Source organism: Phaseolus vulgaris, chromosome 3 (assembly GCF_051622355.1).
Source record: "Phaseolus vulgaris cultivar YP4 chromosome 3, ASM5162235v1, whole genome shotgun sequence".
NCBI classification, from domain to species: Eukaryota; Viridiplantae; Streptophyta; class Magnoliopsida; order Fabales; family Fabaceae; genus Phaseolus; species Phaseolus vulgaris.
Window position 1 is genome coordinate 6542805 of NC_143500.1, and position 66975 is coordinate 6609779.

At 30.6% G+C, this 66975-nt stretch overlaps 2 protein-coding genes and 1 pseudogene across 3 annotated transcripts; 1 reads left to right on the forward strand and 2 right to left on the reverse strand.

Moving 5' to 3' along the window:
- Positions 1-15984: 15984 nt before the first annotated feature.
- On the reverse strand, positions 15985-20963 carry LOC137805771 (cytochrome P450 85A). The gene is made up of 9 exons (XM_068605696.1): positions 20744-20963; positions 19348-19666; positions 18583-18732; positions 18246-18491; positions 18074-18160; positions 17860-17938; positions 17667-17773; positions 17444-17568; positions 15985-16313 (listed from the first exon to the last, which is right to left on the reverse strand). The coding sequence occupies exons 1-9, from the start codon at positions 20926-20928 to the stop codon at positions 16223-16225; spliced, it is 1389 nt and encodes a 462-aa protein (XP_068461797.1). The 5' UTR covers positions 20929-20963; the 3' UTR covers positions 15985-16222.
- A 12456-nt stretch (positions 20964-33419) lies between these two features.
- LOC137806355 (cytochrome b5) lies at positions 33420-37743 on the forward strand. The gene is made up of 3 exons (XM_068606406.1): positions 33420-33603; positions 37131-37197; positions 37316-37743. Exons 1-3 carry the CDS (start codon positions 33517-33519, stop codon positions 37528-37530), a joined length of 369 nt encoding a protein of 122 aa, XP_068462507.1. The 5' UTR covers positions 33420-33516; the 3' UTR covers positions 37531-37743.
- Positions 37744-38835: 1092 nt separating this feature from the next.
- Positions 38836-45439, reverse strand: LOC137806354 (primary amine oxidase-like; annotated as a pseudogene). Its single transcript, XR_016519418.1, has 5 exons — positions 44565-45439; positions 43532-43884; positions 40433-40546; positions 39467-40005; positions 38836-39171 (listed from the first exon to the last, which is right to left on the reverse strand). The product of XR_016519418.1 is annotated as a primary amine oxidase-like (transcript).
- Positions 45440-66975: the final 21536 nt, after the last annotated feature.

The following is a 66975-nucleotide window of genomic DNA, read 5'->3' on the forward strand; positions in this document are numbered from 1 at the left end:
AACCTTTTTGAAACTTAACGAATATTATAAAATCTCTATTAGTTAAATCAATTTCTAAAATTATACTAGCCACTAAATATCTTCCATTAAAATATTTTTTCTTGCAAATAAATAATTAAATATTGAAGAATGACTTATTGTAAATATTGAAACAATACATTTTCATAAACTAAAATATGATTTTTTTTCCACATTATATATAGTTTCTTACAAAGGAGGAAGTATAATAGATAACATCTTCAAACCATACAACCAAAATAGTTTATTTTTATTCTATATATAATTAAATATACTTTTCTTCACATTATAGTATTAATACATATATAATGATTTTTATTTTTTATAAAAATCAATAAAAATCGAATCAACTATTAAAATTTATCACACGCATGCATGTAAGTCATCACTAAACAGTTGTGTTAAATGTTGGAAATTCCAAATGATAAAATCACAATATATAAATAGGGACCAACAATTTTGTGATATTAAATTAAATATAAACGTATTTGTATATTTTTTTTAATAGAAAATCTATGCCAACAAAATCTACAAGAAACTACACAGAATCACAAACTTTGGATTCCCTGTGTGCATCAAGATAATATATACGTGTTCATATGATTACACATATATTAAAAAAATAATTTACAAGTTGCTGAAGAATAATAATAATAAGAAAGTCATGTTTCTTTAGCTCGTCTTCCTAAATCCAAGTACGTTGAATTCTGAATCAAATTGAAATATTAATGCATTATAGTTATAATTAAATTATATAACATAGTACACTAAAAAGCTGAAATTCTTTAGATTTTGTATTAAAAGGAAAAACTCTTGTTTTTAAACAGATGTATATGAAGTGAATCGATTATATTGTAAATCTTCTTCAAAACAAATATAAATATGTGAACAAGGAAAATGGTTGTTGTACATTTCTTGCTATGGACTTGGCATTTTTTTTAATCTTTTTTAGCTCTTCAATTTTTTTCATTGACCATTTTTGTATGATACCAAAATAAATAAATAAAAATGTACTCTTCATTTTACACCATTATTTTACAAAAAAGTTAGAATACACTTCTTTTCACCTAACATTAATGTCTCTCTAATATTTTTGACTTAGTTATCAATTTTTAATTAAGATTACATGATTTTTATTAGGAAATGTCATAAAACCCAATTATGAGATGGAAGAATAAGCTTTCACTTACATCTTATTTACAATCAATTAAATTCAATGTATTTAAATTAGGAAAACATTTATAACAAAGAATCAATTCACTCTTATTCATTATACGATTCAAGAAATTGAAGATAAAACTCTCTCAACAAAGTTACAAATTCACTACAAGAAAAATTCATTTTAGTTGCCAACAAAAAGGGACTATAAAAAAAAATTACTAGCAAGGGTAAAGTCTACTCAAGTTGGACATAAAAAGAAATGTCAAATATTGTGTCCACAATGAAGACTTTTAACTCACACTAAAAATTATTAAAATAATAATAATAATAATAAGTTAGCGTCTAGAATAGAGACACAAAGTAGATGCAATAAAAAAATAAGTTACAGAATGATACTACATTAGAATGAGGAGACAAAGTGAGTGCAAGTTAATATTTTATTATATTTAACGTAGGTATAGGCGACACTAATATTTTTTTCCCAGGTAGTGTCTCCAATGGCGACAATTTACTCACATTTGCTTTCTCACATAGTGTTCCCAATGACGATGTTAAGTTTAATTATTGTTGGAGATCTCACATTGACTAGAGATTAGGACATTTCATAGTATATAAGTGGGTGTAAACCTCACCTTATAAGCTGATTCTATGAGGTTGAGTTAGGCTTAAAGTTCACTTCTTAATATGGCATCAAAGCCATTTCAAGTCTATCATAGCAATTGTTTGTTGGGCTTATCAGACCACCTGTTATCGGTCCATTATCAGACCACCCATAATATATAGTTCTACGCACGAGTTGGTAGGCTCGGTGTGAGGAGCTGAGTTAGAAATCCCACATCGACTAGAGATTAGGACATTTCACAGTATATAAGTGGGTGATTTTATGAGATTGAGTTAGACTTAAAGTCCATTTCTTAATAATTATTTAATTTTATATTCATTTTAGTATCCCTAAACCTATGCTATAGTTAAATAATATATTTTTCTTTATGTAGGTTTAGCCAACACTACCTTGTAAATTTATGTCCCATTGGAGGTCGTCTCTAATGCATAGAAACCAAAAGATTAGCCTCCATTTCTATTGAGACGCTAAGCCCACACTAGCCCCATGTAGTGTCTCTCTTTTGCTCTTTGTGTCGCTCTTTTGGGGACTCTACCATCATTATTTCTTGTAGTGATTCAAGAACAACATAAATGAAAACACACTTGAGTAACGAAAGAAAATAAAAGATAGAAAAGAAAAGAAAAAAAATGTTTACTACTTGATTAAACTCAAAATAATGGAGAAGAAAAATCACATTAAACTCTTTAGAATTTAAGATAAAACTTTAAGAAAGGAGCATCAAATTCTTAAGAGAACTCACAATTTTACAAAGTCAAATTCATTCAAAGTTATTTTACAAAAGCATGAAACTTCTTTATATAGAGTGTTCAAGGCTTAAATGAAACACCAAATAAAAAGACATAGAACATTCATTCTTTTGAGCATCAATTTTAAAATTTTTTAAAAAATATAAAATTTGTCATTAATTCGATCACTAATGTGAATTTCCACCAATCATTTTGTCATAATCTTCATTTTCATTTTTCTTTGCTTTAGTTTCTTGCCTTATAAGTTCCGAAGATGTTCTAGACCCTTCCCTTAATAGAATGTTTCAAGTTAGACTTGGATGAGTTCTTTTTTTTTATCAACAATGAATAATACTTGGATGAGTGTTGACTAATTTCTGTAAGTGTATTGAGCCATAAGTAATAGTTTGTCTCAAAAGACAAATATTGAACTAAAAAAGAACAATTCTTTTAAAATTTGAATGTGTAACATTCACTGAATATTGAAATATGTACAACAGTTTAATTCATAATATATTTAACATTGTTTGAATAAAGTTTGCATGTAAATTAAATAAAAATAGAGTAAATGATAATAGAATTCAATTAATAAGATTGGGATTGAAGTTAATCCCTCTCACTCATCTATATTTTGGATAAATTAAAACATAAAATATTTTGACCAAATTGATATTGATGCAACAAAAAGAGTCGTTCACATTGATTCCTCAAATATGAAATTATTAAGACATCTCCTAAACATTGATTCATCAATTATTTAGCAAACTTCTTATCATTAAAAGAAAGATGTTATAAAGCATTTGATATATCAAAACTTATTTCTAGCATAAAAATATATCAAGTATTTTCATTTAGGTTAGATTCTCATAAATACTTTCTAGTCAAATCAAAGGATCTTAATCAAGAATAAAATCAAGCTTTAAGCATAAAGTGAAAATACCAATATCAAATAGGAACATAAAATCATATATAAATACAACCAAAATACATAAGAGTTTGAAAAGATTACTTTCAATCCCAAAGAAATGAATATTAGCTACTTATAGTAGCCATTACATGCACCAAAAGATTATGCAAAACAAGAGATGAAGATGATAAGTGTCATATTTCAGTAATATTTCATATTATAACACAAGCACTTATGGATATTTATTGATAAAATAACTATAATTTAACCCCTATTTATGAATTTAAAACTTTTTACATATTTTGTGATTATAATATAAATAAGAATGATTTATTCCCAAATTTGTATTAATTTCAATATTCTAAGGGAAAATGGAGTTGAAAGGGTTAAAGAAGAATATACAAGATAAAAAGGGAAAGTTGGAATGCTCCAACACTTGCCCAAACTCGCCTAAGTCAAAAACCTTCCATAGGAACTCGCCCCAAGCAAGCTCAATCTCGCCCAGGCGAGATCACTCCAGAAAGGTTGGGCCTTTTCTCGTCCAACTCGCCCAGGCGAGCCCAATCACACATAGGCGAGAAGTTACTTAGCCCAAGCCTAACTAGTTTAAATATGAGGTGTGAGGCACAACCCTAGACATCATTGGAAGAATAAAAGGTGATAGAAAACTTTAGAGGAGGCAGCCGTAAAGGAAAAACGTCCTGGATCTTATTTTCTTGCTTTTCATGCTTGTAATGGCTAACATGAGCGGCTAATTCTACCATTTGGGATTGGGAGTAATCTGTTCAAACTCTATTGAGATGATATTTAAATATAATATTATGTTCTTGATTGATGATTGATGATTGGTATTGTCATGTTATATGTAATGCTTGTTTATCAGGATTTTGATCCTTAGATTTGACTGAAAAGTACTTATAAGTTTATAATCTAAATGATAATGCTTAACATATTTGAATGCTAGGAATAAATTTGAAATGTTAATTTCTATTAACATCTACTCGTAAGGATAAGAAGGTTTTATAAATATGAGAGGAATCAATATTTAAGAGACTATCTTAATAATTTTACATACGAGAAATCGATATAAATGAATTTTATATGGGCATCAATATCAATCAAATGATAGAATATTATTATGCTTTTCAAAATACTAATAAGTTCCAAATTTCAATAATATTTCATATTAAATTACAAAAAACTTATGGATATTCATTGATAAAATAACTATAATATAACCCTTAATTTATTAATTTAAACCTTTTTACATATTTTGTAATTATAATTTGAATAAGAACGATTTATTCCCAAATTTGTATTAATTTTAGGATTCTAGGAAAGAATGAAGATGAAATGACAAAAGGAGAATAGAAAAAGTTGAAAAGGGAAAGTTGGAACGCTCCAGCACTCACCCAAACTCGCCCAAGCCAGAAGCTCCTAGAGCATCTCGCCCAGGCAAGGTCACTCTAGTGACGTGGGGTCTGTTTTCGTCTAACTTGCTCAGGCGATCCCAATAATGCCCAGACGAGAAGTCACTTAGCCCAAGCCCAACTTGACGAAGGAAAATATTTTACGAGAAAAATAATGAACCAACTTAAGAGTCAAGCTTGATCTCATACATGAAATAAAGAAGAGACTCAAATAAGGGAATAAGCATCAAAGAATAGAGCAGCCTAACAATGTGCATCAAGAAATGAGTTTTTCATAAAGTTGACCTGGTATGACGCAAATTTAGGGAAGCCTGAAAGAAAAACATCAAGGAAAACTAGCATCCAACTAAGACCCCTCTATGGCTATGGTCATGCCACTCTTATTTTTTATATAGTTTTTGAAAATCGCCCGGTAGATCTTTCTCGAGGACATAACCCTAGCTTATACGTGAAGCTTATTATAATCAAAATCCTTTCCTATGATATATGGACATGAAAACAATGAATTAATATGAGAAAAATACTATAAAGATCAATAAGGATAAAAGGAAATCTTGCGTAAAAAGAAGGATATGTGATCCTTGGCAAGAGGCACACTAAGGAGACCTTTGCTACTTAATGGTCTAGGTAGGTTCTTATTAATCTTAATATCCATTCTCTCCTCGACACTTCTAAGGTACTTGACCATTGATTTAATCTTGTCAGGTCTTTGTCAGTAAAACAAGGAGTATGGTTGGATAGGAAAATAATCTTTTGCCATAATCTTCATGGAAATATTTTAACTAAAAAAGTTTACTTTTTGATGTTTTTGAAAGAATAATATAAATAAAAAAAAGTGAACCATGTTGAATATCATTAAGAGATATCCAACCAACTTCTGAGTCGAGCTTTAACTAATAGAAATACATAAATTTATTTATGGTTGAAGAGATTTGAAGGTATTGACACAATATTTGGAAGACTTTTATGAAGGACCGACGTTAGGGTAGAGTTGGCTAGGTGTCACATTCATGATTGACAACATCCTACACTAAAAAGGAGAAAAAAAGAAATAAAATGTCAAGCTCTTTAAAAAAGAAATCATACACAAAAATGAAATTATTGCTATTCATACTAGGTTTCATGTATATCCTATCCTCGACATTACACACCTTGATAATAATGAACTCTGCCACACTATCAGATCATATAGTAAAAGAAGAAATCAACTATTCAACAATCTCTTTAAAGGTAAAATTAAAAGGGTAGGCTTACCTTCCCACAAACTAAAAGTACTTGGGGTTAAGGATAGGAGGAAATTTGTCTTTCCTTTTCCACTTACCCCATTTGGCTTAAACACCTCATGAGAATTAACTTTCTATTACCCACTCTCGAAGAGCCGACTACGACCATTCTGACAAGCGACACAATAGGAAATTTTGAATTGGAGGAGGGAAGAAATACTATCTCTTCTTCAATATCTACCTCTAAAGAAAAAAAGTTGGTAAGACTCGACAAAATTAATTTCCTATAGCAACAACCTCTTAGTTAACTAAAAGAGATATTTTCGTTGGAAGAATCAAAAAATGAAGAAGAAGAAGCCATTAGAAACGTAGCTAAGCAGAAAGAGTGATACAAACCTAAACAGAAATAGCGACAAAACAGAGAAAGGAAATTATCTTAGGAAAGCGATAAAAGGGGGAAACTATGTAAAAGGTGTACAATATATAGAATATGAAATGAATAAAGAATTTCAAATATTTCGCATTTTATGTGAAATAATGGGATGCCCAAACGTCGTATCCTAGGGCAACATGTCATGAAAAGGTGGAACTTTAGCTATCTAACTGCGTAAAACAATATTGTAAGATGAAATAACATCATTACAAATGAAAATCCATCATAAATGCTTATTATGATTGAAAATCCCTTATAAATTAGTATGAGGAATAACCCTACAAGTGACACATGTTATATAACATGAAAATACATATACACCAAGTAGACCCCGATTGAGCAAAACCTCATGCCCTTAATAAGGTTGCAAAGTTTTTAAGATGATTGGGAAAATACAACCTTGGAAATAGCTATTGAAACCGATATCAGTTGAACACAAAAGTCCATTCATCCACTTAATCAGTTCACCTGCATCTTATTTATAAATTCTAAGTTTGGAAGATTTGTGTACTACTCGACTCCGCAATATTTGAAGATGCAGTACACTCCTCTAAGATGTTTGCAATCCGAATAACTCATACATAACAAATTTGATTTTAACCAATCAAATGGAAACGCTTAATAACTAACTCATCTTAACAACCTATAAATATTTTAACCTAAACCTAAAGGCCTATAAATATACACTTAATTTAACAAAAACTACTCACTTAACTCACTTTACTCATATTTGTATTTAAAATTTCTCTAACTACCGACTTAAGTTTTGGAGAATTTTTATAAATAAATCTTTACTTGACATTTCTCAAAACTTCCGACAACTACTCTTTAAAAAGTGTAGTTTGACTTCCCATCCATTTCGAACTATTCGTGCTCAATCTCAATAATAAGAATAGCATTTGTCTAAATTATAACTAATCACCTATGAAAGTTTCAAATATATATATATATATATATATATATATATATATTAACTATAAAATTCATTTCTAAAATTAATGTACTGAACGATGTCGAATGATACAAAGTATCCAAGAAGCACGCACTCCAGCCACGGGTCAGCATGTTTTAAACTAATCATAATGTGTTAGTTTATATATAATCAAATGATTTTCTCATATGCTTAGTGCACGTGACAGTGAAGAAGCCCTAGGATTGCATCTTTCTTTCTCCGTTTTTTAGTTTTATCTTTTATTTTTTTTCTTCTTCTGCAGCATATATAGTATAATATATGTATCGGGTGTTCATCGAAATGAGATATAAGGTGCAGTTTTATTGATGGATCCAATGGAATTTTTCATTTCTTATGTAAAAACGAGCTCGAATGTGCATAAAATTCAGCAGAATTAGTTTTCATTAGTTGTTTTAAGTGGCGTTATTGATGGATTATACAGATAATCACATGTACACCAAGTTCAACACCATAAAAAATTCAATTTTTTTAGTTGAATTATTTGCCCATTTTTGTATTCAATTCTCAATATTTTACGAATTTTATTATCTGTTTTTCTTACACATTTACATTATATTCAATTTCATACATTTCATGGTATATTAAATATATAAATAAAGTGTTAAATAACATTGACGATAAAATGCACAAAACAACTTAATATATATGAAAATTTGATAATATAATTTGAGAAAAAAAATCATATCTCATAAAATGATGATAGTTAAATGAAAATAATTTGCCACTAAACTAATTGGTTGATAAGATGTTATTTTTTATTTCATATTTTTCAGTTAATATACCATATTAAACAAAAAATAATTTTAAATACTAAAATAATTAGTTATTACATTGATGAAAGTAGAAAACATTTTTTTTATAAAGCTTTCATGTTAGGCATTATTATGCAACTTGACATCTCAACTAGGCTGACGCCTCAAGTAACAACAATCATCTGCCATCACATGAAAAAAAAATTATTAAAAAAAGAAAAAAGAAAGAAAATACAAAAATATGGAGGAACTAGGCCAAAACCCATATGTTAACAAAAACGATACATAGGTAAACTATACATATCCATAAAGAATTCTAAGAACAAACTAAATGCAAGCCTATTATACCAACGAAATGGTTCTCTATGAATAAATCTTAAATTAGTCAACTTATCGGCACACGCATTCTCTTCACAAAAAATATGAGTAATCCTAAACTTGATTTTCCCACAGTAATTAAGACAAGTATTACATCGATTACGAAACATCACGGAACATTAGTCCCTCCAAAAGTATTGATATCTAAAGTAGTTTATATTATTAATAAAATACTTACAAAATAGTTTCTAAGTAGGTTTTACCTACTTACTACTTTATATTCTAAAAGTCTTTATTAGTCTTTTCGAAACTAATATAGAATATATAATATTAGTAGCTAAAACTTTGGTATCTAACCATTAACTACCAATTTAGAAACTATTTTATAAATTTTTATTAATAATAAAAATCACTTTAAATATTAATAATTATTTAGTCTCTAAAATATTATCTAATTTAGTCGATATAGTGACTAATTATTTTTTGTCTCAAAGTTTGGTTGTTATTTGATTATTTTCTTATAATAATGATTTTGAGAAGTGAATTTTAAGTTTAATTCAATGTTACAAAATCAATTCAGTCAGTCAATTATATATGATGAAATATTTTTAACTCTAGATAATAAGAGATCTCCCACCATTGTTGAATTAACTCTTCCATTGAAATTTAGATGAAATTTAATGATCCGATTGAAGAGATATCATTCTTCCTTTATACACATTCGTAATAAGAATAGCTAGTGCCATAGATTTTGTTCTAGTTATATACCATGCATGCATGATTCGCAAAGGAAGATGGCAATCATGTGACCTAAAAGACTTTGAAACACCACCACACAGAACATAATTGGAATCATTGTTATTCCCACATTCCACAGTCATCAAAAGAAGCAAAGAAAGCTTGGCAGAAGATAGAAAAGTAAAAGGGAGAAAAAAGAGAGAGTGAAAAACCAAAACAAAAGCAATATGAAACCATGACCCTCTCATCTAAGTATGCACCCTAAGGTGGCAAAAATAATTAACATTTTAGGAAACTAGTTTTTTAAACACATAGTGGCATGGCAGCAACAACCTTTTAACAAAAGAAAAAACAACATCCCAGATTTTGAGGCCTCATCACGTGAGAATGGGAATCCAAAATTTTCTATTCATTGTGCGTTGCGCAACCAAACTCTTTTGTTAATGCTCGAGTTTTTAAATGCATCAAATTTGAATATAGAGTTGGTTGGGATAATCTTGTTTCTTATTGCAAATTTTCAAGTTAATAAGTAAAAGGATTGCTTTTGCTTATAATATTATAATTATTATTAACTGAACAAAATTTATTAACATGACATAAATGAAGTGAAGCATGATATTTAAAGATTTGTAAACCCATTGAATTAGGCATGATTTATTTTAAAATGATATCCAAAACGTATGCATATAAATGATAGGGCATAGACATAGATTTAAAGGCATAAAGAGCCAAAAGGAGGGAAGAAAAAAAAGAAAAGTTAAACGGCGCTGTCCTTGTTGTGGGTCTGAGGCCCCTATTTTGAGGGTCGTCACATTGGGAAACTCATAATCGGAATCTATGCACATTTTTGGTTTTATATACTCAATCAAATACGTACCCAAACTATAACTAACACATTGTACACAACCCTTTTTAACTTCTTTGAATGCAAAAGAATTAGGGTTATATATATCTATATGCTTTTAGTCTGGTTTGTGGCTTCAGTGCCCTTGCTTAAATTAATGGCACAAGTATAGCTGATACATGAAACATATATAAGCCAAACTGATATGCTTTTTTATACACCTATGTAATACACGCGCGCATAGAAATATATATATATATATATTATTTTATTTTTATTCTTTATTTTTTTATTTTTTTAAGATCGGTTTGTCGAGTTTGACACTTGGTTATGACATTTTAGTCTGCTGGCAAAAATCTTGTTTAGTTGTTGAATGTTTGTCCTATATTGAGAGTGTGATTTCTTTGGTGGATTGATGTAATTGTATTTGTTGAATTTCTATATCTTGAGATAGTGTATTATTTTGGTTTGTAATGTAATGTTTGTTGGATTCTTAGTTGATAGGGTGATAGGAAACTTGTTTTGAATTTTTTTATAAGGGTTGAGACGCTTCTAATTTTATTTTATTTATTCTTTGTTGATAAAAAAATAAAATATATATATATAAATATAATATTATATTATGATTGTGAGAGCTTCCATCTCCTTGCACATTTGATTTTGGGTCTGATCCATTTGCTACAGTGTATGAGAATAAATATCATCATGATAATTCTTCCATATTTGATTTGAAAAAATTATATAATGAAGGCAACGCAAATAAATAAAAAAATTACGATATTAAGATGAACTATAGTCTTTTACTAAATAAATTGTGATACTTTTTGTTTTAAATACAAAAATATTCAAAAGGTAAAAAGTATATAATACTATCCTTATTATTGTTAATTTGGTGTTCCTATATTCTTGTTGAAAATAAAAATCATTAAATAGAATAATATTAAAATATAAAATAATTAATTGTTATATTGACTAAATTAGATAATATTTTAGTGATTAAAAAAATTATTAATATTTAAAATCTTTGTAACTAATTAGATATCAATTTATAAACTATTTATTAATAATATAAACTAATTAAGATTTAGTTAATATAATAAATAATTATTTTTTATTTTTAATATTGATTTTTATTTAATAATTTTTTAGTAGTGTAATTGATACATTCATTGAAACAACATGTTAATTTTAGAAGGATGTTAAATAGAGTTTAACTTTTTTTAAAGATGAAAAGAAGATAGGTAATTTCTAATAGATGGAGTAAAAGATAAAGTTTATATTTTTATAAAAAATAAGATAGGTATTTTTTGCAAAATTTGAGTGTAAATGTTTAAACATAATAGACAATTTACACATACAATAAGATTAGAGAAAAACTAATTTTAATTAATTCACTTAAGTTGAGTATGTTGGCACAAATGACTTTAGAAGGACACGTTTAATAGAGTTTTATTTTTTTTCATAAACTAGACTAGATCATCTAACGTACAAACAATATAAACAACACATAATAATTTTATATTAATTACTTCACTCAAACTCATGAACTACATCTAATTATAATTCTTCTCTTAATTATAATTTCTTTGTCCTCCTGATACTAAACTTCATTGAATGTCACAAAAAGTAACTCAAGAGAGATCAGAATACACTCATTGAAAAACTTCATTACGTGAATAATTACAAAAAAAAAATCTCACTCCCAAAAAAAACTTAGAAATTTAAGTACTAGAAGGTATAATTACTTTAATAAAATAATCTTTAATTTTCTGCGGAATTAATGTCCAAAACAAAATTCACAGATAAATGGAGGACAGATTTCCTGTCAATTTAAGATTTTTATTCAAATTTACCTACGGATCATTTGACAATAATATTTACAGGAAAATGTTTAAAAGTTTTTCGAAAAAATTTACAATAAAATATGTGCTTTTCTATAAGATTTTTAGATTTGTATTCACTTCTCTAAAGATAAAATAAATAACTATTAAATAAATCCTAAAATAGAATAAGCGACTTGAGTGAGTGACTTACAACACATTTTTAAAAGTGACACTTTAAAATAAGAATCTAAAAAACTTTATCATATTTTAATGGATTAAAAAATGCATAACCCTGAAATTTTATTAAAGAGAATATGTTTGAATCAGGACAAACATGTACGTATTATGTCTATAATTACTAATAAATACCATTCAAACACTAGGTTTATCTTATTAATAGTTTTAATCATACTAGTTCATGACAAGGTATTGATCAAACATTTGAATTCTGAAAGATCAATATTGTTTTTTATTTAGTACTTTGTGATCCATTTGTGCAGCCCTTCTGGTGCCCACACTCTGAGAAATTTCATAAGCTTTTTGTTGCTTTTATCTTATTTGCATCTGAAAACAAAAATTAGTTAAGAGGTATAACACACCAAAAGAAAAATTCATTGAGTCATGAAAATTAATTTTAAAAACAAAAAATAATTAGTTATTATATTAAGTAAATTAAATATTATTTTATAGACTAAAAACATTATTAGTATATAAATTAATTTTTAATTTTTAAATTGATATCTAACTACCTACCAATTACTTTATATATTTAAATTGATAGTTAGTTAAATACCAATTTAAAAAATAGTTTATAAATTTTTATTAATAATAGAAACTACTTTAGATATCAATAAATTTTTAGTCTATAAACTAATTATTTTTTGTCTCTAAAATTAGTTTTCATTTAATTTTTTTTGTTGTAAAATAAGAAATAAGATTGTAAATTTATTTAAATACTAACAGTACAAGAAAATCATTGATTAGCAACTAAATTTAGAGACAAAAAATAATTAGTCACTATATTGACTAAATTAGATACTATAAGAAAATAAAATATTAGTTACATTTGCATAAGCCAAGAGAAGGACGCAAATTGCATCGGTCAAACCCATGAAACATTACAAGAAAATCATGAAATAGAAACTAATTTTAGAGATAAAAAATAATTAGTTGCTATAATGACTAAATTAGAGACCATTTAGAAATAACAAAAAAATTGGTCTGAATTAGTTTATATTATTGTTAAATAGTTTCTAAATTGATATCTAATTAGCTACCAAGGTTTTAACTACCAATTATTGAATTAAGTTTGTTTTTGTTTATGAATGTTTATGTTTATGATTGTTTTTGTATGGTTTGGTTTGTTTTAGTAAATTTTGTTGTTTATGATTGTTTCATTTTGGTTTGATTTGATTTGGGAAATTTTGTGGGAATTTTTGTGAGTTACATGGAAGATGGAAGGGAAGTTTGATTTGGGGAATTTTGTTTCATAATTAGCTTCTGAATTTGTAGTGTAGGGTGGTGCAAATAGGAAAAATCATGGCCTATTTAAATGTTTGGCTTGACAAAACATGGTGTCAAATGGGTCCAAACCGGTGGGGGTATAAAATAAATAGCGGTGACATAGATCAAAACTCATGGGCAACAAAATGGACCAAGCTTTTCAAAACATGATGCAAATAGTGAAGTGCTGGGAGTGGGAATATCAAAGAGAGGGGGTCTAAAAGTTAAAGTATTAATTAGTAATAATTTTAGAGTTTTCTAAATAATTAAGCATTATTATTAAAAATTTAATACTGATATAGTCTTTTTTAAGAAAATAATATTTTTAAAATAATATTATATATATATATATATATATATATATATTTCCATTCAAAAAATTCACAAAAAATATCTCATTCTTTCTTTGTTATGATTATTATCAACATTACGTTGTGTAAATCGTATGAATTATTCCACGTTTCTTTTATATGTATCATTTAAACATATCTTTAGTATACGTAATCCAACTCCTATTCATATTACTGATGGATCTCTTAGTAAACAAAAATAATTACCAAATTGATCACAATACAATAAAAATGATATCAAATTTTTAAAAAAAAATTGTCAATGATCAAATACTACCAGATTCAGTTTCAACACATTCAACAACAAATAAATTAAATACAAAAACAAGCTAAACAATTATTATAAAATCATGTATTAATCATAAATAATTATTAATCATAAAGACATTATAAAATATAAAAAAAAATCAATAAAATAATGCATTTGATATATTTTTTAACTCAAAATAATAATTTTCTTGTTTTTATTAATAAATCCATTTGATATTTTTGAAATTGGTTTTAAAATTCAAAATAATTTAAATTTAATATATATTTCCCAAAAATATTTTTTAGAATGAAATTTTATAAGATGTGTAACTAATTAATAATTTAAAATCGAATTAGTTTTTAATATTTAGTATATATATTCTCTCTAGACTTAGGTACAGGTCTTGTATGAATGCATGTCATTTTCTAATAAGAATAAATTATCTATTATTTTAGAGTTTAAAACGTAGAGATTAAGAAATATTAATTACTACATTTTAGTAAATAGTTATATAAATAAATATAAAATAACACGTGTTTACTAAATATAAAGATATATTTAATTGGGTTAGCTTAACATATAGACTTTCCTTTCTGAAAAAATATGTTATACAACGTTATTAATAATTTGGAAAAATATATAAAATATTTATATTTTATTATGTAATTATTATCGCATTTCAATAATAAAGTGTAACATGCGACATTTTATAAATGTGTATAATAATTGAATAATATATATATATATATATATATATATATAATGGTACTTTTATTGATATACAGTGTAACTTATGTTTTTTTTTTTCACTTTTCCATTTTTTTCTCTCTCTTATGTTCTCTTTTTTTCTACACTTATACTCCATCTATTTTGAGAATCAATGTTCATTCTTATCGGATCAAATTTTTTTTAAAAAAATTCTTATATAATTTAAAGATTTATTGTTCCCTATTTTTTCTTACGATTTCTCATCGATTTTGATGGAGTTATTTAAAAAAAGTGATAATCTCAACTTGTTTTTGCCACATCTTAAGATAAACATTTCAGGTGCTAGTTCCTGACCCTCAAGTGAAATTCTTTGCACAATTCAATTTCGCTCAAGGCTAGCTCCCTATATTCTAGTGAAATTTCTTGCACATTTTCCCTTAGCTGCCTCTTACTTCTTTTTCTGTAGGTCATGAAATTCAATTGACTCTTCTGAAAATTAATCATTTTGCAAATTGTAAGTGAGTACAACTCTCTAATGTCAATATTTGATTCAATTCATGTAACTTAAGTGTCTAAAACAAGTAAATCTGACACTTATCAAAATATAAAGTGAATATTAGTTTGTATATTCAATTGATTTATGATTTTTTGTATGAAATTAAGGTCATATATTTGAGATAATATGTGAGTTGTTGTTTGGTTGTGTATTAAGTATGAATGTCTTTGTTGTGACAAAGATCCTCTAGCTTCACTAATCATCTAACTGACATAAACTAAGATATCAGGTGGTTAGAAGCTAATGAGGGAGTTCTTACAGACTGTGACTACCTGTAGATACACGAATTGAGTTGTAATGAATTTACCTTGATCATTTCTCCTAGATTTGCTTGTAAATCTAAGTCTTGAGTATTGAATAAGATATTAGTCTCTAGTATGACATATTTAATATTTCGCTTGTTGAATTTTGATTGTATAGATCCATGTGTGGTCTATATTAATGTTGTATGATTGGTATTTGAAGGAGATTAAATGGTTGTGATATGTTGATTGACATGTTTTTTTGTATATATACTTCTTAAAATTACAATTTATTTTAATAGCTTATCTTTGTATGTCTTGTTTGTTTTATGAATTGTGATGACTATATTAGTACATAAGTAGATACAAATGCAAAAGTACAGAAACATCTAGAATCAACATTTAAAATAAGAAAATATTATTATTTTTTATTAAATAGACTATGTTTGTATAATCATAAGTCCATCAATACACACACTTTCTCTAAGTAAAGGCGTTTTTCTTCATAAAAACCTTTATGTCTATAATTACTAATAGATTTCAACACCCAAGGGAATTTATTACTATAGAGTTATAATCATACGGGTTCATGACAATACACGGATCAAACATTAGAGTTCTGAAAGATTAATATCTTTCTTTCCTAGTATTTTGTGATCTTCATGTGTAGTCCTTCTGGTGCCAACACCCTTGGAAATTTCACAAGTTTCTTGTTTCCCTGTACTTCTTCCCATCTGAAAAAAAAATATAGTAAGAAGAGAAAATAATCAATTAATAAGATTGTAAAATTATGTGAACACTATAAAATGTTCTTACTAAGACATAAAAAAGGCCCACCATTAAAGGAGTGCTTAAAAGATCATTAGTAACAAAAAAAAAATGGGAGAAAATGAGATAACTAGTATATTCTATGATGAAAGCCTAATTTGAGTCAAGTGGTATACAATAATAGATCTCATAGTGAAAATTATACCATTTGACTGTCTATCTAGTAATCCTAAATTATGACAAAGATAAGACAATAGGAGCTACCATGAATACTTAGTTGAACAAAAATTCTAACATTGCAACTACAAGTGTTTGGCATCCTAAAGAGTCTAAATGTTTAAGAAGCTTTTTATTTATTTATTGTAGTTTTACTCGCGAACTAACAACCATGCACTTGTCCAATCCTTTGATTTGAATATCACTACAAGAAAATAATCAAATAGAAACCAATACTTAGAGACAAAATAATTAGTTGTAATAGTAACTAAATTAGATACATTTTAGAAACTAAAAAAAAAAGTTTCTAAATTAGTTTCTATTATTGTTAAATAGTTTCTATCAAAGTTTTAATTACCAATTATTTAGTTTTTAAATTTGGTAGAAAAACCTTGAATGCTAATTAGATACCAATTTAGAAATCATTTAATAATATAAATTAATTTAAAAATAAAAAATTTATTTAGTTTCTAAAATAGTCTTTAATTTAGTCACTATAGTAACTAATTATTTGTTATCTCTAAAATTGATTTCTATTTCATAATTTTCTTATAGTGTATACAATGACTCTAACCAATTTAACATTACATATTCAATGTATCATGAGCATAATTTACATGTTGTTGAGTAGACAATAGTAAATAAATGTTTTATGAGTTATATACAAACATAAATTTTGTTAGTCATTGATATTTTGAAGAGTTATGCACATGTATAACCAGTTTTTTTTTAGCAGATTGAAATATTCCTAAAATATTTCTAAAATATCTCACACTATTTATTTATTTTTATAAAAAAAATCAATGTTTAGAAGTAAGATAACAAAAATATCAAGAGTGAAAAAGATAAACAAATCTGTATTTATAAAATAATAATCTACCTGTATCTAGTCACAAAGTTGTGAATAAAAATACTGACTTTAAGCATGCCCCACTCCTTTCCAGGACACACCCTGCCTCCTGCTCCAAATAGCAGGTTGTGATTATGAGTCTCCAACCCTTTCTCCTGCATTGCATCATACATTTTATGTTCAATATCCTCTGTTTCTCATCATCATACACATAAGAAAATAAGAACTAGTTGTTTATCATCAAGCAACTTACCAGCCATCTCCTTGGATTAAAAGTAAGAGGTTCTTCATAGAGGATGGGATCATAGTTAGTCTCCCTTGTGTAAACATAAACCCTCCATCCCTTTGGAATCATATAACCTAAAAAGTGATAGCCATAGTTAATGTCATTACCTCAATGAATGTTTCTATATCAGAACAATTTACTGACATTTGAAAACATGTACCATTCAACTCTACATCATTAGCAGTCCTCCTCATCACTCCACTAACAACACTAGCCAATCTCATGGTCTCAAGTATCACCTGCACATACAAAACAAAAATAAATCACTTTTTTCTGAATTTGAAAATCTGATGGTGATCATGCAATTAACTCAAATTCTCCCAGGTGATCATCACTTAGTTCTACAACAGTTCATATATGGATAAAATGTCTACCGCACGAGTTTGACTCATATTCTTGTAATCATCCCAGTTGAGCCGTTCCCCAGGCAATTTCTTTTGCAAGATTGCAAAATGCTCATCCTGCAACAAATATTTGAAACTTAAACCATGATTCAGTTTTAATAGTGAAGAGCATGATGAGATGGAAATTAACACTGTGACTCACTCTTACTGCCTGTAGAAAGTTAGGGTTATCACATAGGTATTTGATAGCCATCATTGTAGTAGTGGATACTGTTTCATAACCTGAGTATAAAATTGTGATGATTTGCTCCATTATTTCTTCGTCATCTAGCTTGTATTTACCATCCTCGTTTCTCACAAGTTTTTCAAGAATGTCGTTATGAGTTGCTGAAGAAGCTCTTCTCTTGGCTATGAGCTCTCTTAGTATTGTAAGCACTTTTCCCCTAGCCTGTAACCAACAAAATGCTGCTACTTGAACTTCCAATGCAAGAGAAAGAAAAAGTAAGTTTGGATTGCAATCATAATTGTAGTTTTTATACCTTCATCCCTCGATAATATTGAGTTCCTGGAATATTAAATGGCAAGGATATTGTTGCTAGTGCCATTTTATCAAATATGGCTTTAAAAGATTCAAGGAAAGAGTTTGGCTCATCTTCTACCACAGCTTTCATGGAAATAATGAATGCCATCTGAAAAAAAAATAAATCTAAGAATACACACACTTATACGGTGAGTGTGTTTCATCTGTAGCTCAAACATTGAGACAAATACTGGACACGACATGAACACTTTGACACGTGTAATTTCTAAAATATAGAACACGGATACACAGATCTATATATTATATCATTGTAAATTATATAAAATGACAATCAAAATTTATGTGAATAAGTATGATTGATTTTTTCTTAGTGGCAGAAATATGTTCTCATGATTGGTTCAAAAGAATGTGTTCCTTGTTTTATAAACATAATAAAAAAAACTTATATAATAAGTTTTTTTAAAATTTTGTTGAAAATGTGCTAGAATTATCAAGAGACTCAAATAATATTTTTTGAATTTAACACATGTCGTACGAGTGTCATACACATGTCAATGTTGTGTTTGACATGAAAACATCATCTAAGAAACGTGTCCGAATTTCATTCATGCATTTGACCTTTTGATTCTTCCATTTATACTTCAACATGATTCAAAATAGAAATAATAATTCAATCTTTTCTAGAAAAAATGGATTTACCATTGGACCCAAGGGCATGCTTCGAAGGTTTAATCAACTCAGGAGTTATAAGACTGATACATACCTGAACAGTTTTTTCTTGAAGATCGATTATTTTACCATCCCAATTGTGGAGGAAAGAGCTCATGAACTCATCAACTTCTGGCAAAAGATGATCCTTAACAGCCATTGGACCAATGAGAGATAACAGTGACCCTCTAATTCTCTTGTGTACTGCACCATGAACCTCAGCAATGTTAGTCCCTAGGATCTTCCTCATGGAATCAGGGTAGCCAGGAACAAAGCCCTTTGCTTCATTCACGAGTACGTATCTATTGATGTCAGGATCCATGCTAACCACAATAGGAGACCCCAATGCATGTGTTTTGAAGAGACTTCCATGCCTGAATGCAAAGGAAACAATTTGTTTTCATCATTAGATGAAGTACAAGGAAACAAATAGGAGAAACATTATAGGATAGGATAAGTAATATTTGATCATAAATTAGAAAAATATGTAGAAATGCTCACCTTTTTTTAACATAATGTGAAAAAATATATTTCTTTTAAAAATTTCAAAATGTCGATATAATAAAATAATTAAATAACAACAAATTTTTAAAATAAAAAATAATTTTTTATTAACTAAGATAAATATTATTTTATAATTAAAATAATTATTAATATTTAAAATAATTTTATTATTAATAAAAAATTATAAATTGATTTTTGGATAAAACAATTTATCAAAATTTAACTAGTACTAACTAATATAGATTCTAAATTAGTTATTGTAAAAATTAATTTAAATTTTATTAAAATCGAACGTATTGAACCGATTAAAGATACTAGTTTAATATAACTAGTCATCCTTTAATTACTAGTTATTAAGTATATTTTTAAGGTTATATCTTGTGCGTTGCACAAATAAAAAAAACTAATTTAATATATAACGAATTAGTCCATAATTATAATAAAAGTTTATTTTATTATTAATTACTAAACAATATATATATACATTTCAGGTATTAAAATCTCGTGCGTTGCACAGATGAAAATATTAATTTGAATATATAATGAGTCATACTTTAATAGATATATTTAATATTTATTAAAATCTCAGGCGTTTCATAAAAGATACTAGTTTAATATATTACAACTAGTAATTTAATTATCTTAAATAAAAAAAATTTAAAAAAAAACTTTTCATTCTTACGTGTTTATTTTTTTCTTCTCAAAGAAAATTATTTTTGCTTAATTTTAATCTTTCTCAGAGATCTAGAAGACAGGAAGATGTTTTGTAAATGTCAAAAATCTATCCAAATAAGAGAATTTTTTATAAACAATGTATATACAAAAAAAAAACCTTAAAAGGCAAAATAGAAAAATTAATTAAGGGAATAAATCTATATGAAGGAGCAAAAGGGTATTGAAATCAAACAAAAAAGTTATAGAATTTAAGGATTTTTGTAGAACACCACCTTAATTTGCGTCCTTTCATGAAATCTGGTCCTTGTGTGAGAAATCTGAGAGTCTCTCCAACAAAAGGCCAACCCAATGAGCCTGGAGGCATTCCTTCCCTTGAATACCTTAAGTTGTTCCATTTCATCAATGCCAAGAATGCAGAAATGGTGAAAGCCAGGACATAATAAAACACTGTCAACATGATTAATTATCTTTTTCTCTGTTTGATGGAATGCTGCTTGTTGCATAGGATGAATGATATATATATATTGCTAGCTATTATGATTAATTAATTAGTATTTCTGAGGTGGCAATCAAGTTTTGAAACAAAACAAAAACCAATTATGACACCAATTTGGAATATACAGATAAACATTAAATAAAACAGCCAAATTACATGCACATTAATTTAGTATTTATTACAATAGAGAGTTTTTTTTATATATATAGCATTACTAAGCAATTTGACATCTCAGTTAGGTTGACATCTCAATTAATAACAATCATCTGACATCACATAAAAAAAATATTATTAAAAAAAATACAAAAAAAAATCGGAAGATTATATCAAAATTCATATGTCAACAAAAGCGATATATATGTAGACTATACTTATTCATAAATCATTCTAAGAACATATTATATGGAAGCCTATTATACCAAGAAATGATTATTTATGAGTAAATCATAAATTAGTCAACTTATCAACACCACAATTCCTTCATGAAAATTGAGTAACTTTAAACCTGATTTTTCCACAGTAATTAAGACAAGTATTCATCGATTACGAAGCATCCACGAAACATTAGCCATAGCAGTAAACGCAACACAAACCAAGGCAGAATCACATTCAAGTCATACATTAGTAAGCCCCATCTTTTGAGCTTCGTTCGTAACATGTATATCTCCATAAAACTCAGCAACCATAACAGTATGAACTTCAAGAAATGCAAAGAAAACACCAATAAACTCCCCCATTCTCCAATGAAAAAGACCTCCACAAGAAGCAAGATCAGGATATCCCCTAGCAGCCCCATCAATGTTATTTTTAACCCACTCTAGTGAAGGAAACTCCCATATAACAGGAAGAGGATGGAGAACTTTGCCAGTACAAGTATTACTACTAAAAAACTTAATCACTTTGAAATCCAACATATCATTCTTCATTAAATTAGAGGAATTTCTCACTACACAAGTTAAATCTTTGATTATCGAAATAGCCCTAGAAACATCAATTTTATCATGAAATCTAGAATAATTCCTCATATGCCATATCATCCAAATAGAAAAAGTTATCACAACAAGCTCAATCAATTTAACAAAAAGACTACCATCACTCTTAATAAAAGAAAGAAGATCATCCTTATTAGATAAAAGAGAAATAAAAAAAATCTTCCGAACTCAACTCCAAATATGCAAAGCATTAGAACATTCAAAAAATAAATGTCGAATAGATTCTTGGTGCTTTTTACAAAACGTACACATAGAACATATATCCAAACTGTCATTCTAAATATGTTAATCTTTAGGAAGTCGCGCATGAAAAACTTTCCAGAGTACTAGAGCCTTGGAAGGCAGAATATAATGAATTTACCCCAACCACAGGGAACTCTTGATCCAAAGAAAAAAGTCATAATCGATTTAAGAGTGGAACGACCAGATTCATCTAGAATCCAATTAAGAATATTTTGTTCCTCCCTAACCATAATATGATTAAAAAAATGAGGCATCTCTTGTAAAGATAAAGGAATATTTCAATCACAACCAGTCCAAAACTGAGATACTGAATTCGAAATTCTAACACCATCAGATAACCCTGCAATAATATTTTGCAATAATCTTAGTTAAACTTTAATAACATATAAATTTTGGATTTTTTTATTTGATTTAATTAAAAATTGTTTGATTTTTTGTCAATGGAATAACATGTGTTATGATAAAATCACTAAATAGAAACCAATTTTAAAGATAAAAATAATTAGTTACTATATTAACTAAATTATCTATTATTTTAAATACTAGAAAAATTATTGGTATTTAAAGTAATTTATATTATTAATAAAATTTATAATCTAATTTTTAAATTGGTATCTAATTTGCTACCAAGATTTTAGCTACTAACTTTAGAATATAAATTAATTGGTAGCTAATTAGATACTAATTTAAAAATTACTTTATAAATTTTATTAATAATAGATATAAAAAAATTTTAGTCTCTAAATTAATATCAAATTTAATTAATAAAATAACTAATTATTTTTTATCTCTAAAATTAATTTTTATTTAATAATTTTGTTACAGCGATAATTAATTAATTAACTCACGTCTTACAACTAAATAGAAGTAACATTTACATATTACACCGAAAACCAAATAATATGATACTTTAAAAAAATTTGAAAATAAATATTTTTAAACACTAAATGGCATGAAAATATTTTTAATAAATATCCAATTAAAAATATCCAAATTTATTAAATACTTACAAATTAATTAAACATTTATTATATTTAATATGTACATAACATTAATCAATATAATCATAATAATATTAAATGATAAGTAATTATTAGGTATAATTACATTTGTTTGTCTCTATATTAAGGTTCAATAGTAAATTAGTTATAAAGATTTTTTCTTAAAAATCAATTTGATTTTTTTTAAAAAGTATGCAAGTTGTCATTTAGGTTAAATTTGCATAAACAAAATTAACTCACACTGATGTGGCACATAATATGATAAATTGAAAGAATATTTTCTGTTTTATTCAATCTGTCTTTCATCTATAGCAATGATACATATATATAACCATAGCATTAGAACCGTACAGAACCGTACAAACAAATTCTTTTTCTAACATAACATTTGTAATTAAAACTAATTATAGACCCATTAATAGTGATTATATTCCTATAATTAAGTCTAATTATAGACTCATTAATAGTGGTTATATTCCTGTAATTAAGTCTAATAATGATTTTGTCCGGTAATATCCCCTCAAGTTGGAGCATGTAAGTCTTGAATGCCCAACTTGACCAAGATGGCTCCAAACTTTTTAGCACCGAGAGCTTTGGTGAAAAGGTCAGCTAGTTGTGTATGTGTGGGCACATAGGATGGAAGAAGGCGCTTGTGAATGATTTCATCTCGAACAAGGTGGCAGTCAACTTCAATGTGTTTGGTGCGTTCGTGGAAGACCGGGTTTTTAGCAATGTGAAGTGCTGCTTGACTATCACAATAAAGACGAATTGGGTCAGGATGAGGAACATGTAGAGAAGCGAGAATGTCTTTAATCCACTTTAATTCTCGGGTGGTCTTAGCCATTGATCGATATTCAGCCTCAGCAGAGGAGGCAGAAACCGTTTGTTGTTTCTGGGTTTTCCAAGAGATTGGGGAAGTGCCGAGTTGAATAAACCATCCGGTGAGAGATTTCCGTGTCAGTGGACAACTTGCCCAATCAGAATCACACCACCCAAAGAGTTGTAAGTTGTTCTCTCGAGGTAGGAGTATTCCTTGTCCAGGATGCCCCTTTAAATATCGAACAACACGAAGAGCAGCTTGCCAATGCTCGGAGCGTGGATTTTGCATAAATTGAGATAAAGCTTGGACACTGTAGGCAAGGTCAGGTCGAGTGAAACACAGATAAATTAACCTCCCAACAAGTCTACGATAAGTAGCCGGGTCAGAAAGAAAAGAACCAGTAGCGGAGCTCAATTTGTGATTTTCTTCACATGGTGTAGTGGCGGGCTTCGCACCCAACAATCCGACTTCAGTAATGATATCTAAGGCATATTTTCTCTGACAAAGGAAGATTCCGTTGGGGGAGTGAGCAACTTCAACCCCTAGGAAGTACTTGAGGCGGCCTAAATCTTTCATATGAAAGCATTGATTTAAGTAGCCTTTAAAACATTGGATGGCAGTACCATTATTCCCTGCAATCACAAGATCATCAACGTAGACTAGCACAACCAACTGTATGTCATTATTATTGAGAGTAAACAAGGAATGATCCTTCGGGGATTGTTGGAAGCCGTAACGAGTGAGAGAAGAAGATAGTTTAGCAAACCAACACCTGAGGGCCTGTCGAAGGCCATATAGAGACTTTTGAAGCTTGCACACTGCCCCTGGTTGAGATTCTTGGAAGCCAGGAGGGAGTTTCATATAAACCTCATCATCAAGATCACCATGGAGAAACGCATTGTGAACGTCCATCTGATGAAGCTCCCAATCTTTTGCGGCTGCTACTGCTAGAGTTGTGCGAATGGTTACCGTCTTTACGACAGGAGAAAACGTCTCGTTGTAATCCAAACCCTCCACTTGATGATTGCCAAGAATTACCAATCGAGCCTTGAATCTTTCAATTGTTCCATCCGAGTTGTATTTGATTTTGTAGATCCATTTACACCCAAGTGCCTTCTTTCCAGGAGGGAGAGCGGTCAGTTTCCAGGTGTCATTGAGTTCGAGAGCATGAATCTCCTGTGCCATAGCATCACGCCACCGGGGTTCTCGGACCGCTTGAGAAAAGAACAGGGGTTCCTGCTCGGTGTGTAAAGAGGCAAGAAAACTTTGATGATGTTTAGAAAAGGAATCACAATTCACAAAATCATGTATAGGATACGAAACACCTGAGGATTCTGTTGAAGGAGGTGACGGAACAGAGGGGCTTGACGGTATCGTGGTGGCTGCGACAAAATCGCGTAACCGTACGGAAGGCAGCTTCGCGCGATGCCCTCGCCCAAGGGGAACCGCGGCCGTCAGCGGTGGTGAAGAAACCGACGGCGCTGTCTCCGTCGGACGCGGCGGTGGATCCGCGGGTAGCGTCAAGGCTTCTATACACGGACCGGAGTCGTTGATAGTGTGGTCGAAGTCATCTGTGAGGGTAGCATCCTCCTTGGCTGGGATGGGAGATGCAATGGGTTGGTTGACGATGCATTCATCTAGGTTTGAGGAGGCAACTTCATGAAGAAAATGTGGGTCCGTTCCAGTTTCTAAAGAGTTGGCAATAATTGGGTTTTGCAATGGTGGTGCAGTGTCCATCTTTTTGGCTTCAAAATATGGAAATTTATTTTCGAAAAAATGTACATCACAAGAGACAAAGAAAGTTTCTGTTTCCAAATCAAATAATTTTCATCCTTTTTGGCCATATGGATACCCGACAAACACACATTTTCGGCTACGACTATCAAATTTATCCCGCTGTCTATTTTGATTATGAGCATAACATAATGAACCAAATACTCGTAAGTGCGCGTAATTGGGTACACATCCATGGATCACTTCATAAGGGGTTTTTCCTTTTAGAATGGAGGATGGTGTGAGATTGATTAAGTAGCCTGCAGTCAAAACGCATTCCCCCCAAAATTTAATGGGAAGATTGCCTTGAAACCGTAATGACCGAGCAACATTCAGAATATGCCGATGCTTGCGTTCGACGCGTCCATTTTGTTGCGGGGTCCCGACACAGGAAGTTTGGTGAAGGATACCTTGTTGAATGAAATATTGTTTTAGACACATGAATTCGGTTCCATTGTCAGAGTGAACCATTTTAACACATTTGTTGTATTGCCTCTCAACGAGTGTGAAATTTTTTTTCAAAGTCACTGATACCTCTGTTTTTTCTTTTAACAAATAGATTCCAACTGCCCGTGAACAATCATCCACAATTGTCAAAAAATATGAAGCACCACAGGATGAAGGAGTTTTATAAGGACCCCATAAGTCACAATGAATTAAATCAAAAATATTCAAAGCTTGATGCGCACTTAAGAAAAACTTATCTCTCGTTTGTTTCGATTTTTCACAAACTTCACAAACTTTATTCAACTCATCACGAGTACATTTCCCACTTATATCAGGAAGCATTTGCACAATCTTAAATGACGGATGTCCTAATCTTTGGTGCCAAAGTGCTAGTTGATTTTCCATCTTGACATGACATGCTTGAGTCTTCCGTACCCCACGATACCAATAAAGCCCATCTTTCCGTTCACCTGCTCCAATCAGCGTCCTCGAAGTGCGATCCTGTATAATACACAATTTATCAGTGAATGTTACAACACAATTTTCTTCATCCGTCAATTGAGGTACTGAAAGTAAATTGCATTTTAATTTGGGAACATAAAGGACATTTTTCAATTCAAGTCCTTCTTCAAGAGTCACTGTTCCCTGTTCGTAAGCTAGAACACGTTCACCATCGGGTAACCCTACGGGGCACCCTTGTATAGTTTCCTTTTCACTCAAATTTTCCAGTGACCCGGTCATATGGTTTGATGCCCCACTGTCAATAATCCACAAATCCCAAATGCTCTTACCAGTCATTTTCTCTGATTCATTTGATTTTTGTTTGCTGATCATATCAACCAGTACCTTCCATTGTTCATTGGTCAGACCTGCCATCTCAAGTTTCTTGTCGTCATTGTTGGCTTGACTGTTGCTTCCACTAGCGTGTGCCACATTTGCACGTGTCGGGTTACCTTTGTTTCGCATCCCTTAGCGTCCCCTGCCGTTCCATTTGCCTTCACTTTTTGGTCTGTCACCCCACCATTCGGGATATCCGATCAATTGAAAGCATCCCTTCATGTCGTGACCATTTTTACCGCAATGACTGCACGTCATTAATTTTTCTACCATATCTCCACGCCCTTTTTCTTTGTAGTTGGCCTGCATCGCAAGACCCACGACCAACCCCCTTTCTTCCGTTGATTTGGCCATCATTCTCACTCTTTCTTCTTGTACCAACATAGCATATACGCGGTTCAGAGACGGCAATGGGTCTGAGGCCAGAATGTTTGATCTTACTGTCCCGTAGCTTGCGTCATCCAACCCCATAAGGAGTTGATGAACCTTCTCCTCCTCCCTTCGTTTTTCCAACTGAGCACCAATCTCACACTTGCATCCACCACACGTACAAGATGGAATTTTGTCACTGTTAGCAAGCTCATCCCAAAGGACCTTCAATTTTCCAAAGTAAGTTGCCAACACCATTCCCTCCTGCTTGCATCTTGACAAGTCCGACCTTAGTTGTTGAATTCTAGGTCCATTCACGACCGAGAATCTTTCTTTAATGTCTTCCCACAAGTTATGTGCAGTCTCAGCATATGCTACTGTGGATCGTAAGCTTGGTTCAATGGTGTTTAGAATCCAAGAGACAATCATGGACTGCACGGTCCACCAATCTTCAAGGTCGGGTGCCTCATCCTCTGGTTGGATATGTGTTCCATCAATGAAGCCCCATTTTCTCCGGGCACGAAGCGAGATCTTTACTGCTCTTGCCCATTCGTCATAATTTTCTCCGCGCAATTGGACTTGCGTGATTATGTTTCCGGGATTGTCACTCGCGTTGAGATCATATGGCGAGTAGGTCTTCTTAGCACCTCCTCCTTCGTGCTCTGCTTTGTTGGCATTATTCTTTTCTGGTGCATCTGCCATGGTTGTGCACCGTTGCCTTTGCTTTGTGTTTGTCGGGTAGAGTTTTGTGCTCTGATACCATGAAAGAATATTTTCTGTTTTATTCAATCTGTCTTTCATCTATAGCAATGATACATATATATAACCATAGCATTAGAACCGTACAGAACCGTACAGATTCTTTTTCTAACATAACATCTGTAATTAAGACTAATTATAGACCCATTAATAGTGATTATATTCCTATAATTAAGTCTAATTATAGACTCATTAATAGTGATTATATTCTTGTAATTAAGTCTAATTAAGTCTAATAATGATTTTGTCCGGTAATATAAATTTATGCAAACATGAACTCCACGTGTAATCCAACACAAAAGTCACGTGGTTGTGAGAGAGGGGAAAATCACTTCGACCCACTTCCAACTTCAAAACTTAAATCCTAGTTCACTGTCTTTCTTTTGGGTCTTCAACAATGTCAGTGATGTTGCAAAGGAAGGCACAAAAACTTCGCAAGGGAAGCCACAATTGGTGAGTAACAATAATGCTTGCACCCAACGTCGTTTGCACCACCCTTGGCCCTCGCAGCATGAACAAACTTATGGACAATGATAAGGAAATTGTCACCATCTCCAACGATGGCACCACCATCATGAAACTCCTCATCATACCAAGCTTGTTCACAAAATTTTGAAAGGGAACCCGTTGTAGGGTTTTCGTAAACATGACTGCTAGTTGATCAGAAGATTGAATAGGTAGGAGATGTAGGAGTTTGTCCTGTATTTCTCATGAATCACTTGGCAATGAATGTCGATGTGTTTCATTCTTTCATGAAAACTAGGATTATGAGCTATGTGGCGATCTGATTGATTATCACAATAGAGAGTAGCAGGATCAGAGGTTTGTATATGAAGGTCACGAAGTATATAGTTGATCCATTGTAGTTCACAAGCAGTAGTCGTGAGCGCTCTGTATTCTGCCTTAGAAGAAGACCGAGAAACAGTGTGTTGTTTCTTTGTTTTCCAGGAAATAAGAGAGTAGCCTAGGAAAATGCAATAACCGGTCTAGAACGTCTTGTGTTAGGACAAGATGCCCAATCCGAGTCATTAAAGGCCTTAATGTGAACTTCATATTCACTGTTAAAAAATAACCTATGCACAAAATTAGCTTTGATGTAGTGTAGAATATGTTGCACAACTTGTTGATGATGAACTGTAGGTTCTTGAACAAATTAACTAAGGAGTTGGACAACAAAGGTTATATCGAGTCTAGTGTTGGTGAGATATAGGAGTTTGTCAATTAGTCTTTTATAGGGATTAGGATTTTGAAGTTTATTTGTAGTTTCAAACAAAAATTCAGTGTTACATAAGAGGAGTAAAACACGGTTTACTTCCTAGCATTCCATTTTCTTTCAAAATGTCAAGGGCGTATTTCCTTTGACATAAATGAATTCCTTTCTTAGATCTGGCGACTTCAAGACCCAATAAGTATTTTAGTTCACCAAAATCTTTCTCATTCTTATGCAAGTCCCTGAGAGGGCTTAATTGGACCATGATTTATGTTTATTTTTGTTTCTTTTTTGTTTATTTCAATATATATATTCATCAATTTCCAATCCGGAATGCAAAAAAATAAATGCGTATTTCCCATTCCGTAAAATTACCGAATTGCATTGTCCGGAAGAAGAAAGAGTAATGTGGATTTTATGTGTATTTTGGGGTTTTTAAAAAATAGTAGGGATATTATTGTCTTTGCATTACATTGTGGGGGTGCAGGAAGAAAAATGTAGGGTGCAAGAAGAAACTGCCAACCCAAAAATATGTTGGCCCAAATAAGTTTATGACCCAAATATTTGACAGCAGCCACATAAATTTTTCTTAGGCTTCTTACCCCTACAATTTTCTAAATCCCAAAACTAGCCTTGATCTTTTATTTGAAAATGGGCATCGTGATTACTGAAAATCGGGATCTGGGAGTGTGCTACGGATTCATCAATCCATAATTGAATCATTTTTTCTCTCCATATGAGGGGGTGTTCTGGAAGAAAATTTTGTATAAATTATTGATTTCCATATGTTGAATCCGGTAGCCTACTTCTGTTATGGATTGGTGGATTCAGAATGTTTTTTTTTTAATTATGGATTTCTGAATCTGGAATGCATAATTTTGTTACGGATTGGTGGAATCGGAATGTTTTTTTTGAACAATGGATTTTTGAATGTGAAATGTATATTTTGAATTATGAATTGGTTGAAATTTTACCGGAAGTGCCAATCCAAAAATTTTCCAGATTTCATAATCCAGAATGCAAAAAAAATAAATACAGTTCAAGTGCATTTTAGGGTTTTTAAAAAATAATAGGGACAATTTAATCTTTGCATAACATTGTGGGTACATGAAGAAAAATGTAAGAGTGTAGGAAGAAACTGCCTTCTTCTTATGACGTTAAACTATGGTCCAACTACTAACGTCTATGCTCGTGGGCTCACAAATGAAACCATGCAGTAAAATTAAATTGGCTTCTTCTTCCTGCACCCCTACATTTTTCTTCCTGCACCCCTACAATTTTCTAAATCCCGAAATTGACTTTAATGTTTTATTTGAAAAAGGACACCGTAGTTACCGGAAATAGGGATCTGGGAGTGTGTTATGGATTCATCAATCTGGAACTGAGTATTTTATTTTCCAGATGAGGGGGTGTTTCAGAAGCAATTTTTGCATAAATTATTGATTTTTGGATTGCTGAATCCGGAAGCCTAATTCTGTTACGGATTCGTGGATCTAGAATGCATTTTTTTGAATTATAGATTTCTGAATCTGGAATGCATATTTCTGTTATGGATTGGTAGATCTAGAATGCTTTTTTTGAATGATGGATTTTTGAATGTGAAAAGCATATTTTGAATTACAAATTGGTGGATCCGAAATTTTATCGGAAGTGTCAATCCAAAATTTTTCTGGATTTCATAATCCATAATGCAAAAAAATAAATACAGTTCAAGTGCATTTTAGGGTTTTTAAAAAATAATTGAGATAATTTAGTCTTTGCATAACATTGTGGGGATATAAGAAGAAAAATGTAGGTCTGCAGAAAGAAACTGCTAATTAAATTTCACACACCAACCCACCAATAATCTCCGATACACCAAAATTAGTTGTCACTCTGGACCTTCATTACCATTGATGGCAACTAACGTTGACAACTAATTTGAATAACACACGTGGGTCCACCGAATTCCAAATTCAGTGGCAAAATCTTTGTTTGTTACAATTTGTTCAATTCAAAATTCTCCACTCTGCTCTCCAATTTGCAAAATTCTCACCCACTCCAGTCAATAATAGTAAGTGTAACATCCTCAATTTTTTAATATTTACAATATTTTATTAAAAAAATATTATACTTTTTTTATAAGGACTCTAAATTGTACATACACTAAAAAGACTATAACAACTAAAAAAAATCACTAATAATTCTTCAACTCAATGCTTAGGGTCATTACCTCCATTACTTAACTTCTCCTCCATATAAAAACACGATCATAACAGTTTTTTTTTTTTTTAAAAGTAACCACAAATAAAAAATTCACAAACACCTCTTGATTTATTTTCTGTGTCATTGTTTATGAATTATTTTTTAAAAGAATTTAAAAAAGGAATTTTGGAGAAGATGATAATGAAACTAAATTTAAAGAAAATTGTTAATTTGAGAATTTAAAAACAAAAAAAAAATTAAAAAGTTTTAATCTAAGTGAAAATTTGAAAAGAAAAATTCTAAAAGTTCAAATTAATGGAATTTTTAACTAATTTGGATTAATATAATCGTGTCACATGTCTTATAATTTTTAATTTAATGTATTTTCGTGTTTGTGTGTCTTATGTCTATGCTTCATCGTGGTGCCAGGTGGATTAAAAGCAATAACAACTACAATTTTGTGTTTGTTGGTGTCAACATTCTTGACAAAAAGCTGATAAACATTGTAACTTTATAATCTAAAATTGGAACAAGAGGGGAATTAAATTAAAGGGCTTTGAACTACATGTGAGCCTGAAGTGGGCTGTTTCTTCCTGCACTTCCATACCTTCTTTTTTCACCTCCATAAATTTTTAAATTTCTAAAAATGTTTTTTTATAAAATTCTGGATTACATAATTCAGAAGTCATTTTTCAAATTTGTAATTAGCTTCCGGATTATATAATTCGGAATTTTTTTTAGATACATAATTACTTTCTGAATTACATAATCTGGAATTCTTATATAACTTCTGGGTTATGCAATCTGAAAGTCTTATATAGCTTTTGGATTATGTAATCCGAAAGTTTTTTTTAAATGAGTTAGTTAGTTATTTGAGTTTAAAAGAAAAATTAAATAATAAAATTTTATGTGCATAAATAATAATTTAAAAATAAAATAGAAAATCTCTTTATTACTACTAGTAAAAATACATTCTTAGCGCATGTATATTTACTTCTTTTTTTCTTATAGTAATAAAATATATCAAATATTAAATAAATTTATAATAATTATTAAAATAAAAAATATTATTAAATTTATAAATATATATTTATAAAAGTAATTATAAAATAAATAATTTTATCATAGCTAATTTTTTTTTTATTGTGGATAGTTAAATTGAATTTAAAGAACAGTTACCTAAAGAATAAAATAGGAAGAATTTATATACAATATATAAATATTATAATATTTATTAAAATAAAAGTTATTATAAAAATTATAAAATAAATATTTTTTGTTAATTTTAAAACTTTAAATTATATAGTATTCGAGAAAATTTAGTTTTTATTATAATAATAAACTTAATAAACTAAATTATTTTAATAAAGAAAAAAATTATTAAAAAAGTAGTTATAAAACAGTTATAGAAATATTTTTTTATTAATCTATAACATTAATAAATTTTACTTTTTCTATATATAAATTCTTATCGTTTTATTCTTTGACTAACCCTTATTTTATATTAAAAAATTATTCATAATAAAAAAATACCAACAAAATAAATAAAAGTAATCCAAAAAATTATAAACATTATTTATATTTATTTTTATAATTATATGATATAAGTTTTTATAATAATTATCTATACTATTATTTAGTAACTTTGTGCATCTTTTAATTCTCTAATAAAAAATAATTTATTTATTTAGTAAAATAAATAATCAAATAATTTTTTATTTTATTTTAAATAGTTAAATAACTCTTTTTTAAATATCAATTATATATTTTTTAATACTGTGTTTTAGAAGTTTTTATAATGTTATTAAAGAAGAAGATATAGTTCTATGTGAGTGTTGGGAATTCTAGTCTTCGGTCCCTTCCCTCTTCCTCCTTCTTCCTAACATCCTAGATTCCCTCCCAACCAAATTTAACATGCCAACCATCACCAATTTCTACTCCATTCAAGATTTATCCCACCACAACACCAAAGATGATTGCTGGATCCTGGTCCATGGAAAGGTATCACTTTTTCCACCAATAACTCTTTCTCTATCTAATCCCTATATGGGTTTTCTCTTCTTGCTTTCATGCCTTTTATTTTATATAAAAACTGTGTATTTGTGCTCATCCCTCTCATAATTTCTGTTTTCTTTTCTTTAGGATTGTTTGACCTCTAGGATTTTTTGTTGCTCTTGATTTGATTTATGCCCAATGATGTTGTTCGGAATATATAATTTAAGGTTTTGAACATTTTGGTTGTTTTTCCTGTATAATTGAACTAATGAAATGCAGGATCTACTAACTATACTTCTCTATCATCTTGTTCTCAGCGGGACCTTACATACCTTTTTTTTGGAGAATACCTAATATCTTATGTTTTAGTTTTCTTCCCACACTTTTGAAATCTGTGACATTGTTTTTCCTGATTCACCACATTTTATAGGACAGTAGAAATGGATAAATCAGTTACCCTTTTTCTTTGAATAAAGAAAGAATTAAAAGTTGTGGTTAACATGTAATGAACTTTTAATATTAGTGAGGCACCTATACTCACACAAACTTTTAAGCTGATTTTTTTTTACATATATTAGACAATATTTCTCATGTTTTTAATCTTTATTGTTCTTGTAAAAGACATTGTTTCCTTTCAATCTTCATCTTACTTGATTCAACTGGAAGTAAATGAATTGAAGTTGTGTTTCTGAATCTGCTTATACCGGACATGGGTTTACCTGGCTATAATGTGGTCCTGCTATTCTTCCTTGACATCTTTGGTCAACCTTGCCATAGATATGTTTATGCAGTTTCAGAGACTGACTTCGTGTTGGCAACTGCATCTCTTGGAAATTATTTTTTCTATTAAATGTCTCTTCTCAAAGAATGTAATACGAACTAAAGAAAAAGGGAATGCCTCTACTTTTCACACAAACACATTTTCATGAACTTCATGATACCAGGAAGCTTTACATAGTGTGGCAAACATATAACTGGTAGCTAAATGTAGAATCATGGCATGAATAACACATTATTTGTTCTAAATAGGTCTTCCAATATGAAAAAATTAATTTCAAATAGATTCAGTTGCCAACAGGTAGTTTTATGAAATTATATTACATGTGGAGCTCGTCGAAATGTGTGAGTGTGAAAAGTAGATGCATTCTTTTTTATTAGCTCGTATTCTCTTCTTTGAGGCGAGACATTTTGATCATGATGTTTTTCTAAAGTCTTGTTTCAATCATCATCATCAGTACATAAACTTGTTATGTGGAAAATGATTGTTATATCATTTTCTTTTATTTATTTTTATAAAGCATGACTTACCTGCTCCTAGTAAGTTCTTCCACCTTTAGATACTGATGCTTCATCATGTGTACAGTTAATAAGTAGTGTTTGGAAGCATTTTGCTGACATAAATGTGTTCTGTTCTGCACAGTTTTCAAGATAATATTTTGTACTTAGACCGGTCAAAGTGTTTTCTCTGTGTGTGTGGGGAGTCAGTCAGTTGAATAAAATGTAAAAGTTGATTCTTAATTGTGCCTTTTCCCCATATCTAAATAAGGAATTCTGAAGTTCTGATGTTTAAGTTTGCGGGGTGTTATTCTACAAGTGTTATTATGCTTGTAATTTTATTGTTCTCTGTTTGAAATGGTTGTAGTACTTGACCTAAGATATTTAGTACAAATAAGGTTGTCTAACTGAAGAGTTTAAACCCAAGAGCCTTTGTAGACTTGGCTCAAAATCATTAGAGTTTACCTAATATAAAAATACTATTGAAAACATATAAATTATATTTGTATATAAACATTAGAGTTAAATGGTTATGCACTTAAAAAGTTGAGAAATAAGAACAATTGTTTTTCCATTTGATGTTGATGGATAACTAAAGGGAATAATGTCGATCTTATGGCAACATTCTGAATTTTTTGAAAGTTCAAGTAGTCCAACTTCAAATACTTTTGAGATTGATAGTTTGGCTCTTGATGCTAATCTTAAAATGCTTTATTTGAGGAAGAACTTGATTGATATGATCCTGGGTCACGAGGAACACACAAGGAGGAGAAACTACAAGAAGCGTGACCAAGGTACAAGAAAGGGAGAGGAGAGTCCAAGCTATCAAGGAGGCTTCTTGGGGAGTGTTGACTTGGAGCAAGTCTAAGGAGTTGGAGGAAGGGCTTCATCAAGCCAACAAATTAATAAGGAGTCCTAGAAATAATAAAGATAGTTTAGAACGAGTTAATCCTACCTTGTATTCATGTTATAGCATCATTTGGGGTTAATTCTTTATAGGTTGTATTCTAAGAACCCTATTTGGTTTTAGATTAACCAAAACCTAAGTTAGGATAGGAAGTGTGCCATATGCTTTACAATTAGGCTAAGCTCTGGGAACCAAGTCATTTTTTAACACAACTTGGAAGATAAATGAAATTGAGTGTTTGTTTGTGAAGAGTGTGAATCTTCTTCTACTTAAAAGCTCTATCTTAGGTGTATCATATCTTAAGTGGTTACTCTCCTTTCTCTTTGCCTAATCTTGGTGAGTCATATCCAAGTAGGAAGAGTGTGCAACTATTCCATGTTCCTCCAAGAACTCCAAGATTGGAGTTCTAATTGAACCTACATGTATCTTTCCTTTCCTTTTCCATTTTTGGTTTCTATTATTTCTTTTTCTCTTCTTTGAACCTTGATTGTTCAAACCATTCTTAACCTACCGCAACCAAGAACCAATCACTTCTAAGCCAAGAAACCCACCTCGTGCCCTAGTAAAAACATCACCAATCCAATTAAGCTTTCAAGAACAAAGCCAAGAACCAGCAACCCTTAAACGTAGCTTGCAACCAATCCATATTTCATCCACCTAAAGGCATCTATAAATCAAACCAAAACCACATACACCTTACCCTAGGTATCCACAACCTAACCCATCAAAGCTACATTCCAACACACCAAGGACATCAAAACCCATCAACTAGCTTCCACAAACATTAGCCTTCTTTAACCTCCAAGATCTCTTTTAAAACTTGAGCAAGAACCATACATAGCAAACCATACCAATTCAACTTTAATCCCTTTCCTCTAGTCAATCATAGCTTGACTGAACCATAACCAAGCCATAAAATACTCAAATCCAACCTAGAGCAAATTTTACCACTTCTTTGTTTCCTTGGAACATGAGTTGATGGTCCTCCATTTAAAGCAAACCGCCAAATGTTTCAATCATTGATGGTACTTACGATATTATTAGAGGATTGTAAATGTTTAGATTTTATAAACTTATATTATAGTGGTATGGTTTATTTTAAATCTTTCCCTATTGGTTTGCTATATTCTTTTCTAGCCGCAAGCTGTTGACCCAACTTATTCAAACCCCATTGGAAACCAGCTTCTGTTATTCTCAATCCAAACAGTTCAATTAAGGTTTTTGAATCCAAAATTCAACCTCATGATTATTGTAGCTGCTTGAAGCTTCCAAATGCTCTCCACAAATGTCTTTTCTAATTTTTCCATTTGTTGTTCTATTTGTTGACCTGTTTTGTCATTTGCCAATGCAGGTATACGACGTGACACAATATTTGGATGATCACCCTGGTGGAGACGATGTAATCCTTGCTGCAACAGGTACCTTCCTCTGCTTCCTATATTCTTCATTACACTAAGGACTGCATGCAAAACTAAATATGAAAAAATTCATCCAATGTCAGTATTCAAATCTAAATGCACCTTTACTTTAATGAAGGGAACGATGCAACAGAAGAATTTGAAGATGCTGGCCACAGCAAAAGTGCCAGAGAACTTATGGAGCAGTATTGCATTGGTGAGCTCGACCCATCACCTCCAATTTCCACCAATTCTGAAAAGTTCATGCAGCTGACAAAGCAATATTGGGCTGTTCCTGTAACCGCTGTTGGTATCTCTCTGGTAGTTGGTTTCTTATACTTGCGTAAGAAGTAGCATTACACAAAGTCTGCAATTCAATTTTTGTAAACGTTGCAATCAAAATACATCATTGCAACAAATTTTGTTTTGTATTCCTTTGAGGGATAGATGTCATTAGAAAAGACTGGCTTATTTCAATATAGTAATAATTGATTATATGCATAAACATTAAAGGATTGGCCAAGAACAGATTATAAAACATTCTCTCTTTCAGATTTGTTGATTAAATTGGCGGAATCTTATTTTTCTTAGAAAATTAGATGGTTCCTTTGCATCTTTATTTTTGCTTTTGTTCTCAACAGTGCCTCTTTAAATTTACATGCATGCTTCTGGAACCTGAAACCGTTGTTTGGTTTTTTGGTATGGCTGTTCAATATATATCATGAACTAATGCTGGACCTTCTTATATGGGGTGTTTCTTCCTGCACTCCAAAATATTTCTCCCTGCACCCCAAAATATTTCTCCCTGCACCCCCATCATTTATGGAAAGACTATTTTATCCTTTAAAAATGACTTATGGATTACTCTTTCTGTAATGTTTCTGGAGCATACTTTCTGGAACACATTCTATGAATTTTGGATTTACCATTTTGGAAGTCAAAAAAATGTGTTTCAAAAAGGATATTTCGGAATGGTTTTTTTTTGTCTTCTGGATTTTCTATTTTTGAAACACTTTTTGCTCACAGAACACTCCTTATTCTGGAATAACTAAAAATTCTCAAAGATAATTTGGGTATTTTGAAGAATGAAGGGGTGCATGAAGAAATGCCCTCTTATATGTATGTACATAGGCATGATAAAGTGAGTTGGGCTCACGGTCTAGCTCATCAGCTCGCAATAATTTGGAAATGTTTCTTCCTGCCTACATGTTTCTTCTTGTACCTTTACATTATTTTTTGAAATACTCAAATTATTCTTCCATTTTTCAAGTAGACCCTCATTAAATATCCTAATATCTCTTATAGCTACTTCCCTTTTATCTTTTGATTGACACATTTTAGACCACTCAATCCATGCTATATTCTTTCCTTCTGCCCCCAACTCTCCACATGAATTGCCTTTATATGCAATTTCGTTTACTATCTTTTTTGGTACTCAGGATAAGAAGAAGAGAGGAATAACATATATCTCAGACTTTATTAGACATCCTCTTCCCGCATAGGTTAAATATTTTCCTTTCCACCTTGCTAAATGTTTAGCTAATATTCTTTTGGATGGATCTCACATCTTGACCCTCTTAAGTTGTCTCCTATTGGGATACCAAGATATATAATAGGCAATGATGTGATAGAAGAGTTTAATATCGCTGCAAATTGATGTAGTAGAGGAAATATTTATTCAAAGTTATCACTTTCTCATCATAACACACATGACCGATACATAAAACACAATCTTTCTCTGACTTCAATGTTCAGCAATGTACTTCAACTGAGAAAGCAAAGAGAAACCAAATCTATGGTTTCTCACAGCCTGGCCATTCAACAAAGCCAGGAGAAAGGGTCTTAAGAACTGGATTCCTCTCAAAGAAATTTGTTGGTCTCAATTCAAATCCAGTGCTCAACAAGGGCATTATTGGAAAATCTTCCTGACACGGAACATGGTGGATTCCCACTACGTACCACAGTACAATATCCTTGTTCTCAATACCTCTATTCCTGCAAATTTTTCAATTTCAAAACCAACGTTAATAACGCAAAATCACTACTCTGTTCCTTTCCTTTCCTCCTCAGTTAAATAGCAGCAGTTACACAATTTGTTTGGCCATAATTTTCAATTTTGAATTTTAGTTTCTGTTAAGAAAATGTTTTAATCTCCCAATAATCTTATGATAATTAGTTTTTTATAGTGATTTTAGTTTCTTTAGGCCTTAACATGCATATTTTTTTATGTTGTAATTCTTAAAAAACTTGAATGAATGTTGAAGTGTGGTTTGAAAGGTAAGATGCTTACTGTTGAGTCCAAACAGCCAAGGTATCATCTCCACGGCTCTGATCAACATACAATCCACCAGCCCATTTCTCAGTCTTGTTGTAGGGTGTAACCCAAACATTGTAATTGGTGAAAGCACCACGTTTTTGAGGGTAGTCATCTTCTGTGAGAAGTGGATGAGCTGCTGCATTCGGAACCAAACGGTACCCAACATTGTTTCCGGTGGAAGTCTTCTTGTTAGGATTCACCAGTACCAGCTCTGCTGGACTAAACCCTAGTTTAATCTTTGCATCAGATTCACTCTTCAAAATCTCACTACTCGTTGTCCAATAGCTCTTTCTCTTTGAACTATTGTCACTCACTTGTACACTCTTCAGACTCGTCTTCTCAAAGGAGTTATCCACACCATCAATGTCAAAGTCAAGATGGTATATGTAGAAATGGTCATGGTAAACACCAATGCTGTGTTCCGACACCAATATTCCATGTTGCTCCTCTTTTATCTCATCATTATGAGTAATATTCACTGCCTTAACTTCCAGCATTCCCGACAGCGATATCTGTCGGAAAAGATGCACAAAAACAACACTTAATATTTAAACAAAGAGTCGTCCACACACAATATTGTCTTAATTACTAAAAAAATAAATTTAGAGTTATTTTTTTTTTTAAAAAAAATGCGTGTAATAATAAGTTGATTAATTTAAAATTTATTCATAGATAATATTTTTATTAATATAATATACCACCATCTAATTGTTTAGTATTTTATGAATAAATAATACTTTATGAACAAATATAGTTTATTTATGTATTTTTTTAACATATAAATTTTGGTCTAATTTTTCTAATATATTTTTTTAATTTTTTTTTATAATATTTTTTTTATGGAATTGAAAAGTTATTATTATTATTTGAGAATGTCCACACACATTTATGAATTATTATCTAAACAAGTGGCACACAACAAAGATAAACAGAACTTACAGCGGGCTTGATTGAACCGCTTGTTTTGAACTCCCAATCTAAGACGTTGTCGTAGTTGCCCACTGTAACCACTGATCTAACTATCAGAGTCACGTCAGATCTAACTTCTCGTATCTGCATATGTTTAGTTTCAGTTCCAACAAAAGTAAGCACATAAATAATTAGATAAATAATACATTCCAAACAAATTATTAAATAAAAAATTATTTTAAAATTAAAATAATTAATTAATATATAAATTAAATTATATATTATTTTATAAATTTAAAAGTTATTGCTATATAAAATAAACAAGATAGTTTCTAAATATCTAACATTAGCTACTAAATGTTACTTACCAAATATTCTAGATTTTATATTATATTTTATTTATTTTTTAAAGATTAATTTAAAATATAAAATATTAATAACTAAAATTTTTTGACTAATTTTGATATTTATTTAAAAATTAATTTATAATTTTTTACTAATAATAAAAAATATTTTAAATACTACTAATTTTTTAGTCTCTAAGACCTTATCTAACTTAGTCAATATAATGATTAATTATTTTTTATATCTTTTTAAATTTAGTTGTTATTTAATGATTTTCTTGTAGTGATAAAATTATGGTAATGATATATTGACAACCCACATTTTTCTATTACAACTTCCAATGCTGTTATTTTAATATTTTTATATTATTTAATTCAAAACCTACCATTTATTATATATATTTATTTCTAAACTCATCACATTAAAATTAAGAGTTGTATCTAACTTCATAGGTTGTCAAAGTATTATTCTCTTAAAAATTAATCCTGAAAAATTATTTAATGTTTAGAAGTAGTTGTAAGCCTATCTTTACCAATTAAATCATCATAAGTTAATGTAATTATTATCAAATTAATAATTTACCATACATGAAATTTTATAATGAATGTCAATGTAAGCAACATTTACATTATCATTGTATTTAAATTAAATTCTTAAACTTTAAAAATCTTATTTGGCATATTGTACTACCCAATGGACTATTTCTGTCATATAGCATTATTTTCACTTTTATTTTCTCATTTAGCACACTTTTTGTTTTTATTTTCCTATCTAGCATCGTTTCAAAAGTAAAAAGAAATTACTAAATTAAAAATATTTGATAATTTTAATTTTGGATGCATTAAAAAAATAAATATTTTTAATGTTTAAAATAGTTAGAAAGATAATTATTAAAGAAAAAATAAGTTTTTAGAAAATAAAAATAAAAAGTAATAAATTAAAAATGTTTAGTTTAAAATTTAATTTTTTTTAACAATGAAGAAAATAAAAAATTAAATCCTACAACAACATAAAAAAATGTATAAATTATTAAGTGAATAAATTTATTATTCAGTTTAATAAAAAAATAAATGTATAAATTATAATTTTAAAATAAAAATTAAGAAAAAATTATGTACTGTATTATTAATTAATACTAATTAAGAAAAAAAATTAATGTGTGTCAATTACTAATTAATACTAACTGACTTTGATTTTTTTTATAATTATTTACTGTATCTTTTACTTGAAATTAACATAATTACAAAAATCATAATAATAAAAATAAATACTAATTTATGTTTATAAATTTAACTTTTATGTTGTTGTAAGGTTTAAAATAGTTAGAAATATAATTATTGAAGAAAGAAATGAATTTTTACAAAATAAAAATAAAAAGTAATAAATTAAAAATGTTTAATTTAAAATTTTACTTTTTTTGTAAAAATGAAGAAAATAAAAAATTAAACCCTACAACAATATAAAAGTTAAATCTATAAACATAAATTAATATTTAATTTTATTATTATAAGGTTTAATAAAAAAATGTATAAATTATTAAGTGAATAAATATATTATTTGGTTGAAAATTTTATTTTTAAAAATTATTATTAGGTTTAATAAAAAAATGTATAAGTTATAATTTTAAAATAAAAATTAAGAAAAAAGTTATGTACAGACAAAAATTAATGTGTGTCCATTACTAATTAATACTAACTGACTTTGTTTTTTTTATAATTATGTACTATATTTTTACTTGAAATTAGTATGATTACATTATCAATAATAATAAAAATAATATTAATTTATGTTTATAGATTTAACTTTTATGTTATTGTAGTAGGGTTTAATTTTTTATTTTTTTCATCTTATAAAAAAAATAATTTTAAACTAAACATTTTTAATTTATTACTTTCTATTTTTATTTTGTAAAAATTCATTTCTTTCTTCAATAATTATATTTCTAACTATTTTAAACATAAAAAAATATTTATATTTTTACAACCAATATATTTATGTTTTTAATGCATCCAAAATTAAAATTATCAAAAAAAATTAATTTATTAATTTTTTTTTACTTTTGAAACAGTGCTAAATAGAAAAATTAAAATAGATAAGAAAATAAAATAAAAAGATGTTAGATGAAGAAATAAAAATAAAAATAGTGTTATATATCTCGGTAAAAATCTCCTACCCTATGCCCAAACATTGACCTGACGTACAAGAATCACACATTTCTTTTGTAGTTTCACCTATTTCACTTAAATCAAAAACAGAATCTGGTGTGAAAAAAAGTCTTTAGATTTCAACAATATAATGTAGTTTTCAAGAAAGAGAGGATAGATGGTGATGAGATTTTTTATATATTTTTTTTATCAGCAATAACGATTGGTGGTTCAACCTTATACATATCTAAAAAATATGAGACAAAATTACTGGTCTCCCAAATAAACAAATAGAGAAAGACAAACAAATCTACCACTATAAAATCTGTACTTTAGACTGAAATTATATAGTTCAATTGAAATTTTGAACTGGATGAAAAATAAACTTTATAGGTTTAGTTATTCTTTTATTGATTGGAATTTGTGTCCATCTCAATAATAGAAAAGTATTTAGTGATGTTTCATTATGGATGGGAGTTTCTATTTTTTTTTTTTGAGCAAACATAAACTACAGGTCTTATTTTCTTTATTTCAATTTGTTTAGGATCAACATAACCTTACCTAAATATTCAAAAGTTTTGTTTTTTGCATTGTGAAAATGGAAGATAGCAAAGAAAAGGGCATCATTATATGTACTTACTTCCTCGCCAGGAATTCCTGCTTCAGTGTGACGCCAACTGATACCACCATATTGTTCAAAAACACAAATCGCATTCTGCAACTGTTACATCTAGGAACTGTGCCTGTGGTGGACAATCATGCAAGGGTTCCAAAGAAACCATAGATTGACCAAACCCGAATTCACCAGCATCAAAGAAAGTCTTGTAATACCAATCCTCACTTGGATCCTGGTATGGCACGAACAGTTCAGAAATGTATCCTCTGTATAACACTGAACGAGACTTATGAACTTCAGGGTCGTAGATTGATGCTGTTGAAATTATCACTCCAGCACGAACATCGTACCCTATGTGAAACTTCCAATTCGCCCAGCTGAACAAAACATGCACTATATAAGTCCAAACACCAACCATCAACAGATACATGCATCAATCATAACAACGTGAAACTTAATAACTTGTTACCTGTTATACTTTTTTATTTTTAGGATCCAACAATTGCTTAAGTATTTCAATACCCAAAATGAAAATAATACATGATGACGTGTTTGAAAATGAATTATTGTTGGGAAATAATTACTCTTATTCAACTCTCAGAAAATTGATGAAAAATATTATTATTTCTCTGAGATAGGTTATTAAAAGTTATCTTAACACAAAATTTAATTCATCTAAGCTTTTAACAATTTAGCTTAAAAAATACCAGACAAAGACATTTGACTGAGTGTTATTGAGGAGCCTTGTTAACTAAGTAAAGGGAATGGTGACACCTTGTACCCTTGTACTTCCAACGAAAAGGCATAGTTCTACTTATATCGCACGAGAGAAATGGAAGATTTCACTGGTAAAGAAAAGGCAAAAACACAAGAAAACAAGAATTTTTCTTAATTTTAAACTTTCTTCACTTTTTATAAATTTTAAATAAAAAATAATTTTGTAAACTTATATTTTTATCAATAAAAAAATATAATGTTAATTATATCTATAATATTACTTACAAACTTTTATAAATTTTCACTGCACTTCTACTCTATTAATACCAGTTTAAAATACCTGACACTGTGTCCTTTGATGGAAAAGCCAGGGCCTTGAGGTTGATGTGAGGCAAAAGAATGAAGTTTAGGACCAAACGGTGGCTGCAAATGCGAAGCCCGGTATTCGGTGTTTTCCACCTTGGGAACAGGCACGACAAAGTGGTCATGATACTCCACGATCTTCATCTGTTCAAGATCAGCCACAATTGTTATTCCATTAATGGGCCTCACGTAGATATTCACGGTTCCCTCCTTCAAGAAGCACTCGATTCTCAAAACCCTTTTGCTCTGGGTTTCGCCGTACCATCCCACGCTGAAACCGGAGCACACCACTTCCGAAAGGTTCACACCCCTCTTTTCTATGGACTCCACGAAGGGACCGTGCTTGAAGGGCAGTTGCAAGGCCTCGCTTTGCTCCTCCACCGTTAAGGTGGGGAAGCCGTTTCCCCGGTGGATGTTGTCGGAGACAACCTGAGAGGTTCGTAGGTTTATTGTGAGCTCGTGGACTTGGGAGTTGACGATGGCAATGACGAAGGCGTTGCGTGAGGTTCGGGCAGCGGTTGAGAGCCATTTGAGGACTGTGGCTTTGTCGGGGTCGTCGAGGCCTACGTAGTGGAAGTTGACAGTGTTTGTTTTTGTGGGGTATTTGCTTAGGATTATGGTTTGAATGAGGGTTATTTCTTGCTTTGTTAAGGGGTCAAGAGGGTGTGTGAATTGCAAGGGACCTATGGAAACTCCTGCATGGAGGAAGAAGAAGAAGAACAAGAGAGTGGGAAGTGATAAGAGGTGGAAGAAGAGTTTCATGGTTCAGCTTTATGGCATTCACTTCATCACTAAAACAATGAGAACCACTCCTTTATATAGCTGGAAGTGAGGCTAATATTGGAGACCAGAGTACATAAAGATGATAAAAGGGTTATGGTATTTTAAAATGTTAAAATAGTTTTTAAAATTAAAAAAATTATAAATTTTTGTATATGATTAAAATATTAATATTTAGATGAGTGTAAAAAAACATTTTTAATGATAAAATTCGAAAAGGTGATGATATTTTCACACCGCAAACAAAATGTAATCCACATCCATTCTACATACTAATAAATTATTATTTTAATTATATTTATTTTACTTTTTTAATTTAAATATTATTATATTATTAGAATTGGGTGTTATTTACTATTTGAGTGTTATCAAAACCTTTTCCAATTCGGAGGGGGACTGAGTTAAAGTGAGAGGGCCTCTTCAAGTTTTTATATTTTCAAATTTTAATATATTACGAATATATAAAATATATTACCATTAAAAATGGTTTATGTTTAAAGTAAAATAATAATATTTTTTATTTTTATAACATATTTTCTCGTTTTTTCTGTATACAAATAATTGATTAAAATATAGTCTTAGAATCCTTATTTTTGTTTTAGAGATTATAATTTTGAATAAATTCTATGGAAGTAATGCCAAAGCTTTATTGAGATATAAGTAGAATTAAAGAGATGAATTTGAAGTGTGAAAATAGAGGTTTAGAAGAGGTGATGAAAAAAATTCTAAAAGAGTCATAAACTAGACATACAAATGGTTACTCTAACTTGAGTTAAGTGAGACAACAATTTGACATAAATTTCCTACTCAATTCAAGTTAAAAAAAATATCAGAGATGTGCACTCCTATTTATAGGAGATTTGGATGTCTAAAATAAGAATTTTAAAATTCTTCATTTGCAAGATGACCATTTACGTCATATGATTCATGATCCTCTCAAATGAGAGATTGACAAGTGTCTTCTTATCATTTGGGAGATTCCTCTAAAATAAAAAGGTTGACAAATGTCACCTCTCAATTGATGGGGATCCTCTCCATTGAGGAAGAGTCATGTGGACGATCATGTTTCTCATGCCACACCCATGTTTCCCATGTCAAGTGATGAATCACCTTACAAAATGCACCCACTTTATTACTATACACACTCATTCTTTTATTAGTCCAAATACATGCCTTAAAACAAATTATTTAAATTAAAGTCTAACCTAAAAAGATATTGACTTGGTCTTGCTAAAGCCAACTGAGTCTTCTTATAGTCCTTTGACCAAAGTCCTAGTATTTTTTCATGGTTTGGAGGTTTTACCTGAAATACTCTCTACATTTCCTTATTATAGAGTTGTCCTCTTTATTGGACCTAAAAAAATAAACAAAAATCTAATTAGGTTCATATGTGCTAATAAGTCATCAACAATATTCCAGGTCTTCATCCTTGAGTTTCCATCAATAATTTTGCAACTACTTTTATTAATCTTTTATGAAATAATTTAATTTACGTTTTAATTAAATATCTTACTTTAATATTATACACAATTGTTAATTGATTGTCTAAGAAAAAAATAAGTGTCAAATTTTCCTAGTTTTGTAGAGTTTGTGATATATATATATATATATATATATATATATATATATATATTATAAAGGACTACTTATTTTAAGAACAAGTTAAATGAATTATTCTGAATGTGTCTCACTACGTTCTAAATTTTTTTCTCCGTTCTGTATTAATATTTAGTCTTTATATATTTTTTTGTCATCAATATATATACAGGAGTGTAATTATGGATTTAAGTTGGATTGGATTGGAAAAACTATTTTTTTTAATGTGGGTCAAATAGAACCCTACTTATTTAACTCACGGATTAAAAAAGTTTGGATTGGGTTGGAGATGGACGAACTCATAATCCACTAAGAACAACTTCCCAATTCCCAATTCTTCTCTCTGAATGTTCTTTTTATACTTCTCTCATTGTAAACAACACTTACCTTTATAGTTTCTTTTATTAGTTTTTTCATTATAATTATTATTACTTTAAGTTATCTATGTTGACACTTTATTTTTCTTAAGACTATAATGTTGTTAATTAGTATTAGAATGATTTGGATGCTTAATTTATTTGTTTACGTAATTATATAAGTTAATACTTTTAATTTTTATTTATTAACAATGGTTAATGCTTAGTGAAATAGGTGAACATTTTGCTTGTAGTACTATATTGTAGGTTGAGTCTCCATTGTGATTGTACTGAAAAAATATATGAAAATAGTTGGAAGAACAAAATATACTTAAATGAACCAACCTATGTGATCCACAAATCTCTAATGAGTCGAGTTAGGTTATAAAATTTTTAACTCAACCTTTAGTAAGTCAACCCTGGGTGAACCGAGTTGGCTCTCTTTGACACCCTAAATATATAATAATTACTAAAATAATAATCATAATCTATAATAATAATAGTAATGACAATAATAATAATAGTATAAAGAAAAATTATTTTAATTTATGTAAATATTTCTATTTTGGAAACTATCCAAAATTGTGACGTAAAAGTATATGATTATGAAATTAAAAGTATATGCTTCATTGATGCACATCCATTTAAATGATGATTATTATTGATTATGATGTTCAAATTGTTTTCAGATATTCTTCACAACACTAAAGATGCGAGTTAGAATGAGTCAAAAGTTTCCATATAAAACGTCTAATCGAAAAGAGAAGGTGTTATAGTACGAGATTTGCGCAAACAGTGAGAAAATAAAATTAAAGCTTCGATGATTAAATTTTTTTACAAATATAGAAAGATTTAAAATGTTCAACAAAAGATCAAGACGCGCTGAAACCTTCATAATCATAAGCTTCTTTTTAAAGTGTCTAATATGAGAAAGAGATGACAGAGTTATACGAGATTTATGGAAATTTGAAGTGCAAAAGATTCAGGCTTCAACAGTCAACATCATACAAATATAGAAGTATTTCAAAGAGAAACAATATCATATAAATGCTCAAGACGCGTAATAAATCCTCATAGAAAAAGTTTTCCTTAAAAGTTTCTAAGGCTAAAATGATGAAGTGCAAAACAATATAAATTCAACGTTTAAAATTATACAAAAACCAAAAGTATTCAAATTACAACACATGTTCAAGACGAGCAAGAAATCTTCAGTGCAAGAGTTTCCATATGGAGTTTTTAACAACTATATGATGAAGTACAATACACAAGCTTCAATGGTCATCTTTCACAATCTACATAAAGACCTAGAAGAAGAAGAAAAATACGGAAACAATATACAAGAACAAGAGAAATGCAACTTTGTGTGAGCGTAAAAGAAAGTTTGTTTTGTACATATTATATTTGCTACATAGAGCGTCTAGTGAGTTGGGTTGTGCTCTAAACTTTGTAAATTCTTCACTTTGTGAAGTGTACTCAATGAGCTTTGATTGTTCTCTCGTTTGAGAATATTTTTCTCTTATCTTGAGAGGTCTTAATCTCATAGGAAGATTATGATTGATTTACCTGAAGAGGTGAGAATACTTGTACTTAGAGAGATAGAGAATACTTGTACTTGGAGAGGTGGATAATATTTGTACCTGAAGAGGTGTAGAATATTTGTACCTGGGAAAATGTATAATACTTATACATGGAGAGGTGGAGAATACTTGTTGAAGAGGTGGAAAATATTTGTACCTAGAGAGGTGGAGAATACTTGTTCCTAGAGAGAAATTGAAATTCGTTATTGAAAGATTTAAGTGGTTTGCTTAAGAGGATTGGACGTAGCCCAAGTGATAGGGTGAACCGGTATAAATCTATGGTACTTTTATCTTCTCTTTGCTTGTTAGACGTTGTTTGTATTGTCTTTCAATTTCACGATTTGAGTTTAGGCTCCATTCAACCTCGCCTTTCTGGAGCCAACTACACCTTTAAAGTTGTTTCACACCAATGCACAGTTTGACATATGTCATGTCAACTCTGTAAATTTGTAAGGTGCTATGTTTTACTCTAATTTGGTTAAAAACTCTATGACCAATGCATGATACACAGTTCCTTGTGAAAAAATCAAAAAAATAATTATACACAATTCAACCCTCTCTTTTTGTGTATTTGACCTATTTTTGACTCTACTGTTTAAGGAAAATAAATGTGGTAGCAAATGCCTTAAGCCAAAAGACAATGTGAGTGTCAACTCTAATGATTAAAAAGTTTAAATTAGTTGAGCAATTTCAGGATATGAATCTAAGTATGGAGATGACATTAGATCAAATTAGTTATAGTATGCTCACTATAACTAACAAATTTCTGATCAAAGAGAAACAACTGGTTGAAAGCTATTGTAGAACATTTGAGGACTAATTAGGTTAAGGATTAAGATGGTGCTAGATGAATGTCATAAGAGTTTTCTCGGATTACATCCTAGTATGACAAAGATGTATCAAGATTTGAAGCAATCCTCCTCCTAGAGACTAATGACACATATTTTGTGCACACATTTATAACTTTATTTTACATTGAAAGCACTTTCCATATGCTTTATTTTTAGTTTTTAACTCATTTCCTTTTAGTACTAATAAATTAGGTTTGATGTACATATTTGCTTTAACTTTTTCAGCTAATTTGACATTTGTTTATTTTTTTCCCATAATGATTTTTTGTATATATTATTTTCGATTAATTTTATCTGCATTATATTCTATATTTCCAAGGCTTAAAATTGAACATAAGGTTTGCTAGATTTAGAGTTATCTACTATTTTCTATGATTTTATAAGTTAAGACAAAATTGCAGAATTTCTATGAAAAAATCCATACAATTTTATTTTTTGTTAGACTTTTATAATTGAACTTATGGACCTAATTAGAAACCACATTTAGGTCCATGTTTACTTCAGACACATATAAGATGTAGACATAAATAATTTGTTTAGTCTTCAAATTCAAAAAAAAATCTCTACATTTCCTTTCCTATCTTCTCTCTCAATTTTTTTGAATTGACTAATTCTCTTCTTCATCAATGGAGAATTAATTCTTGAGGCTCAATTCACAAAATCAAGATCAAACAATCCAAATTGATTTTTGCATCAATCATTTGCTTCGAGTTTGTTCTTTTTCTTTCTTATTTGGGATTTTCACTTTATGAATGCAGTTTGCATTTCTAACTTTAGAAATAAAATTAAGAATTGATTGAGTCTTGATTTGATAAATATATATGGATTACATTGAATGATTCTTTGATTTAATTCATATAATTGATTAATTAATATTCAAACTTTGATCTGAATTTGTAGAGAATTGTCATAAGAGGAATTACTTGGTTCTTGAATTTGTGAAGTAACCTTTCACCTTCTTGATCTTTTTTTTCAATTTTCGTTTTATGCTTTTTAAATTCTTAGATCCCCAAATTTAATTTCTATAAGAAGAATATTAAATATTTAATATAATTGATGTGTCCTTGTGAATTGACTTAAGTTATACTCTACATTGCAAATTTTTTTTTAAAAATAGAATATTTGATTTTAAGAATGACATTAAAAGCCAATTAGTTGGTGTTTGTGTGTATCTATGTGTGTTTATCTGTGTCTGTGACGATCTATGTGTATTTGTTTGTCTATGTGCGTACGTATCCGTGTATGTATCTGTGTCTATGTGTTTGCATATGTGTGTATATGCTACTAAATCATCCATATAATAATAATTTCTAGCATTGTTACATATAAAGACCTCACCAATTGTGTTTTTATTGTAATAGAATAATATTTAAAATAAATTAATAAATTATATTTTTTATTCATATTATTCTATTTAAACAATATTTTTTTAATTCTTTTAATTTGAAATGCAGGCTCGTTAAAACATTAATTAACGTTGTGTTTGTTTGTGTGGATATACTGTTGAAAGGACTGATATGCGAAGATGATGTTTGTTTTAAGTGTGCAACGTTTGTGAAAAAGCATGAAAGTGAGTTTTTGGTCCCCTTGGTAAAGTGAGGTCGAAAGAAGGGGAAAACGAGTGGCATTTGAGCGTTTCACAGAGTAATGATTGTTCTGTTTTTTCAAAAAAATCTTCCTTTTGTGCTCTAACATTATCTTTGAGAAATCTTCATTAATTATTGGTCTTTGTTGTTTTTGTTAGCTCCGATGCTGTCCTTGTTCAACTGTGGCTAGTAAGGTATCCTTTGACAGTGCATTTATGCCGACTTATCTTCAAACACATAATCAAATATGATCCCTATGTAACCAATCATATTGAAAGAAAAGTAACATAATTAATTATCTATAAGGTACTACATCTTGTGATCTTTCATTTAATCAATTATCATTTTTTTACTGTAATCTTATCTTTATAATCAATTTTCCTTTTTCATTATGCATCATAAATATATGTAAATTACATGTCAATAATGAATTAAGTTTTCATTATTATTATGTTATATAATAATTATAATTGATTATTGTTTCGTTACGGGAGTAATATTGTCCTACATTACTCATAAGTAGATTTTAAAGTTAATTTATATATTTTTTTAATTTTTTAATATATCTTTTATGATATATTTGAATCGTGGAGAATATCTAATAAAGTGGATTTAAAGTGATTTGGAAAAAAAGGTGTAAAAGTAAGGTTATTTGAATTTGAGTATATTAGAGTAAATTTATGAAAAATATTTATTGAAATTTATAAATGATGTGATGATTGTGATTTTTGTTAAGAAATATAAAATGTAAATTTACAAATTTATTATTAACTTTAAAATATTTAAATAGTAATAATAAAACAAAATTAATTTATTTATTTATACTTTTTATAATTATAAATATTATTATTACTATTATATAAGTTTAATATTTATGTAATTTTTTTTATTAATTATATTATTAAATATTTGATTCAAATAAAATTATTATTATATATTTTTAATTTATATTTATTATCATTATTTTAATTAATAGTAATATTATTAATTTTATAATTTTATAAATTATATAACATTTTATTTTCATTATAAATATTTAATATTTGTATTTTATAATATAATTAATTATTTTATATTTTTTTTACACAATAAATACATAATTTAGCTATATAAAATTGGGTATTGGTTGAAGTTCTAAAGCAACATCTTTCCTTAATTATTCAATGTATCTCTTAAAAACAAAATTTGATGAAGTTTTAAGTTCTAAAACAACATGGAAAAGTGTGAACGAGAAAATCCCTTTGTAATTATGTTATAAAATAATAATAATAATAATAATAATAATAATAAAATCTGTGTTGTTTGAAATGTGTGACAGCAGATGGAAAGTGAAATGTGATACTGGAAACGTTGATGAAGACAAAGCACACGTTGTAGGTGCTATGCATAACATAACGTGATGGGAGCCTGTCACGTGTAGAAACAAATTGACGCATGATTAAAATGATTTGTTTGATAGTGTGAGCCTATGGTATCCATCATGCACCCTTATCCATGACTCATCATCTCTCCTTACCTCAGAACATACTGACCGTTGATTTACCTTTCTTGCCGTTCTTATTTGTGTTTGAATCACATCATCAACACAAATCTTCACCCCGCTCAGTTACGTCACATCATCACCCATGATGCTTCTCGATCGTCTCAAAGCTCAAGACGTTTTTTTTTTATTTTTTTTTTTTTCACTAAAAGGACATTTTTATAATTACGAGGACTTTAAACAAATATTTTAGATAATATTTTTTGAATTGTACATAATTTAAATCACATTTATTATATATTTTTTAATATATTACATAAACTAATATTTTGTTTGGTATAGGAAATAAATTTCAGATAGCGAACTTATAATAATTTAAAAGGAAAATGAAAGAAATTGAAGTTCTTTTGTATTAAGATAAATAGAGTAAATTTTTTTTAAAAAAATATAATAATTTGTAAATATTTTGATGGATGTGATTGATATTTTATTTTTTTAATTAATAAAAAATGTAAGTTTATAAATTTGCTATTGTATTTAAATTTTTTGAAATATTAATTTGATTTATTTATTTATAAATTATAATTATTTTAAATTATTTTCACTATTTTGTAAGAACTAATTTTAAAAAAATATGAATTATGTGAAATTATCGAAACTTATAATTTAATGTTCTATTTAAATAAAAATGAAATTTATAAAAATTTTAAAATTAAATTTTTAAATAAATACAAATTCTACATTTGAATAAAAATCTGAAATAAATAAAATTTCTAAATCATTGAAAATTCTAAATAAGTACATAATGTTATATTTGGATAAAAATTTGAAATAAATAAAATTTTTAAATTATTAAAAATTTAAAATAAATACAAATCTTAAATTATACAATGTTCTACTTAAATATAAATTGACAATAAATAAAATTTCTCAATTATTCAACATCTGAAATAAATACAAATCCTAAATTACTTAATGCCATATTTAAATAAAAATGATCAATAAAGAAAGATTTTAAATTATTCAAAATTTTAAAAAATACAAATCTAAATTTAATGTCCTATTTAAATAAAAATATGAAATGTATAAAATTTATAAAATATTCAAATCCTAAATAAATGCAAATTTAAATTATGTAATGCCCCATTTGAATAAAAATATGAAATAAATAAAATTCCTAAATTATTAAAAAATATAAATATAAATTATTTAATATCTTATTTAAATAAAAATATAAAATAAATAAATTTCTTAAATTGTTGAAAATTCTAAATAAATACAATCTAAATTAAGTAATGTCCAATTTAAATAAAATATTGAAATATATAAAGTCTCTAAGATATTCAAAATCCTAAATAAATACAAATATAAATTACTTAATGTCATATTTAAAAAAATCCATACATAATCGATTATGTGTACGTGGAATCGATATTCAATGGAAAAGTCATAGATAATCGATGTTCTACATCTACAAAGACAACACAACATCGATTATGTGAGTGAAAAAAAACCAACATCGATTATGGGCACCTCAACATCGATGTTCATTGAAAATCATGGATAATCGATGATCCGATGTTTCAAAGGCAATGCAACATCAATTTTGAATTGGAAATAGAAGGAAAATTGATGTTCTTGTTAGATAATCAATTTTTGTTGCTTCAAAGGTTTTATATTAAAAAAACAATGGGCATTACAGAGAATGCATTTGTGTCACGTCTTTCCCATGTTTTCTCTACACTTGAGCGGGGAAGAAAAAAAATACTTTCGTCGTTCTGCACTCGTAAATCAACGACAATGAATGGAAACAAAAGCGACCATCACCCACCTTTTCATCTAGATGAATAGTGGAATCACAAAAGGAAACACAACATAAAAGCATTTTTAAGTCACTTTGTTACACTTCACTTCCCTTATACTCATGGTTTGTAAGTTGTTTGTTCCTGCAATCCATGCACAACATTGACACTGTCGAAAGCAAAACGATGTGAAGAAACAATGTTTAAGCTACCTTTTTTCCTTTGATTTTCTCATGGGTTAGGATTTTCATTATGAAAAGGGATTTAAATCAATTTTAGGGTTTAGGGGTGACCTTCTATCAATTTGATTTCTCATTTTTGTATTTTGCATTTGATTTTGAAATGTTTGGTTGGTTTGTGCAGCGACTAAGAACATTTTCATTAACATTTTGAGGACGCTCGAGAAGCCCGCTGATTGTGGGTAGTTTGGGATGTACTATAGCTTGCCTCGATGATCTTAGAACTTGTGAGTCACTTATTTTTATTTTCAAATGGTTGATTAGAGAAAATGTTGAATGAAACAACTGTGATCTATTATGATTCAGTGAAAATAGAGAGAAACACTTACATGTGAGCATATGAGAAGAAATTCATTGATGAATTGTCATTTTATTGTTTTGATTTGATCCTGAAAATGATTGTATCTATATTATGGGGAATTTAGAAAATTATGGGGGTGTAAGAAGAAAAACGTAGGGGTGCAGGAAGAAGAAGCCACAATAGAAATAGAAACAAGGTAAATTCTCTTTGCACCTTCATACATTCATCCTGCAGTCCTATACTTGTTTTAATTCTAACAAAACCTTTCTAAGTATTGTAGAGAGTGTGGTGTCTTCTTTTGCATTTTCAAGTGATGGTAGTTGTTTGTAGTGGCTGGTAGTGAATGTTGTGGTTGAGGTAAGTTGGTGGTGTTTTTATTGGTGGTGGTTGTATTTCGTTTGCTTCTTTTTTTTTTCATTGGAAGCCATAAAATCCAGAGGAAAAAAAAAATCAGCAAGGTGCAAAAACGGAGTACTAAATTAAAAAAAAAATTATCTTTACACTGGGGAACATCAAATGCAACAAATCTTCTCGTCAACCCTCTCACACACTTAAATGATGGAACTGTTCTCTCAAACGTTGCGACTAGAGAAGAATGAAAGTGTTGTGGCTGAAAATGAGATACAGGGGTTCAAAGATTATTTAAAAATGTGAGGTTATGCTTTATTAGGATTATTTCAAAAAATTTAAAAATTTAAAATCATTTTTTCACAATTAATATGGAGTTGTAGAGCGAAGGTGTTGGGTTTAATAGTGCCAAAGTTCAAGAGGGGGGTGAATTGACCTTTTAAAACTTTCTCGCAGAAACAGTGTTTAACACAGTTTTACAGAAAATAAATCGATTTATGTTAAAATGAACAGATTTATTTCAGCACTGTTTTTGTTTGAAAAGCTTTTAATTCAGCAAGGTTAATCACAAGATTATGCAGTGAGAGTTTCCAGCAGCACACACAGATATCAGATTTGAAAAACAGTGAAATACAAAAAACAGCAAGCTTCAATTTCAAGCAAGTGATTAAGGTTCAATTGATAGCATGCTAGTTAATTGAGTGACCTTTGCAAACAAGCTGTTCCAGTGGCTTTTAACAGACTATGAGTGTTCTTCTTGATGTCAAGAAATTTTCCAGAAATTAAGAACAATGAATCACAAAACAGCAAGCTTCAACTTTAAGCAATTGTTTTAAGGTTCAATTAATAGCATTGACAGTTTCTTGAGCAGCCTATCACAGTCAATCTGTTCCAATGGTTTTTAGCAGATTATATATGTTCTTATCAGATTCAAACACCTTTTTCAGAAATCAAGAACAGTATGCACAGTGCCCAGAAAGAACAGATTTATTTTCAATTGAACAGATTTATTTCTTTGCTGTTTTATCAATTATGCAGAAACGAAATTGCAGAGAGAGAGAGAGAATGAACACAAGCAATTATACTGGTTCACTCAACCTGAGCTACATCCAGTCTTCACCAACAACAGGTGGAATTCACTAACACACAGTACAACCAAGTACAATTCCCACTGTTCTTGAAACCTACAAGAACTTAGGTACTCTTGCTGAAAAAACCTATTTCAGCATACACACACACCCACTCTTCAAGAACACCTATCGAGAAAGAGTGTTCAACCAAACTATTACAAGATAGAGATGTGAAACGACTACACCTGATGGAGGATACCCAGATCTGCCTTAAACCAGTAGGCAAGATTGCTAGAACAGTAGCTGCACCTCACACCAAGCTTTTGGAACCAAACCAAGAACAAGCACTTTGTGATTTTTGAAATCTTTGAAGAACAAATGCTAATCCTTTGAAAACACTTAACTCTCTGCTGTCAAAACTTGTTTTTTGCAAATGTATTAACTGTTTGAATCGTTGTTTAACTCAGAAACAAGTTTGCATTTTATAGAAAGCCAGCTTATAACAGAATTTTGAAAAACAGTTAAAGCTGTTATAAAATGAACAGATTGAAAATAAAATAAACTGATTTATTTTCAAAAGCAGTTAGAGAATCTGTTAAGTGAGGAGACTTAGTCAACCATTCTGGTGCTGAGATAAAACTGAAAAACGTTTAAGCTTGACATGGCACCAGAGGCAAAAAGAATCTATTCATTTACAGATGAACAGATTTATTTTTTAAAACGAAAACAGAGAAAGTTTAACTATTTGAAACTCAGTCGTTTTGAAAAGAAGAAGACTTAGTCAAAATACCTGATGCACAAAATCTAATTTTTACAAGACTTTAGCCAAGGCATCAGTGAAAAAATGAATCTGTTTATTTAGAAAAGAACAGATTTATTTTTATGCAGTAAACGTGTTTTTGTGTAAAACATGTGAAAAACAGTTTAAGAAAACTTATGCTTGTTCTTACTTATCACATGGCCAGTGGTTATGAGGTGAGTTACTCAGCAAAAAGCCCACTCTTAGACAACCTCTAAGCACTAACTAAGACATACTTAAAGCAAAGCAAAATTACATGAAAAGTACATACAAGTCTTCATCAAACACTACATATAAGTCTTCATCAAACACAATCTTGAAGGGGCAGCAACCATCTTCAACAATCTCCCCCTGTTTGATGGAGACAAATCCCCATAGCTAAACCTCATAGCTTTGTTGCTTTAAGCACTTGTACTGCACCAGATTTTAAACCAGAATTGCACCTGCACTGCACCAGATTTTAAACCAGAAAAAACAGCAGTATTGCATAGCATATGAATTGGTTTAAGGGTGCAGAATTAACTCCCTGTTACAGCTAGCTTCACCTAGCATGGTGAGCTATTTTTCTCCCCCTTTGGATTCATCAAACAGCATATAAGCATAGGGAATAAAGGGATATAAAGCAGAAACCACAATCATAATAGTTCAGAAACATAAAACCAAATTGTTCAGCATTACAGAAACTTGAAAACTGATAATGAAAGCATTAAAAACAGAAAACTACTGATCCTTGTAGTAAAGCTCTGCAAGCTGTGCCTGAACTCCTTCAATCTGATGATCAAGGTGTTGGAACCTTGCATGAGTAGTCTCAAAGTGTGCCCTTTGTTCTGCAGACATGACATCAAGACGGTACAGCACTTGCCTCTCAAACATAGACATTGGTTCTCCACGGTATTCTGGACTTTGATAGGCAACTATGGCATTTGCAGCAACTTCCTCATGTTCAGATTGGGCAGCAGGTGAGTCATCATCCATAGGAACAGCTTCATCCTCATCCTCATGTTCTGCTTGAGTGTCCTTCTCCTTGAGAACCACCCACTTGTTTTCAATTTTGTGAAAACCCATTTTGGTGAGAGTTGAAGTATCAATCTCACTTACAGCTTTGATAGGGTCATTTCTCTCATTTGTAACATCAATACCAAAGTAATCAATTAATTTGGAAACAAGAATAGCATAGGGAAATCTGTAATCAGCCAACCTTTTTGACTTGAGCATGTGTTTATTGACAATGAACACCCAGTTTACCTTAATTTGGTTCATGATGCAATATAGGAGAATGAGATCCTCTTCATGTAAGACAGCATGGTTTGTCCCTTTTGGAATCAGTTGCCAAGCTATGATGTATGCAACTAGACGTGGAGTGAGGTTCAAATGCCCTGCATGGAACCTGTTTATACTTTCTGTAGGATTCCTCATGCAACTCTTATAATATTGCAGCTTGTTGAATTCTGAAATTCCACTGGTATTTCCTTTCCCTACTTTCAGTCCAGCATATTTTATTCCAGCCACAGAATTCCACACCTCACTTGTGATCTTCATTTTGATTCCTTTCACATAAGAGACAACATTCTTCCCATCCAATGTGAGGTTAGTATAAAACACCTTAACCAAGTCAGGATAAACATTACCCGTTAATTCCAGCATCTTTTTCAGTTTCTGGTGCTTCAACACAGCCCTTGTTTCTACCAGTTTTTCAGATTTCAGCCAGTTGAAATCCAGCACCTTGGGTATGTTGATCTGCTTCCTGCTTGTTTCATGAATGTAGGCATTGATGCCTTCTTCATTTCCAGCGAACCATCCTTCTAACACACCTTGAGAAGTGGTTTGCTTTCCCTTGCCTTTCTGTTTTTGTCTTGAAGACGAAGCCATGTTAACCTGAATTCTTTTCTTGATTTCAAATGGTGAGAATAGAGAGAGAATGGCCAATGTGGGTAGCAAGTATTCACACAGATTTATAGCAGAATAAATGGATTGATATGGCAGTTATGAGTGGATATGCATGAAGATATTATGCTCTGAATTTGTGCAGAGAATCTTTGAAAATATGCACCAAATATTTAGGGTCACGATGCATACACTCAAATTCTTATTGAGCACCCAAACCATCAAATCGGTTACATAACCATGACCAAAACCGTCAAAGGTACAGAGGTTAATGCCCACTAAGTCAGTCAAGCAGTCAAAGATCAGAATTTCTCTTTCCTAGTCATCAATGCATATCAGTGCAGAAAATAAACACATTTAATTGCGAATAAACAGATTTAATTTTTCACTGCTAGGTACAATTGACATTTATAATACCCAATTCGTTAAGCAGAAAATTAAACCTATCTTTGGCTAATGGTTTTGTGAACAAATCAGCAAGTTGTAAATCAGTACCAATGAACTTAATATCACATGTTCCATTAGATATGTGTTCCCTTAGAAAATGATGCCTTATTTCAATGTGTTTGGTTCTTGAATGCATGACAGGATTTTTGGTTAAGTTGATTGCACTTGTATTATCACACAGTAGAGGTATATGGTTAAGTAAGATACCAAAATCATTCAATTGTTGTCTTAGCCATATAGTTTGAGCACAGCAACTCCCTGCTGCAATGTATTCTGCTTCAGCAGTGGAAAGTGCTACACAAGCCTGCTTTTTGCATTGCCATGAGATCAAGCTTGATCCAAGCAAATGACAGGTTCCACTTGTGCTCTTCCTATCAATTTTGCAACCTGCAAAATCTGAATCAGAATACCCAGTTAAGTTTAATGAAATGTTACCTGGATACCACAAGCCAACTTCTTTAGTTCCTTGCAAATACTTCAAAATCCTTTTGACAGCATTGTAGTGTGATTCTTTAGGAGCAGACTGAAACCTTGCACACATGCACACTGCAAACATTATATCTGGCCTGCTAGCAGTGAGATACAGTAGTGATCCTATGAGTCCTCTGTATTTGGTTTCATCAACAGAAATTCCAGCTTCATCATGATCCAAATGACAGCTTGTTGAGAAGGGTGTGCTGATTGGTTTACACTTGTCCATTTCAAATTTCTTCAGCAGATCCTTGCAATACTTGGCTTGACTTAGGAAAATGCCATCCTTGAGTTGTTTGACCTGCAAGCCTAGAAAATAGTTCAACTCACCCATCATTGACATTTCAAACTCACTCTTCATGACTTTCACGAAAGCTTCACACAACTCTCCATTGTTTGATCCAAAAATGATGTCATCCACATATACTTGGACTAGAATTGAGTCATCTCCTTTCTTCTTAATGAACAAGATCTTATCTGATGTGCCTCTGTCATAGCCTTCAGAGGTGAGAAAATCACTTAGCCTCTCATACCATTGCCTAGGAGCTTGCTTGAGTCCATAGAGGGCCTTTTGGAGTTTGAACACATATTCTGGATGTTGATGGTCTTCAAAACCTGGTGGTTGTGAGACAAATACTTCTTCATTTATATAGCCATTTAGAAAGGCACTCTTCACGTCCATTTGAAATAGCTTGAACCCTTTGATGCATGAAAAGGCAAGCAGCAGTCTAACAGCTTCTAACCGAGCCACTGGTGCATATGTCTCATCATAGTCTATTCCTTCTTCTTGATTGTACCCTTTAGCTACAAGCCTAGCCTTGTTTCTGGTGATCACTCCATGCTCATCCATTTTGTTTCTAAATACCCATTTTGTTCCAATTACATTCATCTCTGGTATTCTAGGAACAAGAGTCCAGACCTCATTAAGAGCAAACTGATTCAGTTCCTCTTGCATAGCTAAAATCCAGTTGTTGTCCTTGAGAGCTTCCTTCAAATTCTTGGGTTCAACTTGAGATACAAAGGCCATTGCTTCACAGAAATTGTTCAAGGATTTTCTAGTTGACACTCCTTTCTCAATGTTCCCAATGACATTATCAAGGGTTAAGTCTCTTGGGGTTTTCCACTCTTTTGGCAAACCTGCAGCAGTAAACAGTGCCTTACTAGATGAATTACTTGAGATTGTGCAGCCACTTGACTCAAAATTCACTTTGTATCCTTTGTCACAAAGCTGACTTATGCTGAGAAGACTATGCTTGAGTCCTTCTACATACAACACATTCTCAATGGTTGTTGAATTCCCTGTTCCAACAGTTCCTCTGCCCAAAATCCTCCCTCGGTTATTATCACCATAGGTCACATGTCCTTCTGCTTTGAGCTTTAAGCTGGTGAACTTTGTAAGATCTCCAGTCATATGCTTGGAACAGCCACTGTCCAAGTACCACTGGTTTTTCTTGCTTCCAATCTGCAAAACATAATAAAAAATATACAAATGGTACCCTTTTCAGTATAGGGTCCAGCACAGATTAACACCTTCTCTTTGGTAGCCATTTAGCTAAGTTCTTAGGCACAAGATGTTTTCTAGCAATGCAAGACCTAGATGTATGACCAGATTTCATGCAGTAAAAACAGGTTACATGAGATGCCTTTTTGCCACTGTTAAAAGCTGAAAAAACTGATTTTGCTGGAAAAAAAAAACTTGAAAGCTTTTTAACATTGGTTGTATTTCCAGGGGTATAACCAAGTCCATTCTTATTGAAAACAGCATTCTGTGATCCAAGGAGAGACTTAAGGTTTTCTCTGCCCTTGGTGAAATTGGAAAGGGTTTTCAGCAAATATTCCACTTGTTTTTTCAATCTTTTGCAGTTTTCACAGTTTTTAATAGAGGCATGCAAGCAAGTCAGTTCAAGGCTTACCAAATCTGTTTTGGCCTTATGCAATTCTTCCTCAAGTGTTTTTACTTTAGGTGCAAGCACATTATTTACCTTTTGCAACTTATTACATATTACAGCTAGCCTATTGGCTTCCTCATGTGTTTCCTTGAAGGCAGCAAGCAAATCATCAAAGTTATCAGAATCAGCAGAAAAATTACTTACTGATTCAGAGCTTGACTCCTCATCCTTCATCATGAAGCACAAATTATTCTCCTCATCTTCTGTTGAAGAGCTGCTAGTTGAGGATACTTCATTTTCCTCCCATGAGATGTAGGCTCTTCTTCCTTTGTTCCTTTCAAATTTTTTGCTGGCAGATTTGTCCTTAGTTTGATTGTCTGGACAATCTGTTTTGATATGCCCTATTTTGCCACATCCAAAGCAAGTATATTTAGAGGAATTTAAATCATTGGGTTTAGGATACCTTCTTTTCTGCTGGTTCCTATTTTTGCTTTTCTTCCTCAAGAATTTGCTGAATCTTTTTGTAAGAAGGCTGATTGTATCATCATCTTCAGCATCTTCTTTTTCTTCCTTGATCTCATCCAATTCAGTTGCTTTCAGTGCAAGCCCTTTGGGTTTTCTCTCTGTTGTTTCCTGCTCTTTAAGCCTTTTAAGCTCTAGCTCATGCTCCATCAGCTTTCCAAACAGTGCAGCAGTTTCCAATTTTGACAGATCACGGCTTTCAGAGATAGCTGTCACCTTTGGTTGCCAGCTTCTGTCGAGGCACTTCAATATCTTTGTGTTGAGCTCCTCTCTGTCAAATTCTTTTCCCAAGCCAGTGAGGTGATTCACAATGTGGGTGAATCTCTTCTGCACATCAGCAATGCTCTCCTCGGGTTGCATTCTGAACAGCTCATATTCTTGGATGAGTGCATGTTTCCTTGACCTTTTCACATCTTTAGTACCTTCATGAGTCACTTCTAAGACTTCCCACATCTCCTTAGCTGACTTACATTGAGATATCCTGAAGAACTCATCCATTGTCAATGCAGAGGTTATGATGTTCTTGGCCACAAGATCATGTTGAGCCTTCCTCCTTTCGGTCTCATTCCATTCTGATCTTGGCTTTTCAACTTGTTCATCCTTGACAACCTGCATTGGCACATAAGGTCCATTGACCACAGCTTCCCAAATTAATGCATCAATGGATTCCATAAAAATTCTCATTCTAACTTTCCAAAATGCATAATTCATTCCATTAAACATAGGTGGTCTATTAACAGCAGAACCTTCAGCAAAAAGCACATTGAACTCAGACATTATTACAAACAAACTTGATTAAAATACAAGTCCTAGCTCTTGATACCAATTGTTGGGTTTAATAGTGCCAAAGTTCAAGAGGGGGGGTGAATTGACCTTTTAAAACTTTCTCGCAGAAACAGTGTTTAACACAGTTTTACAGAAAATAAATCGATTTATGTTAAAATGAACAGATTTATTTCAGCACTGTTTTTGTTTGAAAAGCTTTTAATTCAGCAAGGTTAATCACAAGATTATGCAGTGAGAGTTTTCAGCAGCACACACAGATATCAGATTTGAAAAACAGTGAAATACAAAAAACAGCAAGCTTCAATTTCAAGCAAGTGATTAAGGTTCAATTGATAGCATGCTAGTTAATTGAGTAACCTTTGCAAACAAGCTGTTCCAGTGGCTTTTAACAGACTATGAGTGTTCTTCTTGATGTCAAGAAATTTTCCAGAAATTAAGAACAATGAATCACAAAACAGCAAGCTTCAACTTTAAGCAATTGTTTTAAGGTTCAATTAATAGCATTGACAGTTTCTTGAGCAGCCTATCACAGTCAATCTGTTCCAATGGTTTTTAGCAGATTATATATGTTCTTATCAGATTCAAACACCTTTTTCAGAAATCAAGAACAGTATGCACAGTGCCCAGAAAGAACAGATTTATTTTCAATTGAACAGATTTATTTCTTTGCTGTTTTATCAATTATGCAGAAACGAAATTGCAGAGAGAGAGAGAGAATGAACACAAGCAATTATACTGGTTCACTCAACCTGAGCTACATCCAGTCTTCACCAACAACAGGTGGAATTCACTAACACACAGTACAACCAAGTACAATTCCCACTGTTCTTGAAACCTACAAGAACTTAGGTACTCTTGCTGAAAAAACCTATTTCAGCATACACACACACCCACTCTTCAAGAACACCTATCGAGAAAGAGTGTTCAACCAAACTATTACAAGATAGAGATGTGAAACGACTACACCTGATGGAGGATACCCAGATCTGCCTTAAACCAGTAGGCAAGATTGCTAGAACAGTAGCTGCACCTCACACCAAGCTTTTGGAACCAAACCAAGAACAAGCACTTTGTGATTTTTGAAATCTTTGAAGAACAAATGCTAATCCTTTGAAAACACTTAACTCTCTGCTGTCAAAACTTGTTTTTTGCAAATGTATTAACTGTTTGAATCGTTGTTTAACTCAGAAACAAGTTTGCATTTTATAGAAAGCCAGCTTATAACAGAATTTTGAAAAACAGTTAAAGCTGTTATAAAATGAACAGATTGAAAATAAAATAAACTGATTTATTTTCAAAAGCAGTTAGAGAATCTGTTAAGTGAGGAGACTTAGTCAACCATTCTGGTGCTGAGATAAAACTGAAAAACGTTTAAGCTTGACATGGCACCAGAGGCAAAAAGAATCTATTCATTTACAGATGAACAGATTTATTTTTTAAAACGAAAACAGAGAAAGTTTAACTATTTGAAACTCAGTCGTTTTGAAAAGAAGAAGACTTAGTCAAAATACCTGATGCACAAAATCTAATTTTTACAAGACTTTAGCCAAGGCATCAGTGAAAAAATGAATCTGTTTATTTAGAAAAGAACAGATTTATTTTTATGCAGTAAACGTGTTTTTGTGTAAAACATGTGAAAAACAGTTTAAGAAAACTTATGCTTGTTCTTACTTATCACATGGCCAGTGGTTATGAGGTGAGTTACTCAGCAAAAAGCCCACTCTTAGACAACCTCTAAGCACTAACTAAGACATACTTAAAGCAAAGCAAAATTACATGAAAAGTACATACAAGTCTTCATCAAACACTACATATAAGTCTTCATCAAACATAATCTTGAAGGGGCAACAACCATCTTCAACAGAAGGTATGGAGGTGGATGAAGAATTTGCCTAGAAACAAATGAACCAAGTTCATTTACCTCACAAATTTTGTTAAATTTTCATAAACGAGGAGATGTAAGAACTACAGGTGGTGAGGGTATAAGGCTTAGTGTGAGAATGACGAGGTCTTTTGCCATCATGTGAGAATGAAGACAAGAATATTAGGTCTTTTTGGAGTAAAAATTTTGTGCATGAGAGGGAGTGAGATAGATAGGCCAATCCGTGGGAAATTTATTTTCCACAAATACTTTTTTTCTTGAAAAAATTATATGTCCCATGAATAGATATTTATGGGAAAATTATATTATTATCCATATTTATTTAGACTTTTACCATAAATATTTATTTTCATTAGAAGGTTCAAAAGTATCCATAGCTATTTGGGTTTTCCGTAATTATATCTATGGGAAATTTACTACTACTCATAAAAAAAAGTAATTTGTGGGAAATGTTACACGAGAAATAAACTTTTTACCCATGAAATAACATTTATGGGAACGATGGTGTGCAATTTTGGAGAGGGTGCAACGACTTGCCCAGTTGGGTGCAGACGTGGTGCACTTTTGTTGCCACGTAGGGAATCCTTGCTTTGGCAGCTGAACATGAAGCAAGCTAGGGCTTGGGTGGTGCAGTAGGGTCCATTCGTTATGTGCACTAGAGACCTGGAATAATGCGCTTAGTGTGGGCCTCGTGAGTGCTTTTTCCTGCAGGTTGACGTGCAAGGTGTAAAGCGTGTTGCCTCTCGGCGTGGAGGGTGAATGTTGCGTAGTGGTGCAATTTTTTTTTTCTTCACTGGACGTTTAGTTAATCCATTTTTTGGTGTTTTGGATGAAGATAGTTATGGATTTCAAATTTTTTAGGAATGTCTTAAAAGATTAAGGTTTTTTCTCAAATACAAAGATTTCTTATGTGATTCAAACACCGCAAGCATTAAATAATGTTTGTACCATTTTTCTCTCCCAATTTCCAACTTCGTGTATCAAGGGTGAGATTGTAGTTCAAATTCTTGAAGAAGTTTATCTTGTTGGAAAGGAAGAGTGCAAAAAGCACTTTCATGGTAGGATTATTTTAGCTAAAGGTGATAAACCTCTAACTCATTTAGGGGTTCATAGAGGGTTATTTCCCTTGGAAAAGGGTTTTATGAGTTTCCCTTTAATTCCCTTGAGGATATGAGGAGAGCCCTTGTCGAAGGTCTTGGAATATCAATCTAGGTTTTCTAAGAGTTTTTGCTTGGACTAAAGATTTTATTCCTCCCTGCTTCCTTGAAGCTTACAAAACCCAATGTTGGATTAGGATTCATGGTCTCCTTTTGGAATATTGGCGATTATAAGCTATTTTTTATATTGCTAGAGGGGTTGGTATTATACTAACCCTTGATGATTACACAATGAATAAATATAGAGGATTTTTTGCTAGGGTCCTAGTTGATATTGACATGTTATCAAATTTTCCAAATCAAACTTTGGTGGAAAGGCCTGACTTTCCTTTCATTGCACATATTGGATATGAGAAGTTACCTCTATTTTTCTCCTTATGGAAAATGATTGGTCATGATTTATCTAATGTATGAGACAATTGGAGACCAATACAGGTAAAATTGTTTTTCCTAAACCTGTGGTTGTTCAATATAAGTTTGTTGTTGTTCAATCCAAGGAAGCTAGCTTCTCTAATAGCCAATAGGGAGAAGTTTCTATAAAGAGGAAAATGGGGGAGAAGTCGAT

What these genes read in the sequence shown, in the direction of transcription:
- LOC137805771 (XM_068605696.1), bottom strand. Translation starts at nt 20,928, where the DNA reads ATGTTGACAGTGTTTTATTATGTCCTGGCTTTCACCATTTCTGCATTC. An exon ending in ATGAAAGGACGCAAATTAAG is followed by an intron (nt 19,667 to 20,743) that starts GTGGTGTTCTAC and finishes CTTTGCATTCAG; the next exon opens with GCATGGAAGTCTCTTCAAAA. An exon ending in ACTTTCTACAGGCAGTAAGA is followed by an intron (nt 18,161 to 18,245) that starts GTGAGTCACAGT and finishes TATTTGTTGCAG; the next exon opens with GATGAGCATTTTGCAATCTT.
- LOC137806355 (XM_068606406.1), top strand. Translation starts at nt 33,517, where the DNA reads ATGCCAACCATCACCAATTTCTACTCCATTCAAGATTTATCCCACCAC. An exon ending in GGATCCTGGTCCATGGAAAG is followed by an intron (nt 33,604 to 37,130) that starts GTATCACTTTTT and finishes TTGCCAATGCAG; the next exon opens with GTATACGACGTGACACAATA. An exon ending in TGTAATCCTTGCTGCAACAG is followed by an intron (nt 37,198 to 37,315) that starts GTACCTTCCTCT and finishes ACTTTAATGAAG; the next exon opens with GGAACGATGCAACAGAAGAA.